At 45.7% G+C, this 70308-nt stretch overlaps 3 protein-coding genes across 5 annotated transcripts; 1 reads left to right on the forward strand and 2 right to left on the reverse strand.

Moving 5' to 3' along the window:
- Positions 1-210: 210 nt before the first annotated feature.
- Positions 211-17925, reverse strand: POLR1E (RNA polymerase I subunit E). Its single transcript, XM_053568585.1, has 12 exons — positions 17738-17925; positions 17029-17132; positions 15576-15652; positions 14573-14658; positions 12081-12139; positions 10628-10772; positions 7350-7457; positions 6667-6763; positions 4666-4799; positions 3019-3100; positions 2170-2301; positions 211-604 (listed from the first exon to the last, which is right to left on the reverse strand). The coding sequence occupies exons 1-12, from the start codon at positions 17811-17813 to the stop codon at positions 445-447; spliced, it is 1260 nt and encodes a 419-aa protein (XP_053424560.1). The 5' UTR covers positions 17814-17925; the 3' UTR covers positions 211-444.
- A 6766-nt stretch (positions 17926-24691) lies between these two features.
- Positions 24692-52743, forward strand: ZBTB5 (zinc finger and BTB domain containing 5). 3 transcript variants are annotated; one of them, XM_053568615.1, is made up of 2 exons: positions 24692-24928; positions 50439-52743. In XM_053568615.1, exon 2 carries the CDS (start codon positions 50443-50445, stop codon positions 52471-52473), a length of 2031 nt encoding a protein of 676 aa, XP_053424590.1. In that variant the 5' UTR covers positions 24692-24928; positions 50439-50442; the 3' UTR covers positions 52474-52743. The 3 variants fall into 3 exon arrangements, with proteins under 3 accessions (XP_053424590.1, XP_053424607.1, XP_053424599.1); XM_053568632.1 differs by having other exon boundaries at positions 24723-24758; XM_053568624.1 differs by lacking the exon at positions 24692-24928 and adding an exon at positions 24975-26219.
- A 2927-nt stretch (positions 52744-55670) lies between these two features.
- On the reverse strand, positions 55671-68738 carry GRHPR (glyoxylate and hydroxypyruvate reductase). Its single transcript, XM_053568701.1, has 9 exons — positions 68582-68738; positions 66725-66855; positions 65487-65559; positions 64843-64959; positions 63059-63147; positions 61665-61769; positions 60772-60907; positions 58837-58967; positions 55671-56151 (listed from the first exon to the last, which is right to left on the reverse strand). Exons 1-9 carry the CDS (start codon positions 68662-68664, stop codon positions 56030-56032), a joined length of 987 nt encoding a protein of 328 aa, XP_053424676.1. The 5' UTR covers positions 68665-68738; the 3' UTR covers positions 55671-56029.
- Positions 68739-70308: the final 1570 nt, after the last annotated feature.

A 70308-nucleotide genomic window follows, 5' to 3' on the forward strand; every position in this document is an offset into this window, starting at 1 on the left:
TCCTCCTTGCCATGCAGTCCACTGGCCCTTGCAGACCTAAGCACGGCAAGTCAAATTTCTCTTTGTATACTTTGACCCACCAGATTTGACTCAGGTGTTAGCCTTTTGACTCCAACTTCCCTAGTCCTCATCTTCCCAAATCCCCACACATATGACCCAACATGAGAAACATTTGCTACTTATAATCACTGTGACACTAAAGAAACGAAGTCCAAATTGGCCATCACTTTATATTTTTGGTGGATACTCTTGGAACCACAACTGGGATACTGGCTTTGAGTTCATACCCTTGCCAAATCAAAGCTTATTTTCCCTTTCTTTGTAAAATAAAAATGGAAAGACTATGCTTTCAGGGATTATATCTATAGTTCATTAAAAGTAAAAATGGAAATGAATAGAACCAGTAGCTGTGATGTGGTCACATGCTGTCTGAAAAGCACACATCTAGGTAATTCTCCTCCTCTTTGACTGGCGGTCTGAGGTCTGTGCTGGAGGCAGTGGGATGGACAGAGTGCCCAGTTTGTGGTCTTCTTCCCCACCAGCAGCCAGAGACACCCTTCTTTTAGAGATCTTCAGCCTCATGGCTTTTGCTATCTCCATCATCCTAAGGAAAAAACAAACAGAGACCCCTCAGTGTGACCATTCAGGAAGGTTTGGTTGGAGAGAGCAGCACATTCACGCTCTAGGCCATGAAGACAGAACCCAAAAGTAGCCAGAAGCAGCACAGCCTCCAGCAGAGAGGCAGACAAGATCCTCCACGCCCATCCCTGAGAGCTATCAGACAATTTCATTTTAATGTGTCACCATTAGGAAATATCCACATAGGTGATAGAAAACCAGGTCTCTAGATCTCTATGAATAACTTTCTTTACCACCTATAACTAAATTATAAAAGCAAGCAGGACTGAGCACTTGATAGACTTCGACAGGTTCCAAGCACCTGTTCTCTTTTATTTTCAGCCTCACTGCCTATGAGGATGCTTTGTGGACAGGCTTCAGAAAAATCCCCATCCATGGTCTGCTAGACGTCTAGACCAGTGTTTTCCAACCTTTCTTACTCCACAGCACACTTAAACCTAGTTAAAACTTAGGTGGCACACTTAAATTATATTGACCCAAAAAAAGTAAAAAAGGCTCAGCACCCGTAGCTCAATGGTTAGGGTGCCAGCCATATATAACAGGGCTGGTGGGTTTGGACCTGGCCCGGGCTTGCTAAACCACGACAACTAAAACAAAAAATAGACAGGTGTTGTGGCGGTGCCTATAATCTCTGCTACTTTTCAGAGGCTGAGGCAAGAGAATTGCTTAAGCCCAAGAGTTTGAGGTTACTGTGAGCTGTGACACCATGGCACTCTATTGAGGGTGACATAGTGAGACTGTCTCAAAAAAAAAAAAAAAAAAAAGAGGGCAGCGCCTGTGGCTTAGTGGGTAGGGCGCTGGCCCCATATACCAAGGTTGGCGGGTTCAAACCCAGCCCCAGCCAAATGGCAACAAAAAATAGCCAGGTATTGCGGTAGGCGCCTGTAGTCCCAGCTGCTTGGGAGGCTGAGGCAAGAGAATCGCCTAAGCCCAGGAGTTGGAGGTTGCTGTGAGCTGTGACACCACAGCACTCTACCGAGAGTGACAAAGTGACACTGTCTCTAAAAAAATAAAGAAAAATAGGAAAAGCTTAAACGTGACATCTCTGCTAACTAGTGGCTGTGCCTTGCCAGGAACACCTCCCCTGCTAGGCCCTTCCATCTGATTCTGAGAAAGCTCTTCTTATTAAGCTGAAGTTGGGCTCTCTCATAACTTCCATCCCCGAGAATCATACAGAATTTCTCCCCAGAATGACAGCAATTCAGAGAATGGAGGCTGCTCGATTATTCAGGAACAGAATGGTCGGGAAAGGCTCAGATATGAAGCCCAGGTACTGTCCCCTGGGTTGTGTAACTTGAGGAAGTCATTTAATTTTCTGAACCTCAGATTATTCAACTGTTTTTAGGGAAATCGAGAAATTAATAGTTTAATACTGTGCCTGGCAAAGAGAAGGTGCTCAGCAATATCTACTTGCTCTCATTCATTGAAAATTGTCCTCTGGTCCCAAGTTTTTCCCATATTAAACATCTCCCATGGCACCAAAAATACATCAAAGCACCCTACAGGGAGCTTTTTATTCTGTGTGCTTACCTTCTCTCACTGAGCTTCAAGTCCCTCTGTAACACTGTCAGGTCAATCTGGAAGTTGCTTATGTGCAAGGCAAGTATGATCACGTAAGCAGTAATCTTCGCCTTCATAGAATCTGAAATTACGTTCCGCAAACTGCAAAATCAGTGGCAGTAAAGGAGAAACAAAATTAAACTCCAAGAAAATTTCCCCATATGCACTCAATGTCTTCCCAATTTGAGGAAAGGAAAAGGCATTTGGGCAACTTCCTTTGTTCCTTGTAAGGTACCCAACTCTCACACGCAGTGGCGTGGTGTGCTAACCCCAGTGTGGTTCCCTCCAAGTGGGATAGAGAAAGCTGCACCTATACTCTCCCCAGGCACCATCAGAGCCTCACATTGGTGAAGGCCCTCTGAATGTGAAGGCTGCTGGGAAAACGATCATTCCAAACTCAGTTGCTGATGATACTTCTAGAAACAGTCAGAAGCAGGGAACACACACCAAGCAAATGGCAGAAAGGAAGCCCAAGGCACTGCTTGGGGGTCATTCCCCAAAGTCATCACCTTGGCCTGCCTTTTCCCACAAGCTGTCTTTCCACAAAACACTAGTTCTTTGGGCCATAAGGAAAGGTTCTTTGAGCAAATCTTAGTAATTCACACTATTCTCAAAAGATAGTGTGAACTTTTCCAAGAGGGGACAGAGTATGTACTATGTAGTGTTTCTGAAACTTGCTGGACCCAGAGCTCCTTCTAAAGGCAGTGATCTCTTCAGCACCACATCTCTGGAGACATGCAACCTGAGCCCCTACTCCTCACCCCCAACCCCCACCTACTGCTCATTCATAGACAAAGTCTCCAGAAATCAGCCCCCGACCTGCCATTGTTGTAAGTCAGGCAGGTGAAGTGCTTCAGCAGCTTGGTGTTGATGATGTGTGGCACTCCTGGTCCCAGGGCACCTACAACAGAAAGCTGAGTTTGATCATTTTCTCTCAAAACACTTAGCCATGCTTCAACCATGAGCTGGGAGAAGAGGCCAACAGCTGGACCACAGTCATAAACAGACCAGGTAGGAGGAGAAGCAGCAGGGGCCCATGAAACAGAGCAGCTGCTTCAAAATGAAAATATGCTCAGGTGTGTTTCAGCCTGCAGATTGTAGGTGCAAAGAGAATTTGTGATGGTGCAGCGGGAGGAAAGAAACACTTAAATGAGGCCAAGGACACAGAATTACTAAGATGTTAGCAAACAAACAAATTGTGCAGAAAGCCCAGAGAGAAAGAGAGAGTTAAAGTGTGAATAAGAACTAGGCTTGGCACCTGTAGCTTAAGAAGCTAAGGTGCCAGCCACATACACCAGAACTGGCGGGTTTGAATCCAACCAGGCCTGCCAAACAACAATGACAACCACAACCAAAAAAAACAAAAAAATAGCCGGGCATTGTGGCGGGCACCTGTAGTCCCAACTACTTGGGAGGCTGAGGCAATAGAATCGCTTAAGTCCAGGAATTAGAGGTTGCTGTGAGCTGTGATGTCACAGCACTCTACCCAGGATGACAGCTTGAGGCTCTGTCTCAAAAAAAAAAAAAAGAACTAGCAGATATAGTCATATGCCATTTCAGTCAACATCAGACTGCAGGTATGATGGTGGTCCCATATTTTTTCTGTACTCTTACTTGGTTAGATACACAAGCACTTACCACTGTGTCACAATTGCCTACCACAGTGGTTCTCAACCTTCCTAAAGCCAAGGCCCATTAATACAGTTCCTGTGGGTTGCAACCTACAGGTTGAGAACCGCTGACCTGCAGTATTCTGGACAGTAACATACTGTAGAGGTTGTAGCCTTGGAACAATAGGTTATACCATACAGCCTAGGTGTACTGTAGGTATACCATCTAGGTTTGTGTAAGTATACACTAATGATGTGTGTCCCTATCATTAACCAATTAATTATACTGAAAAATATGAATATAACCTCTTGGGAATCAGAATAACAATGACTGAATACATGTTGTGCCTAAAACCACAGATGTCTCCTGCTGATTTCTGATACTGGGTGAGTATGAGTGACAGCCACAAATGGGATAACCACTGGAACCTGACTCTTTCCTCTGCTAGCCAGAACTATGCTGACACAACACAAATCTGCCACAAGCCCTCATGAGCAAGATATACCATGTATATATAAACTTACATTTGTTCTAACAGTCAAAAGTTTTCATTTGATTTGACCTGGACACTATACTTTGCCTAACAGAAAAGAAGTAGTGACTGTTAGCTCTCGAATGGCCCTGAGCAATCATATAATCCAACTTGTCCCCATTTTCAGATGAATAAACCATTCTAGAGAGAAAAAAAGAACTTGGTGGGTGTTCTCAGCCTATCAGCAGTACCAATAGGAATCTCACCGCTGTTCAGTTAAAAACTTAGATAGTTCCATTTTCTTCTCTCATTAAAGCTGATCTAAGAATTACAGACAAATAACAGACTGGAAATAACGAATAAAATGTCTGCCACAGGCTTACTTTTCCGCTTAATCACTCTCTGAGTTCGAAATTTGATGAGGGTATCCAGAAACCATATGCATCGGGCCTGCCGGTCTTGGCTCTCCTCTTTTGATGGTAAAGACTTCAGTGCTTCTATGACAAAGGAGCAGTGGCTGAAAGAAAGGGAAAGGGAGTCACTGTGTGACTGGGAAAGATAGCTCACAAAGAGAAAAGTACGCCCCCAAGGACTAGAAAGTAAATATTTTAGGCTTTGCAGGTCATACAACCTCTGCTATAACTACTCCACTCAGAGGTTTACTGCAAAAACAGCCATAGATACTATTTAAGGGAATAGGGCTGTGTTCCAATAAAGCCTAACTTACAGCCAGGGGCATCCAATTTTTGGCTTCTCTGTGCCATACTGGAAGAATAAGAGTTGTCTTGGGCCACACATTAAATATACAACTAATAAAAGCTGATGAGTAAAAAAAGGTCCATACATAATTTTATACATTCTATCTGCCACCATTGATAAGTAAAAAATTCTCACATAATCTGTGTGCAGCCCACAGGCTACAGGCTGGACACTCCTGAGAGGCAGCAGGCCAGACCTAGCACACTGGCTATAATTTGCTGGCCCCCGGTTTAGTGGTCAGGAATATAGTGTCTGGCGTCAGAATGTCTGGGTTTGAATCCCTTCTCTGCTATTTCATGGCCTGGGCAAGTTTTCTCCATGTTTCTGCGCCCTGGCTTCTTCATCTATAAATGGCGCCAGTGACAGTACCAGTGCTCTCCTCCTGAGGACTTTTACTGGATTAAGAGACAATGCAGACTAGGCGCTATGCCTCATTCCTGTAATCCCAGCACTTTAGGAGGCCAAGGCAGGAGGATCACTAAAGGTCAGGTGTTTAAGACCAGCCTGGGCAACATAGCAAGACCTCATCTCTACAAAAAAGAAAAAAATAAATTATCTGGGCATGATGGTATGAGCCTGTAGTCCCAGCTACTTGGGAAGCTGAGGTGGGAGGATTGCTTAAGCCCAGGAGTTCAAGTTGCAATGAATTATGATCAAGTCACTGTACTCTGGCTTAGATGACAGAGTAAGACCCAGTCTAAAAAAAAGAAAAGAGATAACACAAGTATATTACACTGCTTGGCACAAAGTAAGAGCTCAATCACTGTTTGCTATTCTTTTACTACTAAGTTCTTGGACTTGAAGAAATAAAAAGCTCTTTGGGACCATCCCAAAGCAGCCTCATTGCACAGATGGGGAAGATCTTCAGCACATCAGGGCAGAGCTCAGAGACTCAGTTCTCAGACTTGCAGCCCAGAGCTCATTCCTGCATCTGTACTTGAGTCTCAATCACATTAAGACAACTAAGAACTAGTAACGAGATCTTTTTAGAAATGGATCTTCGGAGGGAAAAAAAAGAAGCACTTTCCAAGAGGCTTTAGATTGCACGAACCAGTAAAATTTCAAAACAAAGTTGGAGGAACCAAGAGAGGGTTGACAACTATTTATTCTTTTAAGATGAAATGATAAAAAGAAAAAATTCAAAAGCAAAAAAGCCTACCATCATGCAAGAAAAGCTACATCAATGGCAAAAGGGGAATAGAGGAAATAATCTCTGAATTATATAAAACACATAAATTTAACTTCAGAAAAGCTGACCTAGCATATCACACAGCAACCACCACTTTCTCAGACACCATTCCCAGGCCAGATTTCAGCCTGACCAGTGACAGTCAGCATAAGCACGATACTGGAGGGCACAGGCTGGCTCTGAGTCCCAGCACCAGACTCTAGGGCCTCACCATCCTCTGCCCAGTTGCAGGTCCCATGTACTCAGAGGCCAACTCTCTCCCTTAAATGCCTCCCACAGCTCTGGGAAGCCCAAACATTCAAGAAAACACTGGTTCATTCACGCTCAAATGCTGAACAGACATACCTCTTCACTGACACCCAAAGGTCCTGCTTAGTGTCTATTACTGTGTCCCAATATGACTTCCCAGAGTCCCCATCTGCCCAAGTGGTGGTACCTATTCTCTTCAATCATCTTCAGTATCTCTTCTGATGTGACATTCCTGAAAGCTTCAGATGGGCTCTGAAGAGCTTCATACTCCACAGGAGAAAGAACTAGTTACAGGTCAAGAGCACAATCCAAGCAAAAGGGAAATGGCCAACTGGCTACATCATTCCATGGCAGCCTCATTTTACATACAGGAAACTGAGATTCAGATCACACAGGGCAGATCATCTCAGAGCATAGTGGGAGACTCAGTTTTCAAATTCCCAACCCAGACCTGGTTCCCTGCCTGGGGTTTCCTGCCTTCTTTCTCAATACAAAGCCATTGCGGGCATTTTCCACCTGACCCATCAAGTAGTGAAATTCTAAGCTCCAACCCTTCCTGTTACAAAAGTGGTCTCTGCCTGAGTCTGGGCACTAACCAACTCAAAAGTCCTATTATGACTATTTGTGGAGAATGACCTCCTGGTCTGAGCTGTGGACATTTCACATCTTGCTAAAGAACGGGTCTATCAGCTAGTGAGGAAGCTTTGTTGACCTGGCAATAGAACTGGGGCAATTGCAAAGGTTTGGATGTAGCTTTTGCGAATGTCACAGGACCACACACACCCTTCAGAGAGCCTGGTTGTGTTACTCATGTACAAAACACATCCCTACTTATGAAATAAGGCAGCTTTCCTATCACAAGAAGGATACGATCTTCAAATTTATACACATCTTCAGGCTTGGCTGCATCCGCGTGGCAGGGAGGAAGGTAGAGGGAGTCATCTTGCGAGTCATCATGGATGGCATCACTGACCAGAGCTTTTCAATGAAGGAAAAATTAGTGTCAGTATCACCGTTTATTTCAGGTTCCCCAATACACTTTGTAGGCTCTATAGACAAGACCATAAATAGTCCAGAAATCCCAAGTCTGAATGCTTCTGCCAAAGTGACATGACCTCCCCATCAGGCTGACTGCTCCAGGATGATCAGGTTCACTCAGGAAAAACACTAACCAAGGGTGGAGAAAGTGCATGGCTCCCCTCAAGTAACTTTCAGTTGGGAGAGACAGATATGCTAACACAATATGAAAGAAGCTAAAGATTATATTCAAAATAGCCTTTAATAGGCTTGGCGCCTGTAGTTCAGTGGTTAGGAAACCGGCCACATACGCCAGGGCTGATAGGTCTAAAACCGGCCTGGGCCTGCTAAACAATGATAACTATAACAACAACAACACACACACACACAAAAATAGCTGGGTGTTATGGTGGGCACCTATAGTCCCAGCTACTGGGAGGCTGAGGCAAGAGAATCACTTAAGCCCAAGAGTTATAGGTTGCTATGAGCTGTGACATCACAGCACTCCACTGAGGGTGACATAGTGAGACTGTCTCAAAAAAAAAAGCCTTTAATGGTTTTACTTCTAGAAAACTTTGCCAGACATTCAGTGAAAAAAAACCTCAGAATATAAAATTATAACTAGCCTACAAGACTAACCACGTAAGAAGTATAGACAAGGATGAAAAAAAGAAACAGAAAAATTCTGTTTGCCTGGTACAATGATGAGAAGATGGTTGAACTGTTTTTCTTTTTTAAATGTCCTTTAATACCTGAGAGTCAACTTAATTAAAAAAATTCTTTTTATTTAAAGTATGTTGTAATTAAATGGAGAGACCTACTTCCATGTTTCTGGAGAGGCAAATACAATACCGTAAAGATGTTGATTCTCTTCATATAAACCTCAATGGGAATTTTCAGAGAATCTGGCAAAATAACTTTTAAGATCACCTGAAAGAAAAAGCTTCCTAAACAGCTAACACATTTTTTTTTTTTTTTGTAGAGACAGAGTCTCACTTTATGGCCCTCTGTAGAGTGCTGTGGCCTCACACAGCTCACAGCAACCTCCAACTCCTGGGCTTAAGCGATTCTCTTGCCTCAGCCTCCCGAGCAGCTGGGACTACAGGTGCCCACCACAACGCCCGGCTATTTTTTGGTTGCAGTTTGGCTGGGGCCGGGTTTGAACCCGCCACCCTCAGTATATGGGGCTGGCGCCTTACCGACTGAGCCACAGGCGCCACCCTGGCTAACACATTTTTGAAAAATAAACAATGAAGGTGGAGAATGAATATGCCCTATCGGATGACAAACCAGATGACTGGGCTCCTGTAATGGAAAGAGTCCAATTGGCACAATGGAGCAGAAAACTACGTGTTCTAAGGATGCGGCAAAATAATGAAGATGATTTTTAAAAATCACCTTAAAAAAAGGAAAGAATGGGGCTGGGGGCAATTGATTAATCATTTGGAAAATATAAAAGTAGATTTATTGGGGGCGGCGCCTCTGGCTCAAAGGAGTAGGGCACTGGCCCCATATACCAGAGGTGGCAGGTTCAAACCCAGCCCCAGCCAAAAAGTGCAAAAAAAAAAAAAAAGTAGATTTATTGGATGCAAAGGCTTAGGGTGTAAAAATTAGATCTGTACCATATGCCAAAATTCCCTGAGTTAAGATATATCAAAAGAAAATTGCACATCTGACAACCTCTAGCTGTTAAATAAATAAATTTGTGGAAAGTACTAAAAGAAAACATAGGAAAATAATTATATAATCAAAAGGTATGGAAAGATTTTCTAAAAGTTACTAGAATTCCATTCCTTTTTTTTTTTTGTAGACAAGAGTCTCAAGCTCTCACCCTGGGTAGAATGTCGTGATGTCACAGCTCACAGCAACCTCAAACTCAGCTCCAGAGATCCTCTTGACTCAGCCTCCCATTCACTAGGACTACAGGCACCCGCCACAACGCCCAGCTAGTTATTCTATTTTTCTATTTATACTTTCTAGTTTTTCTATTTTTAGTGGAGCCAGGGTCTTACTCTTGCTCAGGCTGGTCTCAAACTCCTAAGCTCAAGCAATCCACTCACCTTGGCGTCCCTAAGTGTTAGGATTACAGGTGTGAGCTGCTGCACCCAGCCTACAATAGATACATTTTTAAATAATACAATTAAAGGGTAGCATCTGTGGCTCAGTGAGTAGGGTGCTGGTCCCATATACTGAGGGTGGTGGGTTCAAACCCAGCCCCGGCCAAACTGCAACAAAAAAATAGCCGGGCGTCGTGGCAGGTGCCTATAGTCCCAGCTCCTCAGGAGCCTGAGGCAAGAGAATCGCCTAAACCCAGGAGTTGGAGGTTGCTGTGAGTTGTGATGCCATTGCACTCTACCGAGGGTGATAAAGTGAGACTCTATCTCTAAAAAAAAAAAAAAAGGTACAATTAAATACTTAAGGTGCTGGCTCAGCGCCCATAGCACAGTAGTTAAGGGAGCAGCCACATGCACTGAGGACGGCGGGTTCGAACCCAGCTCGGGCCTGCTAAAACAACAATGACAACTGCAACAAAAAAATAACTGGGCAGGTGGCAAGTGCCTGTAGTCCCAGCTAGTTGGGAGGGTGAGGCAAGAGAATCACTTAAGCCCAGGAGTTTGAAGTTGCTGTGAGATATGATGCCACGGCACTCTACCAAAGGTGACATGACAAAACTCTGCCTCAAAAAAAAAAAAAGTTAAAAAAAAAAAAAAAACCTCAAGGTGCCGAAGACCAGAAAAAGATCTACCAACCCCAAAGTAAGATGTCATGTCTAGAGGCTCTGTTCCATCATCATCATCACATCAGCATTTTTGTCCAAAGCCCTCCTGTGCCTCACAAAGGGACTGGAGACCTTCTCCCTCCTCTGAGCCCTGCAGGCTACAACCCTGGCACCCAGAACATGACATGCACATGTCCATTCTTTGCCTGTCTCCTCCACTTGATTGTGAGGTCACTGAGGGCAGGGCCATGTCAGATGTTCCTTTCTTCTTCCAGACTCTGTCCCTGAGAAGGCCCTCCACAACAGGTAAGAAAGAATTGAGCCCTAACTTCCATCTGTGGGGTAGGTAAAAGATCTCAAAAGAGAAAGCTGTCATTAAGGGCAATTGAAAGCCCAAGTTCCAATTGCTTACCAGTTACACCCTTCGTATCAATGATATTCTCTGCAGCTTTAGCTACTGCAAGATTCAAAGATTCATTGCCAACCCTGTTCATTCTTCTGGAGTTCAGCGCTCGCTTCTGTTTGGTGGTACCAAAGGCTTCAATACAAGAATCCATCTGTGCAAGAGACAAGTCTGGTTATTAGGGACAGAATGGAGGGCCCTGCTACTCCTAGCTGTGTAACAGAAAAATTCACAACATCCCCAAATCATCACCTGTAAATAAGATTGAGTCATACCTCATCACTTCATAGGGCTGTTGTAAGCATTAAATGTTGTTAACAGATTTGAAGTACTGTAAAGGACTATTTACAACTAAATGGCATCTCCATCAATAAAATAAAAAGACTTTATATGGGAATAAAGGCTGGTAACTATGGGCGGCGCCTGTGGCTCAGTCGGTAAGGCGCCGGCCCCATATACCAAGGGTGGCAGGTTCAAACCCAACCCCGGCTGACCTGCAACCACAAAAAAAAAAAAAAAAAAAAAAGGCTGGTAACTATGCTTCACAGGTTACCATTCTCCCATCCTAAACCCATAACACTGGCAAGAGATCACTAGCTCCCTCCCTCTGAGCTAGACGCAGCCTCACACCCCCTCTCAATACAGTGCTCCAGCAGCAACAGAAAATCAACCAATTTAAAGTTCTGGAATGAGCCAACCTTTGTAGGAAACTTCTGCATTAAAAGTCCTCAAGTTGGGCTAACACCTGTAATCCTAGCATTCTGGGAGGCTGAGGAAGGAGGAACATTTGAACATAGGAGTTCTAGACCAGCCTGAGCAAAAGTGAAATCCCATCTCTACAAAAAATAGAAAAATTAACAAGGCATGGTGGCACATGCCTGTAGTTCCAGCTACTTAGGAGGCTGAAGCAGGAGGGGACCACTTGACACCAGGAGTTTATGGTTGCAGTGAGCTACGATAGCATCACTACACTCTAGCCAGGGCAACAGAGCGAGATTTTATCTCAAAAAAAATAAGTTTTCTTTGTTTTAATGTGAAAGTTTTCAGGCTATGACCAATATTTTCTGAAACAAACTAAGTCCTAAAAATAGATGTTATGCTACACTTTTATCAGTTCAGAGGATGGATTCCAAATATTGGCACAGAGCCACACTCAGCTATGCTAAATGGGGGCAGAATTGCTCTCTGTAAGACCAAGAAAGCCTCTGCAGACACAAATTGTCCAGAAAACCACAAACTAAATGTGCTGGGAACATCTCTTACCAGTGCTTGTTATGGGTATAGAATGAGAGAATGGTAACCTGTGGGCCACAGTTATCAGCCTTGATTCTCTAAAGTCTTCTCATTTTACTGATGTTTAACTAAACATCTCTAAGTTCACTAAGCCCATTTTACTGATGGAGAAACCCAAGGCCCAGAAGGACCTGCTTAAGGTCCCACATCTTAGTTATGTCACACTCACCTTTTCTCTGAAAGTTTTGGTCTGGCTGTCTAGTGTCTGTTCACTCTCAACTGACTCATCTGTCAAAGCACACAGAAACAGAGGGGGAAGAAAGTAAACTATGAAACCTATAAATAGTGCTTAATATTTAACAGTTAACCTAAGAAAAATAGATTTCTTTGCTATAGGACTTCCCTGAGCCTAATAATGAGTATATATTGTGAACATTTTCTTTTTTTTTTTTGTAGAGACAGAGTCTCACTTTATGGCCCTCGGTAGAGTGCCGTGGCCTCACACAGCTCACAGCAACCTCCAACTCCTGGGCTTAAGCGATTCTCTTGCCTCAGCCTCCCGAGCAGCTGGGACTACAGGCGCCTGCCACAACGCCCGGCTATTTTTTTGTTGCAGTTTGGCCAGGGCTGGGTTTGAACCCGCCACCCTCAGTATATGGGGCTGGCGCCTTACCGACTGAGCCACAGGCGCCGCCCGTGAACATTTTCTTTTTTGGAGACAGGGTCTTGCTCTATTGCCCAGGATAGAATGCAAAGGCATCATAACTCACTGCAACCTCAATCTCCTGGGCTCCAGTGATCCTCCGGCCTTAGTGTCCCAAGTAGCTGGGATACAAGTGAGCATCTGGCTCGTTTTTAATTTTTTTTTTTTTTTTTTTTTTTTTTTCAGTTTTTGGCCGGGGCTGGGTTTGAACCCTCCACCTCTGGTATACGGGGCTGGCATCCTACTCCTTTGAGCCACAGGCACCGCCCTAGTTTTTAATTTGTATAGAAACAGAGTCTTACTCTGTTGCTCAGGATGGTCTTGAACTCCTAGGTTCAAGTGATCCTTCCACCTCAGCTTCCCAAAGAGCTAGGATTACAGGCATGAGCCACCACTCTTGGCCATGAGCATTTAATACTTAGAAATTGGAGGACAGATTAGGAAGTCAAATGAAGGGGTCACATGGTCCAACCTTTTCATTTTACCAATAAAGAAAAATGTGAAATGACCTGCCCCAAGCTTTACAAATAAAAAAAAGGTAAAATGACCTGCCCCAAGTTTTACAAATAAAGAAAAAGGTGAAATAACCTGCCCCAAGTCAATTCACCAGGCTGTGGCAGAGATAAGATTAGAAACCAAGTCCTCAGCCCTTTCCAGTAAAGTTTTGCTCTCCTGGCATAAGACCTAAAAGTAGGCACAAACATGAGGTTATGTATTACTTCTATGATGCTCTAATCCTCCATAATGTACTCAAATAAGGGACAGTATCATCAAGTGGACACGAGCACAAGCTCCAGAGTGGGCTCACTTGAGTTACCCCAGACATCCACCCCAACAAACTCATCTAAGCACTGCACCAGTTTTATCGGTATAAAAGGAATAAGATAGTTATAAAGTTGCAATGTGATATAGTGCATCAAAAGTGCTTAGAACAGTGAGTAGCACACAGCAACAACCCAATATAAATTCTGAGTGTGTAGGCCTGCTAGCTAGAATAAACCAAAGTTTACAAACTGTGTACATATAAAAACAAAAATGTGTTTAAATAATAAATAAACAATTTTCCTTGTCTCCCTGGAAGTTAGCAGAACATTTGGAGGATGATTTAGATGTAGTTAGCTGGGCATGGTGGCTCACACCTATAACCCTAACACTTAGGGAGGTTGAGGTGGGATTATGGCTTGAGGGCACGAGTTCTGAGTCCAGAGTGGTCAATGTAACAAGACCTGACCTCCACAAAAAAATGTGATCCTAGTTATAGGGAGTGCTAAGGCAGAGGACTGTTTGAGCCCAAAATTCAAGAATTCAAGGTTGTAGTTAACTATGATTGTGACATTGCACTCCAGACTAAGTGACAGAGCAAGACTGTCTAAGAAAAAAAAATTAAGCAAAGCCTTTGATGGAGAAGAATTTGACACCATAAATGTACTCTAATATTCTGCTCTGATCACTGCTTACCTTAACTGAGTTTCCGATCTCAAGTCTATAAACACTGTAGGGACAGGATCTGTGTTTGTCTTGCTTACTGTGACATCTTCAGCCCCTAGATTGGTTCCTGGACCATAGTATGTCATCAATAAACATTTACTGGATATAACAAACTCAAACTTTTTCAAATAAGAGAAAAAGGAAACTGGGCAGTGCCTGTGGCTCAGTGAGTAGTGTGCCAGCCCCATATACCAAGGGCGGTGGGTTTGAGCCCGGCCCTGGCCAAACTGCAACAAAAAAATAGCCAGGCATTGTGGCAGGCACCTGTAGTCCCAGATACTTGGGAGGCTGAGGCAAGAGAATCGCCTAAGCCCAGGAGTTGGAGGTTGCTGTAAGCTGTGTGACGCCACAGCACTCTACCAAGGGCAACAAAGACTCTGTTTCTAAAAAAAAAAAAAAAAAGAAAGAAAAAAAGAAAACTAACAGAAAGGCATACATTTGGAAAAAAAAAAAAAACTACAACATGTGTTTTACAAGCCTAAAACTCAAAATATGCAGTGTTTCTGTCAGCGTTCCTGACTGGGACCTACCTGAAAACAGTGGCTGCATGTTGAACAGTTCAGCATCATATACTTCCATTTTGCCAGAGGTCTTGTTCAAAATTCCTACGAAGTGCCTGAATAAAGAAGGAATAATACCAGTGACGATGGATTATTCAAAAGTATTGTTTATACGACTTCCTTTCCTGTTTAAAAGTTCTCAATTTCTCTCAGGCCCAACATACCTGAGGAACCCATAGCTTGCTGTGGGTAACAATGATCCCCTACAGCAGCAATTCCAGCATGCAGAAGGAAAAGGAGGGGAAGGGACAGAAGGCGGTTCTGGAAAAAAAAAGCTACCAAGTGATTCTGATAGTTCATCACATTTGGATTCACTGCTACTCTGTAATGGGAAACGCTTTGGGGGTATAAGAATTTGGAATTACACTAGAATTTACTGCATACATAATTTGTATGGAGGCAAATTCAAGTAAATGGAGAAGAGGACCAATCTGAACTAGAACATCTTTGTGAGGGGAGGACGTAGTGTTGATAGCCCCTGAGGGTTATAGACAGTTTGGGCTAGACAGTCTCTACTGTGCAGAGGAGACCAAGGTTAGCGACAGACAGAGTTGCCCAAAGTCACTCAGTCAATCAGCAGCATAGATGGATGGAAATCCCAGGCTCCTCTTCCACAGTCCAGAGCCTTCGACACTACCAAATTCCTTTCCTATAATTAGTTCCAAGATAAACTTTAGGCAAGCTTTGACCTACTGTTCACACATTCCAAACTAGTGGAGAGAGCTGCCTTTTGGAATAAGATGGTATAAAGTTGCAACTAAATGAGTTTTTCAGGAAATTGAACAAATATAAATCACCTTTCCCTTCCAAAATGTCTACAGACTGGGTAAGGCCCCCAAGGTCTAGGAACAGAGAGATCTAGTAAGCCTCCCTACATTCCTCCCTCCCACTGCCTCTAAAACAGACCAAAAGCAGCAGTGCCAGTGCCATGCCCCTCCCCATCACCCATTCCGCTGACCCTCCCCAATATCACCTGCACAGAGTGTTGCATTTCAGGGCTCCAGTCCCAAAATTGTTTCCCACATAGGAAAGTCTGTCTGTTTCAGCTGCCTAAAATATAGAAGGGAAAACTTCATTTATAACCCATGTTGAAAGGTATAAGCATTGTCTCAATTTTCTACACTGCAGAAGCTTTAGAATCCACAACTACAGTGGATTAGAATCACAGAGCCTCTGGGAGATGGTCTACCTCCACCATCTCCAAGGGAATCTCTGGAGGAAGGGCAAGAAGGCTTTCCAAAGGGAAGCCTCAGATGGTGCTGGCTTCTAACTTATATGGTAAGTTCCTGGACGAGTTGCATCACAGGACTTCAGAGAGAGGGCCTGGGCTTTGGCACTTAGAGGTATGCAACAAAGTGATTCTGCAAGCAATCTCCTTGGCCCAAAGTCCAAGCCCTTGATCCTCTTGGCCCACCTCTACCAAAGCTGTTCTGTATATACTCCCAGGACTAGGAAATGGCTGATTGACTCCCTAGTCACAGCCAAGCTTCCCACTTTCCTGTGTTTGTTCTTCCCATCTTCTTCACTTGAAACACCAAACCTCAGCTGTCAAGCCCTCCCTCCATCCTTCAGAGCTCAGTTCCAACACATTTTGCCTAAGGATGGCATTCCAGTAAGCAGAGTCCTCTCCTCCTACTGACTTCATTCTGCCCTGTACTCCCTCCACTTGCCGCTGACCTTTGTCTGTGTAAGTGTTGTCTCATGATCAGTCTTTTCTCTAGAGTTTTTCAACCCAAGGAAATCCATGCCAGTGTTACTGGCATCTAGAGATTCTGCTAAACATCCTGTGATGCAGGACTGCCACCCACAATAAAGAATTATCGGGCGGCGCCTGTGGCTCAGTGAGTAGGGCGCCAGCCCCATATGCCGAGGGTGGCGGGTTCAAACCCAGCCCCGGCCAGACTGCAACCAAAAAATAGCCGGGCGTTGTGGCGGGCGCCTGTAGTCCCAGCTGCTCGGGAGGCTGAGGCAGGAGAATCGCGTAAGCCCAAGAGTTAAGAGGTTGCTGTGAGCCGTGTGACGCCACGGCACTCTACCCGAGGGCGGTACAGTGAGACTCTGTCTCTACAAAAAAAAAAAAAAAAAAGAATTATCTGGCCCCAAATGCCCCTAGTGTGAGGTTGAGAAACCCTACTCTAGAGTACGAATTTCCTCAGAGCGGAACCAGGTCTGATTTGGCAGGTCTGCCTTGGAGCCAGGTCTGTTTCTCTAGCAGTTAACTACACAGGGATGCAATGGGTATTCAACAGATGCTTGTTCAAAGAACAAATGAATGACAGGTCATCACTTCACCAAAAGTACTAACCCTGAATGGAACCGGTCCCACACCCCAAGCTGCACCTTTTTGCCTTCCACTCTCTCCAACATCCAATGACACCCATGGGGCCTCCTGAAACCCCCAGAGTGGAGGCAATTAGACCACTTACCAGGATCCGCTGATTTCTCTTCCTGGGGTTTTTGGAGTCGTTGCTTTTGTATAAGGTAAAGCGCATGTTGCCTGGATTCTGCAGCTTCCCATTGGAGAACTGGACTGTAAAAGTGCGGCCCAAGAATAAGATGAGGGAGAAGGACACAAAGTTATTGTGGGGAGAAACTGCAGTGACTGTTGGAATGGAGAAGGCAAGGAAGCTCAGAGCCTGACCTAAAGGGGGATGAAGTAGGTTCTGAGAATGTTGGGAAGAGGGGATGGAGAGGTGGGGGGAAGCCTGAGGAAGGGCTGGGACAGGACGGGAGGGGCAGTGATAGGAAGGGTGGGGCAGGGCAGGAAAGGAGAGGAAGGGAGGAGAAGGGAGGAGGCGGTAGGGGGGATGAAGCTGACAGAGGAGGTCTGGTCCAGACCTAAAGAGACAGAGGGAAATAAGAAAGGGAGATCTGAGGTGATGTCAGGGTCCTGGACACAGCCCTGGGTGGGAGGAGGAGTTAATTGGGATGTCTTCATCCAGCTGGGAGGTAGTGACAGAAAGATGGCAGTTGGACAGGGGAGCCCTGGTCGAGCCGAAGGTAGTGGTGGAGACTAGAGGGGGTCCTGGCCCAGCTCTGTAAGGAGACTTAACCCAGGGCGGGAGAACAGCAGAGGCACGGAGACGGAAAAGCAGAGGGTTACGGGGAACTCTACTCCGGCTTCGCAGTCTTTACCCAGTACAGCTCTCTGGCTCTCTTCGGGCTCCCCACAATACAGCCACCTCGCAGTTGGCAACACTTCTGCCGCCATCTCACCCGATTGGCCGCCAATTCGCTGGAGTTAAGACAGCTGCGGCCACTAGCTCCAGAAAGCACGCCAAAGCCCGGGCTTCAGGGCAAGCCGGAAGGGGCGTGATCCCGCCGGGCACCGCCCAGAGTGCGCGAGACGCGCGACTCCGCGCCCACGCTCCAAGCCTGCTGTCCCCGCCCCTTCTCGCTACGGGCGCGGTCTCCGCCCACTTAGTTGCACGCCCCTCCCTGGTCTCTCCGAGGTACAGTACCTGCTGGTCCTAGCGCTGGCCGGAGCTTTGACGGTTTGGTGGGATTAAAGCCCCAAACCCCGAAAGGTCCTGTGGCTTCAGCCTAACCTCAGCACGGACAGAATAGCATCTCTCTCCTACCATGACATACGTATTTTTCCAACACCTAAAAGGCTAAGTTCAAATTCGGAATTCTCTGACAAAACTCCTTGAGCCCCAACTCAAGTGGGCATCCAGCTTTAAGTCCGCCTCTATCCACAGCCAGCAAACAGCTCCATGCCATGGTCCCTCCTGGGGCTGAAACGTGCACAAACCTGTGGCTCAATCAACCCTGAGAGGTCCGACCAGGGGGAGAAACCCACCAAGCTCAGAGCATTTGGACGGAGGGTTCTGGAGTGGACTAGAAGAGGAGAATCCTAGCTGATGAACGTGTCCTTTTGTCCCTGCGGATTCAACGCGTCTTCTGAGTTAGAACAGGAGAAGGGCAAAAACAGGCCTTTATGATCCCAGGCTGGGGCACCTTCTGTCTAGCCCCTTTAGGGCATACAGATGAAGGGTAAGAACTGGGGTTGGCTTACTTCTGTTTACCAAATCAATTTCCCTTCCCGCTCCGTTTCCTGACCCCCAACACTCAAAATGCTCCAAACACCTGCAGATCCCTTTTTCTTTCTTTCTTTCTTTTTTTTTTTTTTTTAGACAAGAGTCTGACTATGCCGCCCTTGGTAGAGTGCCGTAGCGTCACAGCTCACAGCAACCTTAAACTCTTGGGCTCAAGCGATTCTCTTGCCTCAGCCTCCCAAGTAGCTGGGTCTACAGGCGCCCGCCACGATGCCCGGCTATTTTTAGAGACGGGGTCTCGCTCTTGCTCAAGCTAGGCTCAAACTCATTAGCTCAGGCAATCCACCTGCCTCGGTTGCCACACTTTTATAATTACCTAATCTCAAATTTATAGAAACATTGGAAGTATTGTGCAAAGAATTTTTTTGCCATGAACCATTTAGAGTAAGTTGTCAACCTGATATGCCATTACCCCTGAAGATTACGGTATTTCCTATAGACAAGGACATTCCCTAAGTAACTACAATATAGCCAACAAAAAAAGAAAATTAACATTATATACCACACCCCATGTAAATTCACTAATTGTGCCAGTAATGTTTTTGAGACAGAATCTTGCTCTGTCACCCAGGCTGGAGTGCAGTGACCTCATGATAGCTCACTGCAATCCCAAACTCCTGGGCTCAAGCAATCCTACCTCCTCAGCCTCCTGAATAGCTGGGATTACAGACACACACCACCATGCCCTGCTAATTTTTCTATTTTTTTTGTAGAAACAGGGTTTCACTTTTACTCATACTGGTCTTGAACTCCTGAGCTCAAGTGATCTTCTCTCATCAGCACCCCAAAGTACTAGGATTATAGTCATGAGCCAATGTACCAGGCCTCCAATAATGTTTTTATAGCAAAAAGAGCCTATCAAGAATCATAAGTTTTGTCGGCGCCTGTGGCTCAGTGAACAGGGCACCGGCCCCATATACCAAGGGTGGCGGTTCGAACCCGGCCCCGGCCAAACTGCAACAAAAAAATAGCCGGGCGTTGTGGCGGGCGCCTGTAGTCCCAGCTACTCGGGAGGCTGAGGCAGGAGAATTGCCTAAACCCAGGAGTTGGGGGTTGCTGTAAGCTGTGTGACGCCACGGCACTCTACCAAGGGCAATAAAGTGAAACTCTGTCTCTACAAAAAAAAAAAAAGAATCATAAGTTTTTTGCAAGTACAAGTTGGACCTATCAGGTGTAGAACACAAATGTCTTAATGCTGTAATGAGGTAAATGAGGTGAAACCTATGTTGATTAGTAGGATGTAACCACTCCAATTTGTACAAATAATCAACACATTGAATCCCATAATGGCATAAATGTATTTATGATCTATGTACAAATTACTTAATAAAAAATAAATAAATAAAAAGAATCACAAGTTTCATTTAGCTGTTCATAGCTCTTCCTCTGACTGGAAGGCAACCTTACTTGACTGCACCTAAAGACTTTTGGATTGAAATGTTCAGGAAGGAAAAAGAAGAAAAAGAACTGTGTAATTTTTTGTCTCCCTCATTGATCTTTTTTCTCACTAAACTTATGTAGTGTTAACAGTAAACAATGTTGAGATTAAACAATAAGCAAACAAATGTATATTTGTTTTGTTAACTGCTGTATCTCTGACTCCTGGAAAAGTGCCTGGACATAATAGACCTTCAATAAATTTGGAGTGAATGAGTGAGAAGGCAAGGAACAAGCCTGAATCATCACTAATCTTGGAAGCCTACATAGCACAGAGACTGTAACTAAAGATGCTTAGTGATGTCGGTTAAAATCAACGGGGTTTACACATAATAAACTCTATAAATGTTTTTTTATTTTATTTTTTATTTTATTTCCTTTTTCATCTTTCACAATCTGTACTTCTTTTTTTTTTTTTTTTGTGATTTTTGGCCAGGGCTGGGTTTGAACCCGCCACCTCTGGCATATGGGACCGGAGCCCTACTCCTTGAGCCACAGGCGCCGCCCTAAACTCTATAAATGTTGATTGGCTGAATGAAAATATGACCAGTTGAATCAAAGTTAAGGGGTGACAAAGCTACAAGGAACCAAGTATAGTTCTTGAGAGAAATGTCTTGGCCCCTCATGATGTAAGGGCCATGATCTTTTTGATAAATAATAAAAAAAAAATCAACATATATACACATAGTATGGCCTTGCTACACAAAATGTGGTCTGTGAAAGCAGTAGCATCTGCATCACCTGGGAGCTTGTTAGAAATGCATTCTCTCCAGCCCTGTCAAATCTTCTAAATTAGAATTAGCAGGTGATTCATGTCTTGAAATTTGGGGAGCATTATTGCACAAGACTGATTTTAAGGTACATCTTTGCCAAACAATCTGTGAAAATCCCCAGAATTGGCTGCTTTGTACCTAGGTAGAAGAGTAAAGTGTAACACACACCTACGAAGAGCAAAAACTCCCAGAATTACCACTGGCAAGAATCCAAAGTGATAGAGATTCTATTTCAGTGAGCAAAGTGTTAATGGTGAGATGGCTGGTAAGGGGATCATAGTATATCCCTGTGTGTTATTTAAACAGTGATTTAAAACATACACATACACACACTATGTACATATACATGCGTATATAACTGGGATGAGGTAGGACAGAGGGAGCCCTACATAGGCAGCATTCAAAATGCAAAAATCTGTGGTAGCCCTTTCTAGATTAAAATAGTGGATAATCACAGGCAGAATTTACCATAAATGTTTGAAAATTTAGTTTGGAAGGCTTGGTGTCTTTAGCACAGTGTTTACAGAGCCAGCCACGTGCACCAAGACTGGTGGGTTCCAGCCAGGCCCAGGCCAGCTAACCAACTGCAACAAATAAATGACAACTGCAATGACAACTGCAAAAAAAAAAAAATAGATGGGCGTTGTGGTGGGCGCCTGTAGTCCCAGCTACTCAGGAAGCTGAGGCAAGAGAATTGCTTAAGCCCAAGAGTTTGAATGCTGTGAACTGTGACACCACGGCATTCTACCAAGGGCAACATAGTGAGACTCTGTCTCAAAAAAAAAAAAAAAAGGAAAAGAAAATTTAGTTTGGAAATTCAGAGTTATCTGGCGTTCTCTCAGCATTATTTTTCAGGGAAGAAACAATTGATTTTTTTTTTTTCTTTTTGAGACAGTCTCACTCAGTCACTCTGAGTAGAGTGCTATGGCATCATAGCTCACAGCAACCTCAAACTCTTAGGCTTGAGAGATCCTCTTGCCTCAGCCTCCTGAGTAGCTAGGACTATCGACGCCACCACTACACCTGGCTAGTTTTTCTATATTTAGTAGAGATGGGGGTCTTGCTTTTGCTAAGGCCGGTCTCAAACTCCTGAGCTCAAGCAATCCACTTGCCTCGGCCTCCCAAAGTATTAGGATTACAGGTGTGAACCACCGTGCCGGGCAAAAAAAAGTTGATTCTTTTTGGGGGTAGGGGGGCGCGGCGCCTGACATGCCAGAGGTGGTGAGTTCAAACCCAGCCCCGGCCAAAAACTGCAAAAAAAGAAAGAAAGAAAAAAAAAGGTTGATTTTTAAAGTCAGGGGAGAAGGGAGGAAGGGAAGCAGTCTTCCTTTCCTGGGGTAATACCTCCATCTGCTGGTGTTTCAGAACAATGCTAATGAAAACCTGAAAAGGCACACAGTGTGTTTGCAATGACTCACCCTATACTCTGAAAACTGCTTCTTCTCCATCTTTCTTGTACCTCTGCCTCACTTTTTTCTTCTTTTCTCCATTTTTTTTGTGTTTGTCTCACTCTCTTATTCTCTCCTTTTCCCTTGCTTCATACCCCTGACGCAGACTCTGCTTGCATACTTACACATATACAGCTCACTCCTTATAAGGCAGACTTTTCACCTTGAACAGGTTTTTCCTTACATGAGTCCAATCTGCCTTTTGTAGCTTCCCTCTACAGCTGCAGTCCTGATCTACAAGGCCACGCAGAACACAACCAATTCCTCTGCCCCAAACCCTTCAAAAGCCTGAACATTCCTGTCATGCTTTCCATTTATCTACTCCTCTCCTGTTTCAGCAACTCCCAGTCTCTTAGCTATCCCTCATACACCTAAGTTTCCAGGTCCCTCCTCATTCTTGTCACCTCTGCTGGATGTACAGTAGTATATCTGGGTCCTTGTCATACCATGGGGCTTCACACAGATCAATAATCTAGCTCTGGGCTGGGATCCCATCAGAGAGAATCCATCACCTCCCTTGTTCTATATGGCAAACTTCTCCAATATGTGCATTTATTATAAGAAGTATACAGCTCAGTTAATTTTTTGGAGGTTAAAAGTATTTTTATTTTATTTTAATAAATAAATAAATAAATAAATAAAATGACAGAGTCTCAAGCTGTCACCCTGGGTAGAGTGCCATGGCATCACGGCTCACAGCAACCACAAACTTTCCGGCTGAAGCGATCCCCTTGCCTCAGCCTCCCAAGTAGCTGCCTACAGGCGTGTGCCATGACACCCTTCTAATTTTTCAATTTTTAGTAGAGATGGGTCTCGCTCTTGCTGGGGCTGGTCTCCAACTCCTGAGCTCCAGCAATCCATCCACTTTGGCCTCCTAGAGTGCTAGGATTACAGGCGTGAACCACAGCGTGCCTGGCCCCAGACTGTAAATTTGAGATAATATCTAGGTCACAGCATTATTGAAGAGCCCCATACAGGAAAGGCTCTCTCATACTACACCTAGCTTACTGTCAGCATTCCATATTTTTTTCACTGGACTCCCCAGTCTGGTGGCAAAATATGTGTGAGGGTTATAAAATGTCAGAGAATATTAATGAGCAGAATTGATCATCAGGGGTCAATTCATTACCAAGACCTTAAAGAAAACTAAACCCAAGGGCAACATTTCTAACTGTTAACTTCTAAAGGGACGGAATAAGCTGTAATAATAGGGCGTGTTAAATTCTGAAGGGGGGAGGGTTCCATTTTAGAAAGAGTTCCCCCATGTCTTCAATCACACCGAGCCCCGACCGAGTCTGCCTTTGTCCCCAGAGCCACTCAGAGGTCGAGCTCCCGGACAGCTGCGCAGGAGAAGATAACCTTCTTCTCTACTTCACTCCAGGCAGGAAGACGTCTTTCGCTGGCCCCAGCGCCCTGCGCTCTCAGAGAACCAAGACGACCAGTCTCTCTAACAGCTCGGGCTTTTCATCTGAACGTGCACCCAGGAACTTGGTCTTTTACGACTGCATTCCTTGATCCGCGCGCGACCCTTCCACATTAGAGACTTCCTTTTTTTTGCAGGGAGGTGATTATAAACTTGGACCTGGAGTCTGCAAGCTTATTTGACTTGAGGCACAGAGTGCGGAGCCAAGCGCCAGAGTAGGAAGTCCAGGCCAGCTACCCCGACTCCGGCGTTTCCAGAAGCACCATCAGCTAGACGGGAACTGCGGCGGTTCCGACCTGTCATTAAATAGATGGCGTTTATATTCACCGTTTTTAGCCTGGATTTTGGCCTAATTCGACGTAGACAGCTTCGTGGAATCTTTTTCAACACCTGAGAGGTGCGAGTTGAACCAATGATCCCACGGATCTATGGGTTCCACGAAAAGAGCCTATTTCAGACACGGGCCCAGGGATCTGAAGGGCCGGGGGGCTATGAGGGTACGGAACGCCCACAGGACCAACCAATGGCAAGATGGACTGTCCGCCCGGGGCGCGCCTAGACCTCAGGCAGTCGTGATTGTGATTGGAGGAATTAGGCGGAAAACCCTCTTGCCTCAACCACAATGGGTTTTGATTGGCTGTACCAAACAGTAGTTTTTCGATAGTCCAAACCTAGAGCAGTTTAGTGATAAATCCCGCCTTAAAAGGCGTTCAATAGCAGGTTTACGTGTTGTAAGGCAAACGCTGATTGGTCAGAAAGCTCACTAATTCAGTCGGTAGTAAACATAACCAGGCTCCTGGGACCGTGGATTGGCCAGTTTTCTGGGGGCCCGAGTAAGTTCCTCCGGGTTCCGCGCCCCAGCTGGCTGTATTCCCGACTAGCCCCGCCCACTACTTTGATGATTGGTTGAAACCCGGGAGGAGGAATGGAGCGGAGCAATCGAGCTTACCTTGCGTCACTTCCGTTTGTCTGCCGCGACTGCCGTGTTCCCAGAGTACTGCGGTCGACGGGCAGAAGGTGCTAAGTGACTAGAGGAGGGGTGGGTGGGGGGTGGGCGGAAGGGGGAGGAAGTCCCAACTCGGAGACACCGGTCTGGACATTCCCACCTCCTCTGACACTGTCCGGTTGGATCGGAGAAGGGTCACCGCCTCCTTTAGCAAGGAGGAGGGGGGCGGAGCCCAGCTCAGGTGAGGATACACTGTACGGCAGAGTGGTGGTGGTGCGCGCGCGGGCGCGCTCACATGGAGACGGTTGAGCACCAGGGTCGAGCCAAGGCGTTACGGAGCGCGCGGACGTGTACTGGTGGCCCCAGTCTACCCTGCGTCTTTCTGAGGGGTTATTGTTACCCTTCCGAGCCCAGAGGCCACACGGGTGGGAGGCTAATTCTTCTGCGCAGGCGTTCCCTGTGTCCCGACGCCAGGCTGTCTGTCTGCGGGGTGGGGCGGGGGCTGGTACCCGTGCAGAATCTCGGCCTGGTATGGGGTGGGAAAGGCCTGGCAAGATGAATAGCGGATCTGCTGCCCTGCGGGGTGAGATCGGATAGCTTCCTTACTCCCATCCTGGGTCTTGAGCGACAAGGTTTTATTTCACTAGAGCAAGGCCACGAACGGTCTACTGTAGGGAGCCGGCGGTAGATCCTGGAGGGATGGAGTCAGTGTTTTGGAATGCCCCAACTTGTTATGAGGGGACTAAAGTGTCTAATAGGCTTTTATCGAATGCCCTCTACTTCCAGGCTTCGTGCGGAGGACACGGTGGTAAGACATTGAGGACATACAGATTTGTACATAAATACTAATAAAAGGCAGTGAGTTAACGGGAGTTGATAGCCTTTTCTTTGAAAATAGCCATTTATTATTAAGACAGTCTGCATTCTGGCACGGTGGAAGGTATTATAGAAGCTAATTTCTGAGTAGAAGACAAATCCTAAGTATTTAATTTGCAAGGAAAATTTTAGATAAGGGTACATTAATGTCTTGATTACTAAGTAGTGTGCTCTGTTTCTTATTAATTTGAATAAACAGAAGAAACTTCACCTCCAAGAATTGAAGCAAAAAAATTTCCAAAATATATTAATATGTTTTCCAGTCGTATAAAGTAAAAGATGTTATACACATTTGGATCTTTTTTTAGAGATTGAAGAGAATGCTGTGCCTTAGCCATCGTTAGTGATTTGTTGTCCTTGTCTGGGCTGTTGTACTTTAGATAACTTTTTAGATAAAAGGTGGGCTAGGTTCCTCGTGGTTTTTCTGGACAACCCGTTTTTTTATTTGCCTCAAGTCTTGTCATTTCTATGGTGAGGGTGGTTGGCAGTAAGCTGAAAGAGTGAAGAGGGAAGAGATGAGATGGGGGAAAGAGAAAGAATTTTAGAGAAAAGTCCCTAAACCAGGCCTTCCAGTATTACTATAACCCTTCTGGAAATCTCAATAAACTTGGGAAGACTGACCTGGCCACTGCCGCCTGCTTGGTGACCCTTAACAGGTAAGTCTGACTCATTGGGTGGGAAGCTGTTCTGAGCCCTTGGGTTTTGTGGAACACATTGACCAGGATTTTTGAAGAGTTCTGAAGTTAACTTGTTTTATGGAGATTTGCCTTTTTCCTCCTAAAAGTTGTGTGAAAATAGAACTTATTTAGCTGGGGATGATGCTGGCAGTCTGGATTCTGGTTAATTGATGTGTCTCTAGCAAAATTCTGAAAGGGATAAGATTTGGAGGAAAAACATCTTGTAGTGGGGTGTTTTCTCACATACCTAGGGTCAGCACCTTCAAAAGAGACTTTGTTACAAAACTGTGAGCCTGTGGTGGCTCATGCCTATAATCCTAGCATTTTGGGAGGCCAAGGCAGCTGGATTGCTTGAACTCAGGAATTTGAGACCAGCCTGAGAAAGAGGAAAACCCCATCTTTACTAAAAGCAGAAAAACTAGCTGGGCATTGTGGGTGCCTCCGGAGGCTGAGGGAAGAGGATCGCTTAAGCCCAAGAGTTTAAGTTTGTTGTAAGCTATGATGATGCTATGACATTCTACCCAGAGCAACAAAGTGAAACTCTGTCTCAAAAAAAAAAAAAAAAGAATGAAAGAAAAAAGACGGTCACAAGAACTGGAAATAATAAAAAAACTAATTTGGGCTCGGCTCAAGTGGCTAAGGTGCCAGCCACATACACCTGAGCTGGTGGGTTCAAATCCAGCCTGGGCCTGCCAAACAACACTGACAATTACAACCAAGAAATAGCCGGGTGTTGTGGCAGGGCCTGTAGTCCCAGCTACTTGGGAAGCGGAGGCAGAAGAATCACTTGAGCCCAGGAATTGGAGGTTGCTGTGAGCTGTGACGCCACAGCACTCTACCCAGGGCAACAGCTTAAGGCTCTGTCTCAAAAAAAAAAAATTTGGATACCCAAATTTGTGTGAATGTTCTAGAATTTAATGTACTTAGCATAAGACAGGGTAACAAGCCTGTAATTGGACTGGACTGGGAGGCTGAGGCAAGAGGATTTTGAGGCTAGGAGACCAGCCTGGGCAACATAGCAAGATGCCTGTCTCTATATAAAAATTTTTAAAAATCTAGGCAGTCATAGCAGCACCCCTATAATCCTAGCTAGTCAGGAAGCTGAGGAAGGAGGATTGCATGAGCCCAGGAATTCAAGACCAGCCTGGGCAATGACAAAACCTTGTCTCTACAATTTTTTTTTTTTTTTAATTAGCTGGGTGTGGTGGGGTGCACATGTAGTCTCAGCTGCTGGGGAGACTAAGGTTTCAGACCAGGAGTTTGAGGTTGCAACGAGCTATTATGACACCACTGCATTCTAGCCCAGGCAACAGAATGAGACCCGTCTCAAGAAATACTGGGCGGTGCCTATGGAAGGAGTAGGGTGCCAGCTCTATATACCAGAGGTAGTGGGTTCAAACCTGCCCCGGCCAAAAACTGCCAAAAAAAGTACTTAGGGTGAATTATATGGAATTGGAGACTGAAAAATATCTTGTGTTGAGTGAGATTGACAAAACCTGCTATAGTGCTAACAGAATCTTGAATCTGCCTCAAATTCTCCTTCGAAATGGAAAAAAAAAACAACCCAAGGTATTCCCTGTTAATGTTCAGCTTTTATTTTCTAAAATGTAAATTAACTGTAAATACTTTTCCCCTCTGTTAGTATTAAGTATATGATTCTTCTTTTAATGTAGTTGATATTTTTCAAATACGGGTGTTGTCTAGTAGAGCCAGTTTTGTTAGCATAGCATGTATACTACAATGTACCTTTTGTCTGCATATGAAGTAAATGCATATGTTAAAGGGCCAGCTATTTTTGAGTGAACTATTGCTCTTTACAGTTATTTTTGTCATTTTACCACTATATAGTGGCTTTTAATCTCAAAATCTGGTTTCAGGGAGTGCCTTTCACCTTTTTAATTAATTGTACACAAAAATTAATTATAAATGTATTTGCTAAAAGCTTTGATTTATCTTATTGACAACTCAGATTAAGAATTATGTTGGAGTATTGACTTCATTATATAAAAATATTGTAGCTGGCTCGGCACCTGTGGCTCCAGCAGCTAAGGCACCAGCCACATACACCTGAGCTGGTGGGTTCCAATCCAGCCCAGGCCCGCCAAACAACAATGACGGCTGCAACCAAAAAATAGCCAGGTGTTATGGTAGGCGCCTGTAATCCCAGCTATTTGGGAGGTGGAGGCAGGAGAGTCTCTAGAGCCCAGGAGTTGGAGGTTGCTGTGAGCTGTGATGTCACAGCTCTCTACCCAAGGTGATGGCTTGAGGCTCTGTCTCAAAAAAAAAAAAAAAAAGTACCTATGCATAGATTCTTAGTAACCAAGGTTATTATTGGTAGACAATTTTCCTTCTTAATCATTGGTGTGTTATATTTCATTAATTTCATTAACAAAATGAAATTTAGAATAATTAAAAAACTGTTTTAACTAGTGAATTTTCCAAATTTGCTGTTGTATTCTGGAGGAAATTTGTTATTGAAAGGAAGCCTATTAAGAGTGATATTTTTCTTTATGTAAGTGGAAATTAACAAAATGTTTGTTTTACAAATTTTAAAGCTGAGTCTACCTTTGGAAATTATACTTCATAGTCTGTTACCTTTGAATATGTGATAACAGGTTTACAAATGTTTTATTTCCAACTTCTTAGGCTTAAAAAGATTAGGATAAATTCCCCCTGCCCCCACTTTGTTTTTCCTGTCTGAGGTATTGTTAACATGGTGTAATAGATTTTTCGGTATACCTTTTTGTTTTTTTTAATTTTTTTTTTTGAGACAGAGCCTCAAGCTGTCCCCTGGGTAGAGTACTGTGACATCACAACTCACAGCAACCTCAGAGTCCTGGGCTCAAGTGATTCTCCTGCCTCCGCCTCCCAAGTAGCTGGGACCATAGGCACCCACCACATGCCTGGCTATTTTTTGCTTGCAGCCGTCATTGTTGTTTGGCGGGCCCGGGCTGGATTCGAACCCTCCAGCTCAGGTGTATGTGGCTGGCGTCTTAGCCGCTTGAGCCACAGGCGCCGAGCCTTTTTCAGTATATCTTAATTAGTCAATTATAATTTAAAATCCACCCAGCCAGCTTCCTCTAAAAATTCAGGGTTTTCACCTTTATAAGTCCTTATGTTTTAGTCTCTTCTACAAAGGAGATTTGAGGAAAGAGGGCAGGGAAAAGAAAACCCATTATTTGGGGCTTGTGTAGTGAGAGGAACTCAGAAATAGTACAAAAATCTAAAACATACATTGTATTTTATTTTGAATACATGATTAAAAGCAACTCAGCAGATCAAGTATGGGTCACTTGCTGAGCACTACTGGTTAGACATGATTGAGAAGTGGAGAAATATACTGCTTTGAATGTAAACTTGGTACAGGCAGTCTCCAGGTTACGGAGGAGATAGTTTCTACATGTTCTTAAGTTAAATTTGTATGTAAGTTGGAACTGGTACATTTACATATTACCTGTAATAGCTTCTGTTCATAAGTGTAAGTTGTATGTTTGTAACTTGGACTGCCTATGTAAGGAAAGGATTAAACCCATTTTTCGTCTTTACTGGAAAGGCACCATGACAATAGTGTGTCTAGTGCTTTGGTATGCCTTTCTGCTGCATAGAAGTTTAGGGTTTTGTGTGTGTGTGTGTGTGTGTATGTGTGTGAGACAGAGCCTCAAGCTGTCACCCTGGGTAGAGTGCCATGGCATCACAGGTCACAGCAATCTCAAACTCCTGGGCTCAAGCGATTCTCCTGCCTCAGCCTCCCAAGTAGCTGGGACTACAGGCACCTGCCACAAAACCCAGCTATTTTTTGTTTGCAGCCATCATTGTTTGGCGGGCCTGGGCTGGATTCGAACCCGCCAGCTCAGGGTGTATGTGGCTGGCGCCTCAACTGCTTGAGCTACAGGCACCGAGCCAAGCTTAGGGTTTTTTTAAATTAAGAAATAAGTTTCCTTGAGGGTGGGCATTATTTCTTTTTTTCTTGGAGATGCCAAGCTGTTTCTTCCTTCTCCTTTTCCATCTCTTCCTTTCTCTCTCTCCCTCCCTTCTAAAATATAAAATAAACGTATGCTTTTGGATGGCACATGTGGCTCAAAGGAGTAGGGCGCCAGCCCCATGTACCAGTGGTGGTGGGTTCCAACCAGGCCTTGGCCAAAAACTGCAAAAAAACAAAACAAAAAACTTTTATATCCAGAAAAAAAAAAAACTAAGTTTCGTTTCTTTTCTTTTTTTTTTAGAGACAGAGTCTCACTTTGTCACCCTCAGTAGAGTGGTGTGGCATCATAGCTCACAGCAACCTCCAGCTCTTGGGCTTAGGCGATTCTCAGGCTCAGCTTCCCGAGTAGTTGGGACCACAAGCACCCGCCACAACGCCTGGCTGTTTGGTTGTAGTTTGAACGCGGCTGGGTTTGAACCTGCCACCCTCAGCATATGGGGCTGGTGCTCTACTCACTGAGCCACAGGTACCGCCCTCCAAAATAAGTTTCTTTTTTTTTTTTTTTTTTATTGTTGGGGATTCATTGAGGGTACAATAAGCCAGTTACACTGATTACAATTGTTAGGTAAAGTCCCTCTTGCAATCATGTCTTGCCCCCATCTTTTTTTTTTTTCTTTTTGTAGAGACAGAGTCTCACTTAATTGCCCTCAGTGGAGTGCCGTGGCATCACACAGCTCACAGTGGCATCACACAGCTCACAGCAACCTCCAACTCCTGGGCTTAGGCGATTCTTTTGCCTCAACCTCCCAAGTAGCTGGGATTACAGGCGCCCGCCACAACGCCGGCCATTTTTTTGTTGCAGTTTGGCCGGGGCGGGGTTTGAACATGCCACCCTTGGTGTACGGGGCCGGCACCCTAGCCACTGAGCCACAGGTACCGCCCAAAAATAAGTTCTTGATTTGTCACAGATAAAAGGCAATGAAAGATACTTTTCGAAATTGTTGAGAAAGGTTTTGGGGAGTAACTGGGATTGCTGGCTAGCAATATGTTGCAGGTAATTGAGGGAAGTATATTTAAACATATTAAAATATGTTTTCAGATTTATAAGCAGGTAAAGAAGGCATTAAAGGTTGGGTTTCTATAGACTTTCGGATAACTTTGTGAAGCTTATCTGGTTTTGAGAATTTTAATTGGCTAAAGGTGTTCTTTTAGCTAAATAGTCAACTAATTGGCTATTTATTAATTTAAAATTTAGAAAAATATAGTACCCAAGTAAAGGAAATTTCTAGGCAGTTAAGTGCAAGTATTAAATTCTAGATATCATAAAGCAGGGAGATTTGTCTTAAATGATTTTGAAGTATAAATGTAGCGCTTTCAGTCTCTATTTGTAACTGACTGCTTGGGTGTGTTGGTCTTTCAGATAGCATTCTACTGGTGAGCCATTCTCCTGATAGACTATCCCCTGCCCCAGATTTGGGCAGAATATTGTAAAAGGTGAGCCTACTGCCAAAAAGGATTTTATCATGCTCCCCTTCTTCCTGAAGTTCTCATCCTTGCCTAATAGAAGGTATGGTTGAGAAGGAGCCAATGTCAAGAGATAGTGGGAGAAGATAAAATTCATTCTGCATCCTGACCTTCTGAAATGAAGTCCTTTGACAGTGATGAGGCTTGGCAGTGTGGTCTGTGGTGGTAGCATGTGGCATTGGCAGCAAGTGAGGATTTGAGTAAAAGGGGAGAAGAAAAATCCCCCCTGCTGAGAATTGCTTGAGCCTGGGAGTTGGAGGTTTCTGTGAGCTGTGATGCCATGGGCACTCTACCCAGGGCAACAGCTTGAGGCTCTGTCTCAAAAAAAAAAAAGAAAGAAAAATCCCTCCTGCTATCTTTCCAGAGTCTTCCCTCTAATTTTCATTCCCTTTGTTATTTTACATAACTGTCTTTTCATTCTCACCTCCAATCCTTAACCCTGTCCTTGCTTTTCAGCTCCATCCCTTTACTCCCTCCAATCCCCTCATCTTTATTCCTAGCCCTTGTTCACACTCAGAACTACATACTGTCTCTTCCGTGTTTGTCTTCTCAACCACCCAGCCTATGTCTGGTTGGGGGTTGCTCCCATTACAGCAAAGTAGGTATGGTAGTTGGACCCAGATTCACTTACTGAATCACTGGGTAATGCTAGCCCTAGACATGAGTAGACAGTCAGTCAGTGTTTGACGGTCATCCATAATAGATAATGTGTAAAATACCTACAGAACCTGGTTCTGAGTAGTTATTTCACCCTGTCTTCTTCAGTACAGTGTTACATAGTCTTGGTGCTTTGACAGTTTACTGTGACAGTGAGCCATGGCAGGTTAAAAGGATGCTTGCTGAATGATCCTGGAAGATAATAGTATTGCTGGGAAAATGCTAGGCACTTTATCTCACAAACTCAAGTAGTTCAAAATATGTATAAATTGAAGGCAGCTTTTATACTAAAATCTCATTCTATATTTTTGAAGAATGAGATGTTCCATGAATGAATTTTTCTGTCTATGCAAAACTTATCTACTTGTTTTTTAGACTTTTTGGCCTTGGGACTCCTTTATACATTAAAAATTATTGATAGCTCTAGGGCAGCTCCTGTGGCTCAGTGAGTAGGGCACCGGCCCCATATACCAAGGGTGGTAGGTTCAAAGCCCGCCTTGGTCAAACTGTAACAAAAAATAGCTGGTGTTGTGGCGGGTGCCTATAGTCCCGGCTACTCAGGAGGCTAAGGCAAGAGAATCACCTAGGCCCAAGAGCTGGAAGTTGCTGTGAGCTATGATGCTACAGCACTCTACCAAGGGCAACCGAGTGAGACTCTGTCTCTAAAAAAAAAATAATTGATAGCTCTAAAGAGCTTTATTAGAAGTTAAAATTTGAGGCCAGGTGTGCTAGCTCGCACCTATAATTCTAGCACTCTGGAAGGCTGAGGTAGGAGGATCACTTGAGCTCAGGAGTTGAGCTAGGTTGCTGTGAGCTAGGCTGATGCCATGGCATTCTAACCTGGACAACAGAGTGAGACTCTTACTCAAAAAAAAAAAATTAAAATTTGAGAAAAATTTTAAGTATTGTATTTATTCATTAAATATAATAAACCCATAATATGTGAACATAAATAACATTGTTATGAGAAAACAAAATCAGTGAAGAAAGTATTGTTTTTTAAAAATAAACTTTATTATTTATTTATTTTTATTTTTTTTGAGACAGTCTCATTATGTCCCCCTCAGTACAGTGCTATGGCATCACAGCTCACAGCAACTTCATCTCTTGGGCTTAAGCGATTCTCTTGCCTCAGCCTCCCAAGTAGCTAGGACTACAGGTGCCCACCACAATGCCCAGCTATTTTGGTTGCAGTTGTTGTTTAGCAGGTCCGGCCAGGCTCGAACCCACCAGCCTTGGTGTATGTGGCTGGCGCCCTACTCACTGAGCTATGGGTGCCGAGCCATAAACTTTACATTTTAGATTTACAGAAAAATTGTGAAGATAGTACAGAGAGTTTCCATATACCCACACCCAATTTCACTATCTTACATTACTATGGTACCTTTGTTATAATTGATAAACCAATTTGATACATTATTACTAATTAAAGTCCAGTCTTTTTTATTTTATTTTATTTTTTTTTTAAGACAGAGTTTCACTATGTTTCCCAGTAGAGTGCCATGGCATCACAGCTCATAGCAACCTTCAACTCTTGGGCTTCTCTTGTCTCAGCCTCCCAAGTAGCTGGGACTCCAGGCGCCCGCCACAACACCCGGCTATTTTTTGGTTGGAGTTCTCATTGTTTGGCAGGCCTGACTGGGCCTGGGTTCGAACCCTCCAGCTCTGGTGTATGTGGCTGGCACCCTAACCGCTGAGCCATAAAGTCCAGTCTTTATTCATATTTCTCTAGGGTTTTTTTTTTTTTTTTTGAGACAGAGTCTTAGTCACCCTTGGTAGAGTGCCGTAATGTCACACCTCACAGCAACCTCCAACTCCTGGGCTCAAGTAATTCTCTTGCCTCAGCCTCCCAAGTAGCTAGGACTACAGGCGCCCACCATAATGCCCAGCTATTTTTTACAGACGAGGTCTCACTCTGGCTCAGGCTGGTCTTGAACCTGTGACCTCTGGGCAGTCTACCCACCTCAGCCTCTCAGAGTGCTAGGATAACAGGCATGAGCCACCATGCCTGGCCTTTCCTAGGTTTTACTTTAATGTCATTTTCTGTTCTAAGATCCCATCCAGGTAGCGCATTACATTTAGTCATCGTGTCTCTTTAGGCTCCTTTTGGCTATGATGTGGTTTCTTACATTTTCCTTGTTTTTGATGACTTGGATAGAGTCCTGATCAGGTGTATTTTTCTGTTGTTGTTTATTTGGGATTTTTAAGACAGAGTCTTACTATGTTGCCCCAGGCTAGACACAGCAACCTCAAACTCCTGGACTCAAGTGATCCTCCTGCCTCTGCCTCCCAGATACCTGGGGCTACAGGCATGCACCACAATGCCTGGCTAATTTTTTCTATTTTTAGTAGAGATGGCGTCTTGCTCTTTCTCAAGCTGGTCTCAAACGCCTGAGCTCCAGCAGTCCTTCCACCTCAGCTTTCCAAGAGTGCTAAGATTACAGGCATGAGTCACCACACTTGGCCTTGTCAGGTAATTTGTAGAATGTCCCACACTTGGATTTGCTTGATGTTTTTCTCGTGATTAGACTGGGGTTTGGGGGAAAAGAACATGGCAGTAAAGTGCCTTTATCACATGAATATGTGATCCATACTAACATGCATATTGTCAACATGACTTACAATCCTTGATGCTGACCTTTGTCTCCTGGCTGAGACAGTTTATCAGATTCCTTTCTTTTGTTTGTGTGTGTGTATTGTTTTGTTTTTTTGAGACATTGTCTCACTCTGTCACCCTGGGTAGAGTGCTGTGGCATCATAGCTCACAGCAATCTCAAATGCTTGGGCTTAAGCAATCCTCTTGCCTCAGCCTCCCAAGTAGCTAGGGCTAAAAGCATGTGCCACTATGCCCATATAGTTTTTCTATTTTTATTTTTATTTATTTATTTATTTTTTTAGAGACAGAGTCTCACTTTATCACCCTCGGTAGAGTGCCATGGCGTCACACAGCTCACAGCAACCTCCAACTCCTGGGCTTAGGTGATTCTCTTGCCTCAGGTTCCCGAGTAGCTGGGACTACAGGCGCCTGCCTCAACGTCCAGCTATTTTTTTGTTGCAGTTTGGCTGGGGCCGGGTTTGAACCATCCTCGGTATATGGGGCTGGCGCCTACTCACTGAGCCACAGGCGCTGCCCATGTTTTTCTATTTTTAATGGAGCTGGGGTCTTGCTCTTGCTCAGGCTGGTTTTAAACTCCTAAGCTCAAACAATCCACCTGCCTCCGCCTCCCAGAGTGCTGGAATTGCAGGCATGAGCCAGCGCGCCTGACATATTTGTCAGATTTCTGCACTTTAAACTTCTCTCTTTCTTTCCCTTTCCAGGAAGGAAGGGAGGGAGGAAGTCATTATGCACAGTCTACACTTCCAGAGTGGGGAATTGTGTACTACTTCCTTGAGGGCAGAGTATTTGCATAAATTATTTGTAATTCTTTTGCATGGGAGATTTGTCTCCTCTGTTTATTTAATTATTTATACCAGTATGTACCCATGGATATTTATTTTTTACTTTAGATTATAATCCAATACTAATTTATGCATTTATTTTTGCTTAGATTATTCCAGCTTTGGCCATTGGGACAGCATTCTCCTTTTGGTACCTGTATCCCTTTCACATAATCTCATTTTCAAGGGTTTGTGGCTTTTTTTTTTTTTTTTTGAAAGGGCTTCCTTTCTATTTTTTCTTTTGAGACAGAGTCTCACTATGTCACCCTTGGTAGAGTGCCGTGGTGTCACAGTTCACAGCAACCTCAAACTCTTGGGCTTAAGCGATTCTCTTGCCTTAGCTTTCCAAGTAGCTGGGACTACCAGCACCTGCCACAATGCCCAGCTATTTTTTTTTGCAGTTGATTAGCTGGCTCAGGCCGGGTTTGAACCTGCCATCCTCTGTGTATGTGGCTGGCATGGTAACTACTGTGCTACAGGTGCCGAGCCAGGCTTCCTTACTTGTGATACAATAAGATAACACCAGGCTTATAGTATATTTCCTGCCCAGTTCTAGAAATCAGCTATTTTCCAAGGAACCTTGGCTTCTTTCAGAATAGTATTGTTTTTTTTTTTGGGGGGGTGGGGTGGGGTGTTGTTTTTGTCTTTCTGTGAGATAGAGTCTCACTCTGTTGCCTGACCTAGAATTTAGTGATGTCATAAGAGCTCACTACAACCTCAAATTCATGGGCTCAAGAGATCCTCCTACCTCAGCCTCTGAGTTACTGGGACTACAGGCATATGCCACCATGACTGGTTAATTTTTATATTTTTTGTAGAGAAGAGTTTTGCTATGTCACTCAGGCTGGTCTTGAACTCCTGGCCTCAAGCAGTTCTCCCACTTTGGCCTCCCAAAGTGCTAAGATTAGGAATGTGAGCGGCCGTGGACACAGGGAATGCTCAAAGTGGCATTGTTTTACATTCTTTGGAGATCTCTCTAATTTCTAGTAACTAGTTTAATGGAAGACAGCTGCATTCTTATACCTACTTCTGCGTTGAATTTGTTGTGATACGACATTTTAATTAAAGTATAGCGAGAAAACCGAGCATCATACAGGTAATATAATTGGAAAAGGGAGGAGTATTTTAATAGCTTTGTTAGATAATTTTGCATATTCTCTATATATTATACCAAAGCTGCACAAGTGGTATTTTCTTAAGTGGTTATTTGTGATGTGGAATCTGAAATCTGTCAATGAACTTTTCATATTCTGTTGCACTAAAATACATTAATTTGTATCTTGAACCTTGAGTGAATTTTTTTTACATATGTCTTAATTTGCAACATTATTGTTACAAGGTTACATGGTTATTTAGGAAATACTGATTTTAGCGAGTTATGCACAACTACCAAACGGCACATTTACTATACAATATTTAAAATCACATTTCATTATTATCACCAATGATCTCATCAGAAATGTTGGCTCATTTAGAAGCTGTCAAGCTCATGGTGACAGGTACCAATTTTCCAAAATTCTGATTTTTACCTGAAAACTCACATTTTAATGTTGGTAAGAAGTACTGTATGTTTTCTTTAAAATGACAGGCTTACTTCATTGATATTCAAGAAGAAGTCTGCTCAATACTCAACTCTAAATTACCATAGCTTGTCGTTTCATTCTTTCAAGTAAAAATTGTGTCCCATGAGAAAAGGGGTTAGTTGAACTCACAATTCAAAAATTCACAATTGAAAAAAAAAATTAAAAATACACAAGTGCTTTTCCTGAAGGCTACATTGTATTTCAGAATGCAGCACTCTTACTTCAGATGTACTTCCCATTTCATCACACATACTGTTTATAAAACATGTACTCAAGAGCCAAGACTTAGTAACAACAGTGTAGGGCAGGGGATCCTAGGTACTCGGTGGAGTCAGCATTCAGGTAGTAATGTCTGTGCCCATCATGGATGTCAGAGACAGCATCCTGGCAAGACAGTTCCTGCTGCCTGGCTTAGTTTCTGCCCAGCTGAGCCTGAGTTGTCCATCCTTCGCATCAATTCTGTGATCAGTAGATTACTTTTATGCTTAACTAGGATCAGTTTCTGTTGCTATAACCAAGAATTAAGGCTGATATCCGTACTTTAAAAAAAAATTTTTTTTTTTTTTTGAGACAGTCTTACTGTCTCGCCCTCGGTAGAGTGCTGTGGTGTCACAGCTCACAGCAACCTCAAACTCTTGGGTTTAAGCGATTCTCTTGCCTCAGTCTTCCAAGTAGCTGGGGCTACAGGCACCCACCACAATGCCCGGTTGTTTTTTGGTTGCAGTTGTCACTGATGTTGAGCAGGCCCTGGCTGGGCTCAACCCTGCCAACTTCCGTGTATGTGGCTGGCGCCCTATGCACTCAGCTACAGGCACCGAGCCAAACTTAAAAAATTTTTAATTTTTATGAAAATTAACTAGAAAGTGATGATAGTCTTTGGTCCAACATTGTGTGCCTTATGGCTAACCCTTCTGATGAGTTGAAGTAATCATAACATCGGTTATGAGAATTCACTATTGAATACATCCTTTCTAGCCAACCTGGGTACATTGCTTCTCCCACCTTAACCTCCCATACATCTTTACCTCAGTCTAGAATGTATTTTTCTTCTCAGTTTGTCCAAATCCAAACCAAGACCTAGCTCTGTTGTTTGTGCCACCATGAAGCATTGGAAATGATCTTGCCTACTCCGAGCCACTGAGTATACGTCACTTATGTGGCAAAATGCTTTCTACTTTGTAAGATGGTTATTTATGTCTGTCTGATTTCTACTAAGCACCTATGACAGTTAATGTTATGCCATACAAATCTATGATCCATGGCACTTATCCTTCAACAAAGTAAGCAAATTCAAAACATAAGATGAATTAATTTTTAAACCAAATATGCAAGTACCTTTATGGGCTGTTGAGATTTCCTGGGCTGGGTAGCCCCACCACTACATGGCTCCAAGCTGCTGGCCTCTTTTCTCCCTTAGTGGGTCAGTGGTCTCTTTTTGCAGCTGTCCTCAGTTAAATAGCCACCCCTTGCCCTCAAATTGGTAGATTGCATGCCACATCTCTAGCTATATAGACTTACATTTGGCAGCTTTTTGAAGAAACTTGAAGCTTTCTTAGCTGGAAGGCTTCCTACGGGCAGCTTTGGGTAAACTGCCTTTCTTGAGGCTAAAAAGGATGGACTTTTGACATTGCTAAGAATTGCTTAAGAGTTTTGAATAAGAATGATCTTGAGTCATGATTCCCTTTCATCAGAGCAGAGTAGCAAATTTTTATGTCCCAGACTACCTGAATTTTTAAAATACGCCTTCTAGATCCAAAAAGGTTTTAAAGGTTTTGCGGTAGCTATGTTATTTAGATTTTTTTCTGGGAGATGTAATTTGAACCTTATGTTTGCCTGTTCAGCAGAGATCCAGCTTGAACCAGGTTAAAGTAAAAGGGGGAATCCATTGGTCGATGAAACAAGAAGTTCTAGACCTAGGGTGATGCTAACTTCAGTCACGGCTGGCTCCCAGGGTCTGGATATCATCAAGACACTATCTTTTTCTCAGGCCAAAATGGTCACCCTCAGTGCTTGTTACCCCGCGAAGAGGGTCCGGTGGCCGGTCTGGCTGCCTGTCAGCCAATATGCAGAGACAGGGATAGGTCCATCGAACTTGGTCAGAAAGCCAGTGGTTTGGGAGAATAGTATGAGTAGCCTCTCCAAAAGACTGTTCTGTTCCTCCATTTCCAAAAATCACAGTTTTATACATGAAGGTTCAAAACAAAGACCACATTAACTCTTGTTTTAAATCATAACCAGCACAACATAGTGACAATCTGTTACAGTGTTTCCAATTCAAAGGTCAATTTCCTTGGCTCTGCGCTTGTGGCTCAAGCAGCTAAGGCACCAGCCACATACACTTGAGCTGGCGGAGGAAGGAGAATCACTTGAGCCCAGGAGTTGGAGGTTGCTGTGAGCTGTGATGGCACAGCACTCTACCCAGGGTGACAGCTTGAGGCTCTGTCTCAGAAAAAAAAAAAAAAGTCAATTTCTAAAATCAATCTTCCTAAACTATTCAAGATGGGCAACTCTAGGGTGGCACCTGTGGCTCAAAGGAATAGGGCGCTGGCCCCATATACCAGAGGTGGTGGGTTCAAACCCAGCCCCAGCCAAAAACTGCAAAAAGAAAACTGCAAAAAAAAAAAAAAAAAAAGATGGGCAACTCAGGGTGGGAGCTAAAGTTACAAAATAATTAAGAATGGGAGACACGAGGTGAAGGTCAAACCAGACCAGTTATGTCATGTCAGCCCTAGCCTGACTGACTCCATCTTATTCTCCCTACATGTGCTTTCAGTGCTAGTTTGATTTCTCCCTCACAGCTTATAATTTTAGTGAAAAAAGTATCACTTTCTTAATAATGCCAGCAGAAGTCCTTAGGGCAGACTCTAATTGACATGACTTTTGTCAACAGAAAGGAAACCATACTCCGTAAAATAATTTAAAGAGGTTTATTCTGAGCCAAATTTGAGGATCATGACCCAGAGCCAAGCCCCAGAAGCCTTGAGCAAGAGGACTGTTTGTGGTGTGGTTACAATTTGGTTTTATATATTTCAAGGAGAGAGGAATAACAAAGTCATAAATTAATTTGTGGAAAGCATACATGGTTTGGCCCCAAAAGGTGAGCCATCTCAAAGGGGTGGGAGGCCTACAGGTTTTAGGTGGGTTTAAAGATTCTTCAGTTGCCAGTCGGCTAAAAGAGTTGGGCTTTATCTGATAGATCAGGAGTCAATGAAAAGTAATGTTTGAGTTAAAGGTCTGTTCATTCAAAGACAAATAAGACATATGTCTAGACCCGACTGGTTTGTTATATATATTGAGGACCTGCAGGTATGTCTTTCATAGACTTGGGCCTGTTAATGAGTCACAAAGGGTATCTGTAAGAAGCTGGGGGGCAGGGGGACATTATGAGGCATGTCTGATTTCCTTTCCTATGGCTAGCAACTCAGTTTTAGGGGATCCACATGGCCAATCAGGGGTTCAGTCAGTCAGCTATTGTAGAGGGGGCTTTAAGATTTTATTTTAGCTCACAATTGGTATGCATAGCCATCTCTGAATAATCACTATAAACAAGGGGAGTGGGTACCAAGTTGGCCAGCCCTCTATGGATCATCTGCTCCCTCCAGGACTCAGGTTTGGGGCACTCTGCTCCGTTCTTTCTACATGGACTAAGAACAGGTGGGAAGTGGTTTCTTCTAAAGGTATAGTAGATAAAAAAAAAAAAGAAGGAAAATCTTGTGTTCCTTGAAAATAGTATTTGATTTGTGGGGACACGGTAACAAGTTTTACATTATTGCAGTTACTTAGTGCTAGGTAACAAATTACCTTAAAACTTAATGGCTTAAAACAACAAAAATCTGGGGTTTTGTTTGTTTTTGAGACAGGGTGTTGCTCTGTGGCCTCAGCTGGAGTGCAGTGACATCATCATAACTCTATGACCTCAAACTCCTAGCTCAAATGATCCTCCTGCCTTAGCCTCCCAAGCAGCTGAAACTATAGGCACGTGATACCATGCCTGGTTAATTTTCTTATTTTTAGTAGAGATATGTTTCTTTTTCTTGCTCAGACTGGTCTCCCAACTCCTGGGTTCATTCAAGCAGTCCTCTCACCTCAGCCTCCTGGAGAGCTAGGATTTCTGCCCAGCCTCATTTTATTATCTCTAAAAGTTCTAGAGTTGGCTGGACTCAGTGAGATGGTTTTCTTTTGGGATCTGGTATGTGTTGTCAGCGGCTGGGGCTGAAGTCATCTTGAAGGCATACTTAACATGTCTGGAGGGAGATGCCGACTGTCAATTAGACTTTAGCTGGATTTCCTCACAACACGGTAGGTGACTACCAAGAGTGAGCCATGAAGATCAGGGAAATCTGTATCCCCTTTTATGGCCTAGCTCACAAGTTATATAACATAACTTTTGCCATAGTCATAGACCTGCTTGGTTTCAAAAGAGTGAATGTAGACCCCACCTCTTGATGAAAGGCGTGTCATGTCATATTGTAAGAAAGCATGTGAGATGGAAAATTTTAATGTGGCTGGCCATCTTGGAAAATAGAAACTGCTACACACATTGCCTTATTTCTGGTGACTAGTTTTTAATAAGGAACATGAAATATAAATTAAGCTATACCAGTTCTTGGGTTATCTTTATTGTTTAGGGATAGAAAGAGGTTAAAGAGGCTACAGGGAGGTGAGAGAGAATTATGACCTTCTGGACAAGAAAGTAAGAAAGGGACCTGAAGCGAAACGAGGAATTTGGGGTGGGTGTGATCTAGTTAACCAACTCTGTGCTGTTCCAGCAAAATACAACTTTTAGCTTAATACACCTGCCCTTTAGCCCATGAATGACCCCCCACCCCCCAAACAAAGATAAGGATCCCAGGCACAGAACAATGTACACCATATTTGCCACAAGCATCACAAGATTTAATGGATACCACCATACCATTGCTACTGAAAGAACAGTTAATAATTATGATACAGAGTAAAGAAAATTGGATTTATGTGACAACTGAGGTAATCCACAACCAGTGAAACCAGAACAGCATGCCTGAAGGCTTAAGGGGAACCAGAGGGAAGTCTTACAGATAAATGTAGGAGGAATTGGGATGTAAGTATTTACACTGGGTTATTGCCTTTGTGTGGCATCTCCTCTTACTTGCAAGGGGGACCTTTTTAACGCTCCTGGAAAAACCTATGCTTATCTCTGTTTTCCTTTAAATAAAAATTACACTTCTTTTTCTGTCGTAATGGAGTCCCAGCTGCCTCATTTTCTACTTCTCCAGTTTCTTGCTCTCCTTTTGACTCAGCCGAACTTGTTAGTTCTGATGGGTAAACCAAACCAGATCCACTGAACAGCTCAGAGGTGAGCCCCACTTATAATGCTTATGTTGACCAGATCATTTTGTTGCCTTGTGTATCCTATAATATTGCTTTTTTGTATTCTTTCTCCCTTTCTCATAGCCCTCTGAGTTCATGTTGGTGAGCCCCTTTGTGTATAATCTTGTTAGGTGGATAAATCAGCATTCAGCCTTCCACTACAGATGTGAAACCAGAGAAATCCTCCCTCCTTGCTTCCCCGGCGTAACTGAGGGGTGGAGGTGGGTGGAAATGTATAAATGGAGCATAAAGGAGCTCTCCAGCATTGGGGTCTGTTGCTTATAACTACAAAATCTTACTTGACAGACTGTTACAACTACAGCTGTGTCAGGTACAGTGACTTGTTCGTGTAATCCCTGCTACTTGGGAGGCTGAGGCCAGAGGACCACTTGAGACCAAGAGTTTGACTCTGCAGTGAGTTATGATTGTGCCATTGCACTCCATCCTGGACAACAGGGCAAGACCCTATCCACAGCTTACTATATATTTTGTTTTTGTTTTTGTTTTTTTGAGACAGAGCCTCAAGCTGTTGCCCTGCATAGAGTGCCATGGTGTCACAGCTCACAGCAACCCAAACTCCTGGGCTTAAGCGATTCTCTTGCCTATAGCTTGGTATATTTTAATACATAAATTAATTAATTTTCTTTTGTCATGCCTGAAAGCACAATTGAGAAATTATGTTATGGTAAATTATCTTGTAAATGACTTTTATTAAAACAACATTTGTCAGGGCGGCGCCTGTGGCTCAGTCCGTAGGGCGCCGGCCCCATATGCCGAGGGTGGCGGGTTCAAACTCGGCCCCGGCCAAACTGCAACCAAAAAATAGCCGGGCGTTGTGGCAGACGCCTGTAGTCCCAGCTACTCGGGAGGCTGAGGCAAGAGAATCGCTTAAGCCCAGGAGTTGGAGGTTGCTGTGAGCTGTGAGGCCATGGCACTCTACCGAGGGCCATAAAGTAAGACTCTGCCTCTACAAAAAAAAAAAAAAAAAAAAACATTTGTCAACTTTTACTACAGCGAACCTTTTAAAAATAAGTGGCGTCTTAGAATCAACACAGGAATTGAGATTTCTTGTTCATCTAAAGGCCATGAGACAGGTGGGAGATTGAGAGTGTAACACGTATTATATAAATATACAAAAATATCTTTTGCTAACAGACAGCAGCATCTGTTTATCCATATAGTCACATGGATTAGTATCACCAAATGTGTGTAGCAGACACTGTGAAGCTCTGACCAGATCCCCTTGATCCCTTTTACTGGTTCTGTGCACTCGTCCTGCAGCTTCTGTGTACTTTTACTTCTAATGGCTTTGCATCTGTGACTCTTTGGAGGACTGCCTTTGGGTGACTGGCATCACTCTGTGCATAGGCCTAGGGAGCTGGACGGGCCTGGCACTTTACATGGCCCTAGGTAGGTTCTTAGTTGAGTGACTGATGCAGGGCTATGAAAAGACTTGGTACCTTTGCCTTGAGGTGGCTCAAACCCAGAGGCATTGCTTGTGCTCCAATGCTCTTCTGGTGAATCAGGCTAAGGCTGGGATTTCGCCCCCAAATCATGCCCTTGTTTGGCTGCTGCCGTTCTTTTTTGCTCCCCACTCCCTAGAAAAACACCTCCTTGATAAATCACTTGCACTTGAATCCTCTCCTGGTCTGCTTTTGGGAACCCTAATTAAGACAATATTAATCTAAGCTTTCTTCATAGTCATAGTAGTTACTATTATTTTATTATTACCACTACCACTTATTATTTATAACATCATAATAATACAATGCTACTTCCAACTCATTCTTAGAATATTGACTTTTGGTTCATTGGGGTGGCTAAAACATATATACCCTGTTTCCCCGAAAATAAGACATCCTCCGAAAATAAGACCTAGCGCATCTTTGGGAGCACACCTTAAAATAAGACACTGTCTTATTTTCGAGGAACCAGTGTAGTAGTACCTCTAAGTTAATCACCCAAGGAACTACAACAAACTGCTCAACACATGGAGGTGGTCAACATAAGGAACTAGGCCTACTGTACATACATATTGGTGCATATGTGGTCTGTGAAAATTAGGTCAACCTAAGGAAGTGGTCAGTGTAGCGATGTGGTCAGCTATGGAGATTCTACTGTATTTTTTTTCTCGGTTTTAATTTCCTTAGAGTTCATTGTGGTGTTTGTGTGTGTTCCTTTTTTTTTTTTTTTTTTTTTTTGGCCTGGGCTGGGTTTGAACCCGCCACCTTCGGCATATGGGACCGGCGCTCTACCCCTTTGAGCTACAGGCGCCGCCCCCTCCTTTTTTTTTTTTAACCAATTCTTGGCATAGCCAATAGCTCAATAAATGCTAGTTGAAGAGGGTGGTGCCTGTGGCTCAAAGGAGTAGGGCATCGGCCCCATATCAACCCGGAGGTGGCGGGTTCAAAGCCAGCCCCAGCCAAAAACTGCAAAAAAATAAAAATGCTAGTTGAAGATACCAAAATTGCTCACACCCCTGTACAGGCTAACACTAACTCATCTGTCCTTCTGTTGTTTTGGTTCTTTCTTTTCTTTCCAGGATGATCACCTCTTATTGAGTGATCTGCATATTATATATATGTTAGAGGCACCCTATTTGTCAGAGGGATGCTGTAGTGAAGACCTATCATTTGCAGATGCCTATAAATTTTTGAGCACCCCCCTTTACATTTGCATAGCCTGTAAATTGAGAGTCCTACTTTCACAATTCTACAAAGGTAGAATTGTAATTACAGTGCAGATATTAGCTTCTTGTATTGCCCTGAAGATGGCCTGCCAACAAGGTATAGCAGGAAATTTCAGGCATTCCTTAAGTGTTTTGAGAAGAGCCTGGAATACTTGAGTTGACCTTAAGGATTATAATGGGAAAACTAGTATGGGGGCGGGAATCTCTAGGCTCAAAGGAAGTTAAAGATTGTATGGCTCTTTACATACCTTTGACCTGTCTTGCAATATGATTACCTCTTGTCTTTTTTTTTTGGAGACAAAGTGTTTCTCTGTTGCCTTGGCTAGAGTACAGTGGCATCATCATAACTTGCTGCAACCTCCAACTCCCAGGTTCAAGTGATCCTCCTGCCTCCACCTCCCAAGAATCTAGGATGACAGGCTCCTGCTACTACATGGAACTAAACCTAAACCTCTCACTCTACTGGGCTTGGGTTAAACTACCTCCATAGCATCTTCTCAAAAGTGTCTGTCCCTGGAAAATTTTCCTCAAAATGGTATTTGTGGGGCCATAATTTTCTTATTATTTTTGTTTTCTGTATATAAAGTAGGGTTTGAACATTATGAGTTTGGTCCAGGCGCAGTGGCTCATTCCTGTAATCCTAGCATTCTGGGAGGCTGAGGCAGATGGGTCACCTGAGCTCACAGGTTCAAGACCAGCCTGAGCAAGAGCGAGGCCTCATCTCTAAAAATAGCTGGGTATTGTGACGGGCGCCTTTAGTCCCAGCTACTTGGGAGATTGAGGTAAGAGAATCACTTGAGCCTAAGAGTTCACTGTTGCTGTGAGTTCTGATCCCATGGCACTCCAAAAGTAAGACTCTGTCTCACAAAAAAAAAAGAAAAACGTTTGACATTTTAGTGGGTGACCTTTTATGGAGAAGGGTTGTGGTTTATTTCAATCAACCCTTCATTTTTATTTATTTATTTTTTTGTAGAGACAAAGTCTCATTCCATCGCCCTTGGTAGAGTGCTGTAGTGTCACAGCTCACAGCAACCTCCAGCTCTTGGGCTTAGGCGATTCTCTTGCCTCAGCCTCCCGAGTAGCTGGGACTACAGGTGCCCAACACAACACCTGGCTATTTTTTGTTGCAGTTTGGCCGGGGCCAGGTTCGAACCCACCACCTCAGTATATGAGGCGGGTGCCCTACTCACTGAGCCTCAGGCACCACTCTCAGCCCTTCATTTTTAAATAATTGACATTTTTAAAAGTAAGCTATTTTTTCTCATGTAACTTCTGCTGCTTGTTGACAAAGAAGAGCATTGAACAGACTGTTCCTGTCCTTTTACATTGGCAAGCTGGGTTGAAATATAGTTTATTTAGGAAATAAGTTAGTCTTTTATGTCTCCCCCTCATCTATTAAGTCAGGATAATAATTCCTACCTGGCAAGGTTGTTTTGAAGATTATAAATAATGTAAGTAAAAGAACTTAGCACACTGACTGGTAGGCACATAGAAGGCTCTCAAACAGGGCGGCGCCTGTGGCTCAGTCGGTAAGGCGCCAGCCCCATATACCGAGGGTGGCAGGTTCAAACCCGGCCCCGGCTGAACTGCAAACCAAAAAATAGCCGGGTGTTGTGGCGGGCGACTGTAGTCCCAGCTACTCGGGAGGCTGAGGCAGGAGAATCGCCTAAGCCCTGGAGTTGGATGTTGCTGTGAGCTGTGTGAGGCCACGGCACTCTACCGAGGGCCATAAAGTGAAACTCTGTCTCTACAAAAAAAAAAAAAAAAAAAAGAAGACCCTCAAACAGGAGTTACTGTTATTTTATTATTAGCCCTTCCTCTATCACTGTAACCATCAAGACTCCTACGGCTATACTGGCTCCATTCTCCCCGGTAGAAGGGAGAGCAATATGCCCAGTGTTTGGTGCTCCTGCTTTTCCCTGATGGGACCCAAATTTACATGACCCCTTAATTTTTAGAGCAATTCTGAGGCTTACACAACTTCCTGCAACATCTCCCTATTTAATTGATTTTGCTCCTCAGACCAGAATGTTTCTTCCCTATCACTGCTACAAAATAATCACCTCTTTGGAAGTTGGCACTTATTGGTATGAGTTTACTTTCTAAGGCAGAGCTACAGATCTTGTGAGCAATAATTGCATTTTGTTTCATCTCCTCAAACCCTGAGCTCTGTGGTCCCTGATTGAGTTGGGTGGGGGTCTGGGACATAGGTGCTGCTACCTGCCACAATTGACCCTCTCCTCACAGAAAGGAATCTTGGTAAAATACAAAGAGGGATGTGGCAGTGGCTGCCTCTTTGGAGATACGATCTCTCATGCATGATAGCAAACAGCAGACATCCTCAGTGGGGTGGTATGTGAGTTAGTGATGTTTTGTGATTGGCGATTCTTCAGTGTAAACACAGGATGCAAAAGAGTGACCAACACGTGGCTACTGCATTGAGGCATTTTGCCATTTCTGTAGTTGCTTTCCATGTATGACAAAATGCCATAATAGACTCGGCGCCTGTAGCTTAGTGGTTAGGGCACTGGCCACATACACCTGGGTAGGCAGGTTTGAACCCAGCCCGGGCCTGTTAAACAACAATGACAATTGCAACAAAAAATAGCCTGGTATTGTGGTGGGCACCTGTAATCCCAGCTACTTGGGAGGCTAAGGCAAGAGAATCGCTTAAGCCCAAGAGTTTGAGGTAGCTGTGAGCTGTGACGCCACAGCACTCTACTGAGGGCAACATAGCAAAACTCTGTCTCAAAAAAAAAAAAAAAAAAAAGTCTTAATACTCTCAGTTGCCATAGTAGATGCTTGGTTTTTATGGATTTAGAGTTTTCCATTTCAGTTATTTCCCAGGATCCTGAACAACTTCATCCTGTTTTGTGAGGCTGGGGTATCAGAGCAAGTGGTTGAGCCTGGTGAGCTACTGGATGTCTCCGTTGCCTTCTGTTGCAGTAATTCTTGTGAAATGGGCAGAACGAGATTTATGAATTTAGAAATTTGCCAAGATCTCAGTGTATATCATACCTTTAGGACAGCAGTTCTCAACCTGTGGGTCGTGACCCACAGGAACTGTATTAAAGGGCCTCCTTAGATATTCTTCTTTGTTTTCCTTTTCTTGGTTTATTCCTAGCTTGCTTAAGCACAACCTAAGAAAGGATAAACAAACCTTTGGATTCTTGCTTGTGTGAAAATGCCTTAGTTTATCCTCATAATTGATAACTAGACTGTGTGTGGAATTCTATGTTGGGAATGATTTTCTTAGAGAATTTTGAAGGGATTGCTGGTCCTAACTTTCAATATTACTTTGACAAAGTCTAATTTTATTTCCTGATCTTTGTAAACTAAACTCTTATACTTAACCCCCTTTTCGGGATATTTAATCCCAGGTATTATAAATTGTCACTGTAATGGGTACTTGTTTCTTCATATTGTTGTATACTTGGTAGGCCATTTTATTTTATTTATTTATTTATTTATTTGAGACAGAGTCTCACTGTGTTGCCCTTGGTAGAGTGCCGTGGCATCACAGTTCACAGCTACCTCAACTCTTGGGCTTAAGCGATTCTCTTGCCTCAGTCTGCCAAGAAGCTGGGACTATAGGCGCCCACCATAGCGCCTGGCTATTTTTTTGTTGTAGTTGTCCAATTGTCATTGTTTAGCAGACCCTGGCTGGGTTCAAATCTGCCAGCCCTGCTGTATGTGGCTGGTGCCCTAATCGCTGAGCTACAGGCACCAAGCCTTGACAGGCCATTTTAGTCTTAATAAACAAATTCTTTAGTTCTGGAAATTTTTTTTTTTTTTTTTTAGAGATAGGGCCTTGCTTTGTCTCCCAGGCTGGAGTAGTGGCATAATCTTAGCTCACTGTAACCTCTAACTCCTGATCTCAGGCAATCCTCCCACCCCAGCCTCTTAAGCAGCTAAAACTGTAGTCTTAGCACATACCACCACACCTAGCTAATTTTCTTTCTTTTTTTCTTTTTTTGGTAGAGATGAGGTTCTCACACTGTTGATCTTTACCTGTAAGAGAATGATAAAACCAAAAAAATAGCGTGAAATTCTCACCCTATTGCCCCTTATCCCTTTAAAACGATTAAAAACCAAAAAAACCTGAGTGTTTTTAATGGAGTCTCTGGACTGAATAGGGAGCAAATGCATGTGTGCAATCTACTACCCTCTATAACTGGAAATCTTCCCCACTAATTTTTTTTTTTTTTTGAGACAGCCTCATTATGGCGCCCTCAGTAGAGTGTTGTGGTGTCATAGCTCATGGCAACCTTAAACGCATGGGCTCTGAGACTGATTCTCTAGCCTCAGCCTCCCGAGTAAGCTACCCCACTAATCTTGATTTGCCCTTTTCACTTATTTAAAATTGCTAAGACTGGCTGAGCACCTGTAGCTCAGAGGCTAGGGCACCAGCCACTTACACCAGAGCTGGCAGGTTCAAATCCAGCCCAGGCCTACCAAATAACAATGACAACTACAACCAAAAATAGCCAGGCATTGTGGTGGGTGCCTGTAATCCCAGCTACTTGGGAGGCTGAGGCAAAAGAATCGCTTAAGCCAAAGAGTTTGAGGTTGCTGTGAGCTATGACGCCACAGCACTCTACCAAGGATGACAAAGTGAGACTCTGTCTCAAAAAGAAAAAAAAAAAAAGACTGTTTGGAATTTCATGGTATTCATTCATCATCCTCAGGGAATGCAGACTTCTGGCAAACTTTTGTGGGATAGACTGTCACCCACAGATTGATATTTACTAGGCCTTCAGTGTTGTAAGTAGGTCACATGAAGAATGAAGGGGAGCCTGTAGGTAGCCGGTAATGGAGCCCACGCGTGTGTGTACTTTGTGGGCTGATAGCTAAGCTGGCATTTGCTCTTGATTAGACAAGTTCTTACTGTATATGCCTGTCATCAGAGACATCACAAGCTGTAAAAGTTTCTGGCTTGGCTACCCGTGCCTCTCTTTTCATCCCACACTTTGTCTTCTGATGTTGACTTAAGGTTATCTAAGTCTTAACACTTTTCTTTCTTTGTTTTTCTGTAGGATCATGGATTTTCCTGGTCACTTTGAACAAATCTTCCAGCAACTAAACTATCAGAGACTTCATGGCCAGCTCTGTGATTGTGTCATTGTAGTGGGGAATAGACACTTTAAAGCCCACCGCTCTGTGCTGGCAGCATGCAGCACACATTTCCGAGCCCTGTTCTCGGTGGCAGAGGGAGATCAGACCATGAACATGATCCAGCTGGATAGCGAGGTGGTGACAGCAGAGGCCTTTGCTGCGTTGATTGACATGATGTATACCTCCACCCTCATGCTGGGGGAAAGCAATGTTATGGATGTCTTACTGGCAGCCTCTCACCTGCATCTGAACTCTGTGGTTAAGGCATGTAAACATTACCTAACGACAAGGACGCTGCCCATGTCGCCCCCCAGTGAGCGCGTGCAGGAGCAGAGTGCCCGCATGCAGCGCTCCTTCATGCTGCAGCAGCTGGGGCTGAGCATCGTGAGCTCAGCCCTTAGTTCCAGCCAGGGTGGCGAGGAACAGCCGGCCCCCATGAGCTCGTCCATGCGCAGTAACCTGGACCAGCGGACGCCCTTCCCCATGAGACGCCTTCATAAGCGCAAGCAGTCCGCAGAGGAGCGGGCCAGACAGCGCCTCCGACCCTCCATGGATGAGTCTGCCATTTCAGATGTTACACCAGAGAACGGGCCTTCGGGGGTTCATTCTCGGGAGGAGTTCTTTTCACCAGATTCTCTAAAAATTGTGGATAACCCTAAAGTTGATGGAATGACTGACAACCAAGAAGACAGTGCTATCATGTTTGACCAGTCTTTTGGCGCTCAAGAAGATGCCCAGGTGCCCAGCCAATCTGACAGCAGTGCTGGCAACATGGCACAGTTGTCTATGGCCTCACGTGCAACTCAGGTTGAGACTAGTTTTGATCAGGAAACTGCAACTGAGAAAAGTAGTTTTCAGTGTGAAAATCCTGAGGTTGGCCTTGGGGAGAAGGAACACATGAGAGTGGTAGTTAAATCTGAGCCCCTGAGCTCACCGGAACCTCAGGATGAAGTGAGTGATGTGACCTCCCAGGCAGAAGGCAGTGAGTCTGTGGAAGTGGAAGGAGTTGTGGTCAGTGCTGAGAAGATAGACCTCAGCCCTGAAAGCAGTGATCGGAGTTTTTCAGATCCCCAGTCTAGCACGGACAGAGTAGGTGACATCCATATTTTAGAAGTCACAAATAACTTAGAGCATAAGTCAACTTTTAGTATTTCAAATTTTCTTAATAAGAGTAGAGGAAGTAACTTTAGTGCAAATCAAAACAATGACGACAATATCCCAAACACCACTAGTGACTGCAGGCTGGAGGGTGAGGCACCTTATTTGTTAAGTCCAGAGGCTGGACCTGCAGGCGGGCCCTCTTCTGCCCCTGGCTCCCACGTGGAGAACCCATTTAGTGAACCTGCAGACTCCCACTTTGTTAGGCCTATGCAGGAGGTGATGGGCTTGCCGTGTGTGCAGACATCCGGCTACCAAGGAGAACAGTTTGGGATGGATTTTTCCAGGTCTAGCTTGGGCCTCCATTCCTCCTTCTCCAGGGTTATGATAGGCTCCCCAAGAGGAGGAGCCAGTAACTTTCCATACTACCGCCGCATAGCTCCAAAAATGCCAGTTGTAACTTCCGTCAGGAGCTCACAGATCCCAGAAAATGCTGCCAGTTCCCAGCTCATGATGAATGGGGCCTCCTCCTCATTTGAAAATGGCCATCCTTCCCAGCCTGGCCCTCCACAATTGACCAGGGCATCTGCTGATGTCCTATCAAAGTGCAAGAAGGCCTTATCAGAGCACAACGTTTTGGTTGTAGAGGGAGCTCGTAAGTATGCCTGCAAAATCTGCTGCAAAACTTTCCTGACTTTGACAGATTGCAAGAAGCATATCCGTGTTCACACAGGTGAAAAGCCCTATGCCTGCCTGAAGTGCGGCAAGAGGTTCAGCCAGTCCAGTCACCTGTATAAACACTCGAAGACTACCTGCCTACGCTGGCAGAGCAGCAACCTTCCCAGCACTTTGCTCTAGCTATGTGTCCTCACGAGAGAATGGTGAGGACAGCTGTGGGACTGAAACTGAAACTCTCTCTCTGGGTTTGAAACTTCAGGCTGCCCAGTGGCTCTTGTAAATTTCAGCAACTAGTAAGTGGAGGACGAGTAAACCCGGCATCATGCTGCTGCACTCTGAGTGGAGGGCACGCTTGGGAGAGGGACGCAATCCCTGAAACCAGTTCTTCTTGGGGTTGGGTAATACAGTCTAAAGTAGTTGGTAATTGATGTTGTTAAAAGTGGCACATTTAACAATTAAAAAATTGAAGTGCAGAAAAAATTTTTTAGCAATTTTTATAAAACTCTGTGAAGCATTTAATTAAATTTCCTATATCCTCTGATGGGAATATTGTATCTCTGTACAGTGATGCAAAATGCACTTAGGTGTAACCAGTGGTGACTTGGCGCCTGTCTGAAAGGAAGGCCCTTGAGGACACGCTTGTCTGCCACAAATGCTTTAAAGTGTATCATGAGCTATTCCTAGGCCTCAGAAAGTACTGTATTTTTTATTTTTGTCTGATTTGCAGTCACAGACACTGCACTTGGATGGTGCTGACACTGGGTCCAGAGCGAGCATTCTCTTGGACTATTAGGTGTATATACTTTTGAATACATCACTGTTGGATAGATGTTTTAACAGTTTTTTCTGGTTTTAAAAACAAAGTTGTAAATGGAGTATGTACTTGTAGAAAGTGACAAATAAGGTATCGTTTCTGTATGTGCTGTTTTAGCAGTATTTTAACCAACTTGTATGACATGTTACAGTTCCATGTTAGGAAGTCAAAGAAAAGCTAGTGTTTGTCTTTGTTCTAATGATGTGGAGTCATGTTCTGTGGGGTCTTTCCTGGCACATTTACCCTTTGCTCCATCCAGATGTCAAAGGCCAGTCCTGGCTGACAGATCCCACCCAAGGACAAGCCTGTTCTCGGCTTCATTTCTTCACACCCCATGTAGTGTTTCTTCCAGGCCTAGAGGACTGTTGTCAGTTAAAAACTTAACCAAAAATGCCACCCCCGTGCGTTTTATTACTGTTACATACTGTACTTCAACAGTGTAGATCCCAAACTTTTATTGTAGTTTCCCTAATCCAATACTGAATGTTAAAAATGGTTTGAAATCCAAATACCATTCATGGCTGTTTTCCAGGCTCCGTAAGAGTTAGGCAGCCTATAGCACAGAAGTCGCCAAGTTGCTTCAGATCACTGCACAGGGCCTCTCCAGGCTCACTTTGCAGGCCCCACCTTGCCACTGGGGCTGTTGGTGGCACCTGTGGTAGGCCAAGCCCTGGCTTGTGTGTTGAGAGGAACAGCACGGAGTAATGCATTTCCATAGAACTCATGAAGTTGGTTTAATTCATGCATGAACATAAGTTCATTTTATTTTGAGATACCAAATCATTGTGTGTAATTCAGAGGAATTACTCAGTTCTTGTATTTAGAAAGCTTAAGTATTTATGTGGAACCGAAAACAAAAACGTGTATGTATTTTCTCCTCTTAGTGTGTGCAGTTATACATCGGTGGATAATTCATAATGTTCCAGAGGAGCTTGGGGGTCTCCTATGAATTGATTTCCAGGAAGGAAAACCCAAAGGGAAACCTGTGATTGCTTCTCTGAGGAGATGTGGGAAAGCGGCCATTGGAGGCTGTAGGATCCCCTGTTCTATTCAGTTCTATGTATGGCTCATCGTTAGCTACCGTGTTCTGATGGTGCAAGGAGACTCTCCATCTACCACTCTGTGTGGTGTAGGGACTGGTGTCTTAGGAGCAGATTGATCTTGGGACTCAGGTGGGTCAGCATGGAGAACTAGCAAGGGGGAAAACTAAGAACTGGGCCTGTGGAGAGGAGCTAGTGCCACCAGCAGGGCAGTGCAGCCCTCCTTCCTGTCCATCTTGAGAGGTCATGCCAGCAGCCTGCCCCTTCACCTCCCCTTGTCCATAAGCAGACTGTGTCAGGGGTCTCTCTCTGATGCACGCAGGAGCCCTGCCTCTCCACTGCTAGATGGAATCTGGAATCTCATCTACCTCTTAGTCAGTTTCTAAGTTTGAGAAGTAAGCTCGTGGGCCAGTATCCTTGTACATGGTGTAGCACTTAAAAATTAATTCCAAGGTTCCCTGGAAAACCAGTCCCAGGGTTCCTATGATCTGTAGTTTCTACCTGGATTGTAACTGTTATTGGGTACCTGAATTTTGATTGGTTAGCCTTAATTATAGCCTGGCATGATCATGTAGGATCCTGAAAGTTCTATCAAGGCACCCATGTCAGTGGTGCTATGCTGGTCACAATTTGATATTATGAAATAAAAAATTTGTTATAGCAATGCCTCTAAATATGTGTTCTTTTTTCTTTACCTAGGTTGTTATGGTTGAAATTAAAAAAGGGTCATATCTCTTTCTCTGCTAATTCTGCTTTGACAAGTACTTTTTTTTTTTTTTTTTTTTACAATCATGCCTCCTAGAAGATAATGTTGTCAATTATTAACAATTATTGGTGTTTTCCTTCAAATTATTCCCTTCTGCCTTCCCCCTGCCTGCGTTTTCTGTCTCTGAGCTATGGATGTGTATGAGGTTTTATTTTGGTCCACCTGGCTGCTCTCAGATGGTCTGCTTACCTGTGTGCTGCTCCCTAACCTGCCTCCCAAGTTGAAAGCTCCATTTGCCAGTTTGGCTTCAGGCTTAGAACTGGAAGCTGATTCCTTGAGGACAGAGCAGGGCTTTGGCAGTGGAGATGCCATGGCTGGACTTTGGGGAGTGGGCGAGGTGGTGATTAATTAATAAGAGTATCCACCTGCAGGGAGGGATGGCAGATGATCTGGGCAAGGGAGCAATGTGTACAGGTGCTGAAACTAGTTCTAAAATTAAGAAACCCATCTACCCGCAATTATTCTTGACCAAAAAAAAGGTAAGTGTTGTGCCCTTACCTAATTTTCATTTCTTCTAATTAACTCTCCTTTACTTGTATGTGCTCTTTAATATTCCTGATGGTCTAGGTTTCAGATTCCAGTGTCATGGTCACAGTTGGGCTCTGCTTGCAAGTTACATTGTGGGTAAGGGACAAATGAAGGAATTAGGGCAAAGATGATCAGGAGTACCATGGTTTCGACAGGCTCTAATAATGAAAATGCTTGGGGGAGAGGGCTGGGTGGGAAGCAGAGACAAGCATACCACTAGAAGCCCTGATTTAGGAGAAGTAAGCAGATGCTCTTTTTATTTATTTTTAGAGATGGGGTCTCACTGTGTCACCCAGGCTAGAGGGCAGTGGCTTTTCCCAGGCATCATTATGGCTTACTGCAGCCTCAAACTCTTGGCTTCAGGCTCCTGAGGAGCTGGGACTACAGGCACAAGGCACTGGTACTGAGTTTGATGCTCTTTTTTCTTAGCTTCCCCCCAACCACTAATGTAGCGAGCACATCTACCAGCACCAGTCCTTCCTCAGAGAATCAGGACAGATCAGACTTCTCCTTGGCTTCACCTGTAGGCACGTCCAACAGAATACCAGGGTGCCATTTTCCTCCCAGCCCTTGATGTCTTCTGGTTGGCTACAGCTTGAGTTCACTGGGCATCGGCTCCCCTCTCAGGCCAGCCAGCAAGTTGTTAGCTGCCAGCAAGGACATAGTGTTGCGAGTTCCGTGGGTGGCACTGCCAATGTGGGGCAGGATCACTGGAAAGGAGTGGAAGAGGGAGATAAGAAGGGTGCTTTAAATCTTCAGTTGGGGGCCGGGCACAGTGGCTCATACCTGTAATCCCAGCACTCTGGGGAGGCCGAGCTGGGTCAATTGCTTGAGCTCATAAGTTTGAGAACAGCCTGAGCAATAATAAGACCCCATATCTAAAAAATAGCCAGGCGTTGTAGCAGATGCCTATAGTTCCACCTACTCAGGAGGCGAAGGCAAGAGAATCATTTGAGCCCAAGTTTGGGGTTGCTGTGAGCTGAGACGCCACGGTACTCTACTGAGGGGGACAAAGTAAGACTGTCTCAAATAAATAAAATCTTCAGTTGGCCTTTTATATGGCTTGGGTTTGCCAATAAGAAAAATAAAGAGAAGTGGCCTGATCTAGGCCTTGCTTTGCCTTCCCTCCTGCTGCCACAAAGCACCCCACTCCTCCAAGAGGTTCAAAGGAACAAAATAAAGGGACTCCAGGCTACTGAAATGAGACAAGTGTGATGAGAGGTTTATATCCTAAATACAAGAATGCTGGCACTAGCGGGGGCCTTAGCACTAATCTAGGCCCAGCCCTTCAGTTAACAGATGGTGCGAATTTAGCTTAAGAGTTTAGCAATGACCACCCACACCCTGTGTCCCTCAAAATAATGGCACAGAGCGACAGGGTTTCTGATCTACAGAAATAACTCCAAGATGAAATGTGGGATAGCACAGCTCCCTTTGGTCCCACTACAGAGCAAGTGCTCATTCCCAGAGAATTGCCAGCTAGGTGTGGAGGCATCTGCCTGTAATCCCAGCTTCCCAGGAAGCTGAGGCAGGAGGATACCTTGAGTCCAGCCAGGCAACATAGCAAGACCTAATCTCTTTTTTGAAAAACCAACAATACCCAGTACCTGGAGCCCTGAGCTAATCACCCAGTCTTGGGGGATGGGGCCAGTTTCCTTGGCTATGCGAACAGCCCTGACATCACAGCTAATGTTCTTTGCAGGCTGGGGTGGGCGGTGGGCAACCGTAGAGTTTCCAAGGGCTACAACAATGGGAGCATTCACTGGGGAAGGCAGTTAAAGATCTCCTGTTTGCGTTTCTATTCCAGAACTTAAATGAAAGATAGGGACTGGCCAAGACAACCTAAGGGCTTGACCACTCAGTCTTGAGGCAGAAGCCACACCAGCTACCTGAATAGAGAGAACTTAATATGAAGGATTATTAACTTTGCCTAAAGTTAACTAGGTAACTGAAGAGGCAAAAAAAATTTTTTAAATAAAATAAACCACGTGAGGCAGTAATTCTGGAAGTGTGGTCTCCTGACCATCAGCATCCCAGACCGAGTGAGACAGAGCGCCTCTAGTTGGGGCCCAGCAACCTGTGTTTGGTGAGTCGCCCTTCCTGGTCACTCGGAGGAATTCTCAGGCTGACAATTCCAGCACTAGAGTAACAGAGGTAGTAACTGCCTAAAGCAAGGACTAGAGGGACAGAGGGTAAGAGTAGAATTGTTAAAACCTGGAATATTGAAGGCAGGGCCACTCTGGAGCTGAAATTCAGACCTCTGTGGCTGTTGCCTGTACCTCTGAGGGGGGGGGTCCCAACAGGCCTGCTGAGTGTTGGAAAGACTGCAAACTAGATTCTTCAGCAGCTACAGCAAAGAACTGGTGCTGCCAGGTGCCACTCTAAACTGACAGGAAGGCAGGAGAGAGCAGGTCCCCCAATGTCCCACACTGACAGGGCCTAGCAGGACTGGGACAAAGGGCCAGCCCCACAAGCGGAATAGAGAAGGAGGCTTTGCCACTGAGATACAGCAGCTTAATGACTGGAACAAGTTGTAAATATTGGTGTTTAAGTTACACTTAGTTTTCCACACTTAAACTGATAATAGAATTTATAGTTACGGGTTTTTACCCAGGAAAAGCTACAGGTGTAAGATACGTAGTCAGCCCACTCTCTTTAAAAATAAATCTATTTATGGCTCAGCGCCTGTAGCTCAGTGGCTAGGGCACCAGCCACATACACTGGAGCTGGCGGGTTTGAACCTAGCCCAGGCCTGCCAAACAACAATCACAACTACGACCAAAAAATAGCCTTGTGTTGTGGTGGGTGCCTATAGTCCCAGCTACTTGGGAGGCTGAGGCAAGAGAATTACTTAAGCCCAAGAGTTTGAGGTTGCTGTGAGCTGTGATACCATGGCACTCTACCAAGGGTGAGATAGTGAGACTCTGTCTCAAAAAAACATATATATACATCTGGGCATCACCTGTGGCTCAGTGGGTAGGGTGCCGGCCCCATATACCAAGGGTGGCAGGTTCAAACCCGATCCCAGCCGAACTGCAACAAAAAAATAGCTGGACATTGTGGTGGGCGCCTGTAGTCCCAGCTACTCGGGGGGCTGAGGCAAGAGAATCACATAAGCCCAGGAGTTGAAGGTTGCTGTGAGCTGTGATGCCACAGTACTCTACTGAGGGCAATAAAGTGAGACTCTGTCTCTACAAAAAAAAAAAATAAATATATATATTTACTGTACATTCTGTCCCTTTAGGGACAGAGAGCCAGTTGAAGTGTGCTCAGTCGGCCCCTTCCCATCATGGACCAGTATAACAGTGTAAAGAGTCCCTCTGTGTTCAGCATGGTACCTCAGGAAGGGCCCCAGGGCAGCAGTGGGTTTGCTCTAAGAAAGCTGCAGTGCTTACCACAGTTCTTCAGGGTCAGAAGAGGGTGGTTTGTAGGCAGTGGTTCAGGGGTTGTCACATCCAGTCCAGCAGCTGCGATCTGACCACTGGCCAACACCTGGTATAGGTCATCCTGGTTTACCACGTCACCCCTGGGAATGACAATGGTGATATGGTTACCCCACGGCTCCCTCCACCCAGGCTGCCTTTAGGGCAGAACAACTCACACTCAGCACTGACTTTTAAAATCTCAAGTTTTAGAGGATGCTTACTTAGAAATACAGGTCTGGTGGCACCTGTGGCTCAGTGAGCAGGGCGCCGGGCCCATATACCGAGGGTGGCGGGTTCAAACCCAGCCCTGGCCAAACTGCAACAAAAAAATAGCTGGGCATTGTGGCAGGCGCCTGTAGTCCCAGCTGCTCGGGAGGCTGAGGCAGGAGAATTGCCTAAGCCCAGGAGTTGGAGGTTGCTGTGAGCTGTGTGACGCCATGGCACTCTACCGAGGGCAATAAAGTAAAACTCTGTCTCTACAAAAAAAAAAAAAATACAGGCCTTACTCTGCCACTTTCTAGCTGTGTGACCTTGGGCAAGAGTTTCAAATTCTCTGAGCCTTAGTCTCCTCCTCTGTAAGATAAGGAGAAGACCAGCTGACTCCCAGGAATGCTGGGAGGATTAAAGCTTTCGCACATGCACTATAGCATGAACAGGGCCCAGAAGTCTGCCATTTGTTTTGTGACCCGTTCCACCATAGCATGCCATCAGGACCCTGCCTAGACAAGGGCAGAGAAATGAGCATACACCCAACACCTCCCATCGAAATTAGCAGCTCCAGAAGTAAAGGACTGGTTTTCTAGAGACTCCATACTGTGCGATAAGAAACAGTGCGGGGCCCTGTATGCCTGGGTGCGTGCAGGTGCTCAGGAAATAGCAGCTCTGACCACTGCTGGTCAGGAGCACTGCCCTGTACGGCGGGCTTCACTCTGCCACTCTCACGTCACTGTCACCTCCTCTTAGCTAAACTCTGGCAACTACAGGCGCTTTTTGGGTAGATGAACCCTCAAGGTGATCTAGTTCAATCCTTTCCTCCAAATGGATTTAACAGGTTGAACAGGTACCAGCTAAGAAGGGGCTAGAGAGGCAGACAGGGAAGGTCTGCCCTCCAAACATGCACAGTGGCACCCCCAGGGACATTTTTCTTTAATTTTGAGACAGAGTCTCACTATGTTGCCCTTGGTAGAGTGCCAGGGTGTCACAGCTCACAGCACCCTCAAAGTATTTGGCTTAAGTGATTCTCTTGCCTAAGCCTCCCAAGTAGCTGGGACTACAGGAATCCGCCAAAATGCCCGGCTATTTTTTGTTGCAGTTGTCATTGTTGTTTAGCTGGCCCAGGGCAGGTTTGAACCCGCCACCCTTGGTGTATGTGGCTGGCACCGTAACCACTGTGCTACAGGTGCTGAGCCACCCCCAGGGACATTTAAGGAACCAAGACAACTTGAGTTTTAGGATCAGTCTTCCCAGAAGCAAAAGGTTTAAACTATCACTGAAGTCACAGTCAGACAGACCCAGGATCAGCAGCATAGGAAGTCAGCCTCTGGAGGGCCATTTGGACAATGAAGTCCATCCCTCGGTGGGGTAAGGCCTGCTCAAGGTTCCCTACTAAGTCCCTGCCCATCCTGCCTTTGCTCCCTGTATCAACACTACTAAGTGCCAGGCCAGGGCTGCGGCCGGGAACCAGCCAGGCCGGGCCTGGTCCTAATGCCCTTCCTGTTCACCCAGGCTCTCATATACTTCTCATGTGATTTCTGAGTCGGTTGGTTGGTTGATGGAAACCAGCCAGCTTGGCCTGGGATCTCATTACCAACCCATGGGGAAGAAGATCCCCAGATCACAGCAGTGGGGACAGCTCCTCTCTGGGCTTGCTGGGTGACCCAGGGATGTCAACTGGTCCTAGGGTACCTGCTGATGTTGACAAACACAGCTGTTTTCTTCATCTTCTGGAAGAAGTCCTTGTTGCAGAGCCCCCTGGTTGCAGGTGTTAAGGAGCAGGCCACGATGATGAAATCAGAGTGGGTGGCCAGCTGGGGAACAGACACTGGGGAGGGCAGGGCTCCATCAGACACTGGTCAGAGGTCAGGGAAAGCAGGATGGGAAAACCAGACCCTTCTTCCCTCCTCCCATAACAGAAGCTCCCCAGATACTTCCTGAAGGCCTGTTCTCTACCTGGACAACCTGGATGACTATACGAAGTCAACAACCATTCATGGAGTCCAGGTATATCACCATTCGCCAAGCCCTTTCACGTAACAGATAGGGAAACTGAGGCCAGAGAGGGGCAGGAGCTTGTTCAAAGTCACAATGAAATCTGGACCACTGTAGCTTTCACCACCTTCAGGGCCCAAAGTGCCAAGGGGGTGAGAAAAGCTAAAGTCCAGCCTGCCACCATGCCCCACCAGGGAGCAGACCCATTAGGACTGGTGCACACAAAGGCTGGAGTACTGCTCACCAGTTTATCAAGAAAAGCGGGTGGAAGTGGTCAGCTCTCCCTCACATTTGTCCTCATTCATGCTTCTCTGCTACATAAGTAGTGGTGACAGGGGACTCTGAGAGACAGGAGCCCTTGGTGCTCTCCTGAGAGCGCTGAGAGGACTTGCTGTGTGACCTGAGCACATCCCACATTCCCAGAGTTGGGCCCATGATCTGGAGCAGGAGATCAGGCAACACCTAAAGGAGTGGCCGCCCTCAGACACACAGGGGCTCCTGCATTCTGCTTGCAAATGCCACCATGCAGGGACGCAGAGCTCCCCACCGAGCAGGGATTGGGCTCCTGTGGGAACCCAGGTTTTACTTACCAAACTCTGCCTGGAATTCCGCTGCTTCCTCAGGCCTCGGTTGGCGCCCTGTGTATAGAAATCTCTGGACGCCAAAGGGTTTCAGACGCCGAGCAATGGCCTGGCCTAGAGGCAAGAAGTCAGAGTCCAGGGCTGTTCCCAACCCTCCGGGCAGTATCCTATAGTGACCCAGGCTCTCGGGGGCAGATCTTTCCACCAGCATAGCCCCAGTGTTAACTGGTCCCTTCTCATCCACAGCTAGGGGCTGCCAGTGTAACCAGCCCCCAGCCAGCCAACACTGCCCTCAGGGACCTGGAGACAGCTCCTCTGCGGCTGTGACTGGCCGACACTGCCCTCACATGGTCCCAGCCATCTCGAAGGCCACTTGCCAACCTTCTCTGAGACTAGAACTGGTGTCTCAGGAGATGCCTGGTCAAGCAGTTCCTCCTTCCTTCTGGACCCTCTATTTCTGTGAATGCATCTCAGACCTCTCAAGACTTTTTGGTGTCAGTGTCAACTTGCCCCAAACCTACAAGACCTTTTCGTATATGCTGCTACTGAGACAGGCTTGAGTGGTTGGGTTTTCAGTTCCTCTAAGCAACTCTCTAGTGAAAGAGGCAGAGCTGCTAGCTTACCACATGCTCTACCCTCACTCTAACCCCTGTACCAGGCAGGATGATAGGGAACCACTGATAGCTGCCTGGCTTGTTACAACCTTTCTTTTTTTTGAGACAGTCTCACTGTTTGCCCTGAGTGCCATGGCACTGTAGCCCACAGCAACCTCAAACTCCTGGGCTCGAGCAATCCTCCTGCCTCAGCCTCTCAAGTAGCTGGGACTACAGGCACCCACCACAATGCCCAGCTAAGTTTTCTCTTTCTATTTTTTGTAGAGACAGGGTCTCACTCTTGCTTAGGCTGGTCAGCCCAAGCCTTTGTACTAGCCTTCTCCAAACTGAGGCCACAGAAGAAAAATAGCTCCACCTTGTCTGCGGAGCTGCTGGGAAACTCTGCCCTCTGAGCTCTCTGGACTGAGTTAAGGCTTCACAAGTCAACCAAGAATCCAAGCCTCAGGGTTCCTGGGCTTGGAACCACCCCTAAAGGCCCCAATCCAGTGTTCCCAGCCTTCAGCTGTTCTTTACTGAGCCTTGGCCCTGAGCAACTTGCTTCTATCACCTAGTAAGTTCTCAAGGAACTCCTCACTCCTTCAAATGTATTCATTTGCTGTATTTTACAAAAGCGGCATCTCTCACTAGAGATATATCCTCACTGCATGCAAAGTGCCCTGAGATTGTGTGGGCAAGGCAACCCTTTCCAAAGGACTTCCAGCATTAAGCCATGTGGTGCCACGGACACAGAACCAAGCCATGAGTGCCATACCATCCGGGGGCAGGCAAGGGGGCAGCTGGGAGCCTCACCTATGCGCCCCAGCCCGATGATGCCGACAGTACTCTGCGTGAGTCCGTAGCCACACATCCACAGAGGCTTCCACGAGGTCCAGCCACCACTGTGTGGAGGGAGGGGGGTGAGAAGCCCAGCCTCAAGCAGACCCAGAACCTCTGGCAGTGGTCCAAAGTATGAACCTGCCCTCAGGTCACAAGACAGAGTGGACTCGGCCACTCGGTGCTCCGGGGAAGCAGCAGGAACTCCTGCTTTAAAGCTATTAGGAACACAGACATCAAGGCCTGGAAGGGGCCTAATCCCATTTAGTAGAAGGGGAAACTAAGACCAGAAAGGGTGACCTGCCTGAAGTCACATAGCCAGGGGATAGTTGGGAGCAAGAGGCTATAAACTCAGGATTTGCAATTCAAAACAAGTTCTCGCTACCCTCCAGGACAGCAACAAAGAGCAAAGCCACAAGGCTCACTCCAGGTTGCCACTTCTGACCAAGGTGGCCACTCTTAGAAGGGCCAGGGAGTAGGACATTCAGACCGAGTCCAGTGAACCCCATGGCTCCCCCCCACCCCGGCACTTCAGGTCCCCATTCTCTGAGGGGCACTTGCATGCCTCAGGCCAGCCCTGCCCCTGGGATGTTGTCCCCAACTCTTGACATACAAGACCCAAATCCTTGATCTGAAGCCCTGAGGCCAAAATTTTAAATTGTTTGGTTTTTAGAAAGGCAGTGTGGGCTTGGTGCCTGTAGCTCAGTGGTTAAGGCGCCGGCCACATACACCAGGGCTGGCAGGTTTGAACCCAGCCTGGGCCTGCTGAAAAACAATAACTACAACCAAAAAATAGCCGGCTGTTGTGGTGGGTGTCTATAGTCCCAGCTACTTGGGAGGCTGAGGCAAGAGGATCACTTAAGCCCAAGAGTTTGAGGTTGCTATGAGCTGTGATGCCACAGCACTCTACCAAGGGCGACATAGTGAGACTCTGTCTCAAAAAAAAAAAAAAAAAAAAAAGGAAAGGCAGTGTGGTGCACAGTGTGTGTTCTACATCACCCAGCAGTGTCAGCAGCACCCTGTTTTAAGCACAACAGTGTGTCTGCAGCAGAGCTCAGGAATATTCACATAGAGGGAAAGAAATAAAAACCTAGGCGGCGCCTCTGGCTCAATAGAGTGGGGCACCAGCCCCATGTGCTGGAGGTGGTGGGTTCAAACCCAGCCCCAGCCAAAAAAACACTGCATAAAAAGAAATAAAAACCAGCCGGGCGTTGTGGCGGGCGCCTGTAGTCCCAGCTACTTGGGAGGCTGAGGCAGGAGAATCACGGAAGCCCAAGAGCTAGAGGTTGCTGTGAGTCCTGTGACATCATGGCACTCTACCGAAGGCGGTAAACGTGAGACTCTGTCTCTCCAAAAAAAAAAAAAAAGAAATAAAGAAATAAAAACCTAAACAGCCTCATGTTAGTGCAGTTAGGTTTTGCTCCCCAAAGATTTATGAAAGAACTTTCAGCGCTAAGAGCTTTTTAGATTTCAGCATCCTGGGTGAGGACAGTGGACCTGGGCCTCTCAGTGTTCAAGGAGGACGCCCACCTGCTACTCTTCCAAGAAGCCTTTCCTGATCCACACTCCTCTCCCACTCCTGTGCTAACCAGCAGAGATGACTTGTCCCTCCCTTATCCTCTGCTCTCATGACTTCCTCTTAAGCCATTTATTGCAGGTCTGTGGCCCTCCCTAGACATAAGGACAAGGACCATGCCTGGGCCCAGCTGACACTGGTGCTCAGGAACCTGCGGCCAACTTTCCCATCAGTGCTCACTTACTTCTTCACTTCTTCAATGGCCTCTGGCAACCGGCGGCAGGTGGTGAGTAGCAGGGACACTGCGAGTTCAGCAGTGGCGTCTGTAAGGACATCTGGAGTGTAGCCCACTCGGATCCCACTACAAATGAGACACCTGGTATGAGCGTCAGCCTCAAGACCCTTCACCAATGTCTACTGCTGGGACATTTCCATGATGTTACTTTGCTCCCTTCTTGCTCTGCCTGTCAGGAAGCTCAAAACTGTAAAGGAGCAGTTAGGAATGGTTAGTCCTCATCCCCATATTGATTACCTCCCATTTTGGGAAAAATATGAAGATGGAAGATCAAAGTTCAAGGTCTGGGGCAAGTAGCCTTTCTAAATGCCCTCATCTGAAAGGGAAATAATACTTGCCTTTTGTACTTCAAGGGGGTTTTGTGAGGATCAAAAAAAGATAATGAGAAAGAGTGAGTCCTAGAGAGAAGTTATCTACTGTTTCTGATCTCTCAGGTTACTGTAACTGATCCGTGCATATGTGGACAGATTTTATCATCAGCTACCTTACATCTTCTCTGAATGGTTGAGGGACATGAACTGAAAACAAATAGCTTCTCTTCCCCCACCTCACAATCACTCCAGGCCCAACTTCCAAACCAAAGCTGCAATTACCGCTTCTTGATTTCATCCAGAGCCAAGTGGTCAACGCCCACGGACAGTGTGCTGATGACTTTGAGATTGGCTCCTGTTGCACAGAAAAGGCATCATTAGTACCTTTCCTCTTGGAATTTAAAGCCACATTGCTGGGAACTAGCATGGAGACGCCTGCTTATTATTTTCTTAGAGTAAAAGGAATGGCTGACATCACTGCTCTTCAGTTAAAACTCTGAACTAGTCTTTTTTTTTTTTTTTTTTTTGAGACAGAGTCTCACTATGTCATCCTCGGTAGAGTGCCAAAGTATCACAGCTCACAGCAACCTCAAACCCTCAGCCTCAGCTTCCCAAGTAGCTGGAACTATAGGTGTCTGCCACAATGTCTGGCTATTTTTTGGTTGCGGTTGTCATTGTTGTTTGGCAGGCCCAGGCTGGGTTTGAACCTGCCAGCTCTGGTGTTTGTGGCTGGCACCCCAGCTGCTGAGGTACAGGCGCCGAGCCTGAATTATCCTTTTTGACAGCTGTGGACACTGTGGCTCAGGGAGGTTAAGTGGCCGGTCCAGTCTTGAGCAGAGCTGGGGTTCACACAGGGCCTCTGTCACCAGTACCCCACTCCTATTCGCTGTACTGTTCACCCCATGAAGACGCGGCACTCCTTCAGCCACACTTGGGGCCTCCCCATGGACACCTCTGAGAGCACCAAGAAGGCAGCTGGAGTGTGACCCTCTCACACCCTCTCCTCCAAACAGGGCACCAAGAAACTTCTAGGCTCTCAGGCAGGGTTTACCTCAGTACTGACTCACAAGGAGCCTTCTACATCCAGCAGCTGAGTCTGAACCTTTTCTTAAAACTGTCACAACCACTTCATAGGGTGATGTTCACCCACCCCAGGGCTGGAACCTGTGGCTGGGAGGAAACACATCCTGGGATGCCTGTTGGTGCTTGGCACTGAAAGTCACAAAGCAAGGCTGTGGCAGGGCTGGAGGAGAGCCCAGGGCTTTGGTTGCTGTCCCCTAGAGCCTATCTCCTCACCATGGTCTCTACCCTTCTACAGTGCCCCAAGGTTCACAGCCACACTTGGGGCTGGGAGGGGCAATGTGTGTGCCAGATGGAGCTGCAAACTGCCCCTCTGACCTGATGCTGCCAGAACCCAGGGAGAGCCCTGCAGAGCTGCCTGGGAGCCAGGAGCAGCAAGGTGATGTGCCCCACGAGGCTGACACCTTGCAGTCTTCCCCAGCCCTGCCCAGTGCACCCACCTGCGGCATCCAGGAGTCTCTTGTCCACGCGGTCAGAGAGGAGGCAGAGCAGGCCATGGGCCCCTGCCAAACCCCGCTCCAGCTCCTTGTCCGGAATGGGCTCATCCGAATCCCACTGCTCCACCTCACAGCTGAGGGGAAAGGAGAGGCAGGCAGCTGCACACGTGCCCTGGTACCCTGAGAGCTGGGAAATTCCACCTTCTGCTTGCTCTGACCCCACTGCCTGGGACTAGCTATAGGGAGTCAGGGTCAGGCTTTGGTAGCCTCGGAACTGTCCTGAGAAAGTGGAGGGAGGGTTTAGGTTGTCACAGTGGGAGCCGACAGGGCTGAGGGGACCCCACAGCAGAGCCTGAACTGCAAGGGGAAAGTCCTGGGGATGCATCTCAGCTCAACGCAAGAGCTTTCTCCCACTCACAGGGGGTCTCAAGTGGCCAAGCAGCAGCCCACTGTAGCGAAGGGCAGTGCAAGTGTGTGTGTGGGGTGTCTTATGAGTCCAGAAAACTACCAGTCTAGAGATACTATGAGACCAAGCAACTGCACGCCGAGAGCTTCAGGGTGGCTTCCATGGCTGCTCATGAGAACCAGGCTTTTCTCCCAGTGGAGCTGCTCTGTCTCCAGCCCTTGCCAATGAATTCAGTGCAGCTAACACGCAGGGAGCATCTACGTGTGCTCAGAACACTCGCAGCACCTGGCCCCAGGAGCTCCAAGTGCCTACTGAGCCCCAAGCGTTTTCATCTCCCTTTGCACCAGCAGGGCACACAGTGAGCTGCTGCTACTACTAGTGCTGTGTTTTCCCCTTCCCACGCTCTCCCAATTCTACAAAAGCAGGTCACTTAGTACAAAGCAGGTCCTCAGCAAAGGTTTTGTTGCACTGAATGAAATTTTTAAATCTCATTTTCCTCTAGAATTGGTTGCTAAGACTGGGTCCCACCTTCTTCCTGATACTGGAAAAGCAGATCTGATAAAATGCAGTGGTCAGATTGCAGTGGAGAGGGCTGAGCACAAACCCCAGCCTCACCACCTGGGAGCTGTATGACTTCGGGCAACAATATTTAGCCCCTCCCAGCATCCATTTTTTAATCTGTGAAGTAGGAATTATAATACTGACTTCACAGTGTTGCAATGAATAAAAATTTATATGGGGCGGCGCCTGTGGCTCAAGGGAGTGGGGCAGAGCCCCATGTGCTGGAGGTGGCAGGTTCAAACCCAGCCCTGGCCAAAAACTGCAAAAAAAAAAAAAATTATCTATATGAATCACCTGGCAAGTCTGGCAGACAGAAAGGGTTCAGTTTAAAAAAGGTCTTCAAAGGCCCCTGGTCAAACATCCAAGGGGCCGGGTCACCATGGTCTCTGACCTCAACTGCCTGGTGGAGGGTCAAGAATTAACAGCTTGGACTTTGCCTTGCCTCATGGTCAATCTCTCTATCCAAAGGCCATGACCTTCTCCAGGTCCCCCTCCTACACGCCCAGCGCTTAGGGGAATTGCAGGTCCCAGGGTCATTGTGAGAAGGGAGAGCTGGGCCCCAGAGAACTTTTTCTAAGTCTTCCCAAAACTCAGGCAGGTCCCAGCTATACACAGTTGGAAAGTTCGGTCAAGGCCCAAGCGCCAGACTTGGCTCTGCCTGGTCCTTGGGACCATCCCGTCCTCCTCCCTTACCCCCACCCCGAACAACTGGGCCCTCTAAAAGTCACCCCCAGTCCGCCCTGGTGCAGCTTCGGGCGCCCCCAAAGGCTTGCCTGAGGTTGCGGGGTGGCCGGGGCACTGGTGCTCTGGGCTCCGGGGTTTCGTTCCCACACCACCCACAGCCGGGTGCTCAGGAGTGGGCGCGGAGCGGAGGGAAGGGGTCGGGCTCTTACTCTGCAGCCCGGGTGAGCGCGGCAATGCCCTCGGGCGGGATCCGGCGGGTGACAAACACCTTCATGAGTCGCACAGGCCTCATCTATCGTGCAGCCGCGTGACACGGAGCTGGCCCGGCAAAAGCAGGACGGGAAGTGGGGTGGGGCCGGGGCTGGGGGCGGTCCGAGGGCGGGGCCTGAGTCGAAGGGGGCGGGTCTACGGCGGGACCCGAGCTGGCGACCGGATGCCGAAAGTGCGGGTCTTCACAAGGACAGTGTGGGATTGTGCTGTGCGATGACCGAGCATGTTCAGGGAGTGACAGTGACAGTGCGCCTTTGTGTGGGGTGTGAGTGTGGGGCTCCAAGCGTGTGCCTTGTGCATTATGTGCCATGCAGCACTACCGAACTGAGAGATTTGGGGGCGATGCTGCCAAGCATGACACTCACTGCCCCAGAAGCTGGGACTGGCAGGTGTGCCCTGGGGTCGGGTGGGTTAAGGGACATCCCCAGGAGAATTCTGTGTAGGTGTGTGTAGGTGTCTTTACCCCAGTTAATAGGCTGTCAGAACGCCGGGTGTTGCCATCAGGAACCATTCCTATTCTCAGGGCCTGAGTGCCCTGACCATCCAAGCTAGGTCTGTTCCATCTTGGCCCCACTGTTCCAGGAAGGGGTCTCAGGTCACCCACAGTGGCCTCTTAGCCCAACCTTATGCATGTACTCTCAAGAGGCTGGGTGTTGGCAGTTTGAATCCAGAAATGACCTTTCTGGTATTTAATGCAGTTCTGTACATGAAACCCATAATTGTGAGGGAGTTTTTTTTGTGGTTTTTGGCCGGGACTAGGTTTGAACCCGTCACCTCCGGCATATGGGACCGGCGCCCTACTCCTTGAGCCACAGGCCCCACCCAATTGTGAGGGAGTTTTAACTGGTCATGACCATCCCCACTCCTGGCTTGCTGGACCCTGCTGACTGCCTGGAGGCCACTTGTGCACACGCCTGTTCCCAGGCCAAGCCTTTTTTCCTCTGTTAATCAGTGAGTGTCTTCTGTTAATCATCTGAGCCCAGTTCCTCCTACACTCCAGGACAAACAAGGACACTGGGCCCTAGACAAACCTGTGAACAATGGGGGTTGGGTGTGACAAGTTAATAGGTCCCTTCCCCCAAAGCAATGTACACAGCTAGCACTCCACAAATGCTACTGGGTGGTGGCAATGGAGCCAGAACATGGAGCCAGCTGAGGGCCCAGGAAGCGGAATCTGCTAACATGGAGGAGGCCAGAACTGGGCTTCGCTGGGTAAAAGTCTTTGTCACAACAAGTAGCCAACATTTATGGAGCTCTTAGAAAGTCACAGACACTGTCTCAAATACTGTACAGAAGGCCAGGCACAGTGGCTCATAGCTGTAATCCTAGCACTTGGGAGGCTGAGGCAGGTGGATTGCCTGAGCTCACAGGTTCGAGACCAGCCTGAGCCAGAGTGAGAACTTGTCTGTAAAAGTAGCCAGGCATTGTGGTGGGCACCTGTAGTCCCAGCTACTGGGGAGGCTGAGGCAAGAGAATCGCTTGAGATTGCTGTGAGCTGTGACGCCATGCCACTCTGCCTAGAGTGACAAAAAAAAAAAAAAAAGAATCCAAACACTATACAGAGATGGTAACTCACTGATACCACCATCATACACCTGTAAAGTGCATATTGTAAGTCTCCTTAGGAATCTGAGAGCAAGAATGGTGAAGTCCTTTGCTTAAAGTC

The sequence above is a fragment of the Nycticebus coucang genome, chromosome 2 (genome assembly GCF_027406575.1).
Source record: "Nycticebus coucang isolate mNycCou1 chromosome 2, mNycCou1.pri, whole genome shotgun sequence".
NCBI lineage: Eukaryota > Metazoa > Chordata > Mammalia > Primates > Lorisidae > Nycticebus > Nycticebus coucang.

Bases quoted from the DNA above. Each gene is read 5' to 3' on its own strand.
- ZBTB5 (XM_053568615.1), top strand. From the start codon at position 50,443: ATGGATTTTCCTGGTCACTTTGAACAAATCTTCCAGCAACTAAACTAT.
- POLR1E (XM_053568585.1), bottom strand. From the start codon at position 17,813: ATGGCGGCAGAAGTGTTGCCAACTGCGAGGTGGCTGTATTGTGGGGAG. The intron at 7,458-10,627 runs GTAAGCAATTGG...TTCATTGAAAAG, and splicing joins TGATACGAAGGGTGTAACTG to CTCTGGTCAGTGATGCCATC. The intron at 6,764-7,349 runs GTATCCTTCTTG...ACCTGTAACTAG, and splicing joins TGTGTATAAATTTGAAGATC to TTCTTTCTCCTGTGGAGTAT.
- GRHPR (XM_053568701.1), bottom strand. From the start codon at position 68,664: ATGAGGCCTGTGCGACTCATGAAGGTGTTTGTCACCCGCCGGATCCCG. The intron at 64,960-65,486 runs GTAATTGCAGCT...TCTCATTTGTAG, and splicing joins CTGGATGAAATCAAGAAGCG to TGGGATCCGAGTGGGCTACA. The intron at 58,968-60,771 runs GTACCCTAGGAC...TGTCATTCCCAG, and splicing joins GTGTTTGTCAACATCAGCAG to GGGTGACGTGGTAAACCAGG.